The sequence below is a fragment of the Hevea brasiliensis genome, chromosome 2, assembly GCF_030052815.1.
Source record: "Hevea brasiliensis isolate MT/VB/25A 57/8 chromosome 2, ASM3005281v1, whole genome shotgun sequence".
NCBI lineage: Eukaryota > Viridiplantae > Streptophyta > Magnoliopsida > Malpighiales > Euphorbiaceae > Hevea > Hevea brasiliensis.
Window position 1 is genome coordinate 110,716,348 of NC_079494.1, and position 58,842 is coordinate 110,775,189.

At 35.2% G+C, this 58,842-nt stretch overlaps 4 protein-coding genes across 10 annotated transcripts; 3 read left to right on the forward strand and 1 right to left on the reverse strand.

Moving 5' to 3' along the window:
• Positions 1 to 1,860: 1,860 nt before the first annotated feature.
• On the reverse strand, positions 1,861 to 31,229 carry LOC110665495 (probable glutathione peroxidase 4). 4 transcript variants are annotated; one of them, XM_021825656.2, is made up of 16 exons: positions 30,757 to 31,229; positions 29,840 to 29,916; positions 16,410 to 18,560; positions 15,653 to 16,115; positions 11,374 to 11,482; positions 11,179 to 11,291; positions 10,882 to 11,069; positions 10,309 to 10,783; positions 9,792 to 10,212; positions 9,507 to 9,686; positions 7,573 to 7,646; positions 7,393 to 7,469; positions 7,237 to 7,298; positions 6,398 to 6,516; positions 2,313 to 2,480; positions 1,861 to 2,193 (listed from the first exon to the last, which is right to left on the reverse strand). In XM_021825656.2, the coding sequence occupies exons 1-16, from the start codon at positions 30,877 to 30,879 to the stop codon at positions 2,161 to 2,163; spliced, it is 4,833 nt and encodes a 1,610-aa protein (XP_021681348.2). In that variant the 5' UTR covers positions 30,880 to 31,229; the 3' UTR covers positions 1,861 to 2,160. The 4 variants fall into 4 exon arrangements, with proteins under 4 accessions (XP_021681348.2, XP_021681347.1, XP_021681345.2 ...); XM_021825653.2 differs by lacking the exons at positions 1,861 to 2,193; positions 2,313 to 2,480; positions 6,398 to 6,516; ... (1 more) ...; positions 7,393 to 7,469; positions 7,573 to 7,646 and adding exons at positions 8,489 to 9,140; positions 9,272 to 9,324; XM_021825654.2 differs by lacking the exons at positions 1,861 to 2,193; positions 2,313 to 2,480; positions 6,398 to 6,516; ... (1 more) ...; positions 7,393 to 7,469; positions 7,573 to 7,646 and adding exons at positions 8,489 to 9,140; positions 9,272 to 9,324 and having other exon boundaries at positions 15,653 to 16,028; positions 30,757 to 31,223.
• A 5,041-nt stretch (positions 31,230 to 36,270) lies between these two features.
• Positions 36,271 to 37,378, forward strand: LOC110665496 (EID1-like F-box protein 3). The gene has a single exon (XM_021825657.2). The coding sequence runs from the start codon at positions 36,358 to 36,360 to the stop codon at positions 37,225 to 37,227; it is 870 nt and encodes a 289-aa protein (XP_021681349.2). The 5' UTR covers positions 36,271 to 36,357; the 3' UTR covers positions 37,228 to 37,378.
• Positions 37,379 to 37,536: 158 nt separating this feature from the next.
• Positions 37,537 to 49,539, forward strand: LOC110665498 (CSC1-like protein At4g02900). 3 transcript variants are annotated; one of them, XM_058138391.1, is made up of 12 exons: positions 37,537 to 37,924; positions 38,378 to 38,717; positions 39,023 to 39,172; positions 39,666 to 39,801; positions 44,670 to 44,771; positions 45,004 to 45,123; positions 45,241 to 45,321; positions 46,582 to 46,922; positions 47,411 to 47,656; positions 47,925 to 48,249; positions 48,588 to 48,821; positions 49,211 to 49,539. In XM_058138391.1, exons 1-12 carry the CDS (start codon positions 37,600 to 37,602, stop codon positions 49,400 to 49,402), a joined length of 2,592 nt encoding a protein of 863 aa, XP_057994374.1. In that variant the 5' UTR covers positions 37,537 to 37,599; the 3' UTR covers positions 49,403 to 49,539. The 3 variants fall into 3 exon arrangements, with proteins under 3 accessions (XP_057994374.1, XP_021681353.2, XP_021681352.2); XM_021825660.2 differs by having other exon boundaries at positions 37,807 to 37,920; XM_021825661.2 differs by lacking the exon at positions 47,411 to 47,656.
• Positions 49,540 to 50,695: 1,156 nt separating this feature from the next.
• Positions 50,696 to 54,285, forward strand: LOC110665497 (isoamylase 2, chloroplastic). Of its 2 annotated transcripts, XM_021825659.2 has the most exons (3): positions 50,696 to 50,876; positions 51,380 to 53,426; positions 53,550 to 54,285. In XM_021825659.2, exons 2-3 carry the CDS (start codon positions 51,455 to 51,457, stop codon positions 54,104 to 54,106), a joined length of 2,529 nt encoding a protein of 842 aa, XP_021681351.2. In that variant the 5' UTR covers positions 50,696 to 50,876; positions 51,380 to 51,454; the 3' UTR covers positions 54,107 to 54,285. The 2 variants fall into 2 exon arrangements, with proteins under 2 accessions (XP_021681351.2, XP_021681350.2); XM_021825658.2 differs by having other exon boundaries at positions 50,697 to 50,876; positions 51,380 to 54,285.
• Positions 54,286 to 58,842: the final 4,557 nt, after the last annotated feature.

Consider the following 58,842-nt stretch of genomic DNA (forward strand, 5'->3'; position numbering starts at 1 on the left):
ATAATCCGCCTCTTGTTCCTCAACTTTATGGGAGCATAGAGAGCGATATGTCGTTTTCAAAAAGCCACCCCACAGTAGACACATGGGAGCCATCCCAGGTTGGAGTTTGAAGTTTGTGAGGGTGGAAAATGATACGTGCATTCATGGGTCATTCTCTGGCCAGTAAGATCCCAACAGTGAGCCCACGTCCACGTGATCTATTGTGCCCAGTGTTGAGCTAAAGTATGGCAACAAGGAACCTTATCTGAAGGATGGGATAAGGAACAGTTGGTGGAATTAAATTGGGCATTTGTAAGCAAATTAATGGACACGTGGGTAGGCATATGCATCAAAATGTTTCAAGTTGAACTGTCCTAAAATGTCCTGTTCCTGCACATTTGAATTGAATTTAATGAAAATCCAAGCTGTTGGGATGAATTTTTGTTTTTTCTTTTCGTATATTTTGTGTCATATTGATGCAAATGGTAGTACTACCCATCTCTCTTGATACTGTGCACTCGCAGTGCACTGTTGAAAAGAAACATAGAGAATGATGAATATCGGTCGGCGGCTTGTAAAAAAATTAGGGTTCTAGAGAATCAATAATGACATTATAAAAATGTCTTCATTGCTATTAGCAGGAGACGATGAGTGGGATAAATGTCGCCTCCTTATGAATAGAGCACATTTGTGTTTGATAATATAATAATAATAATAATATCTTTTTGTGCACATTTATGTTTGACATCCCATAAATAATATAGATTTGGTATTAAGCCCTTCAATCAATTGTAGTCAATCTAATTAGATAATTTGATAAGTTCTCAAATTGGACACTTAAAACATTTGTACAAGTCAATGGATGATAACACATGTCAATATCTCATAGGTCGACTTTAGCCCATATCATATTTATTTGCCAAGTTGTCTTCCAAAACCCAAAGTGAGCTCCAAATGTTAAAAAAAAAAAAAAAAATTCATGAAATATGTATTCTGAAAATTTTATGAAAAACTGAATCAGGAGAATTGTAGTATCAAGTAATCAATTTTCAGGTCTAATTGATTGATTTTAGAAGTTCATTAGTAATCATAAAGTTTCAGGGTACACTGTTTTCCATCTTCTAAATCAAAGCTAAAAAGGGGTTAGTAGGTGTGCTAATCACTATCCAATTTAGCCTACAGCTATCAATCAAACGTTGTCATCCCCACACTGATCGCCAAGCACTACTGGAAAACACGAGCCCCTTCCCACAAGAATCCTTGGTCCCATACCACTGAGCCTGTTTCACCATGGATTTTCAAGTTTAGACTTACACCTATGCGGCCACTATCTCAAGTGGTTTCTAAATCAAAGTTAGCTTTTAAGGTTTAGTACAGTGAACATGGTGGAGAAAGATGGGGCTACATTATTTTAATAGCTTATACCTATCAGAAAATGCAGATATGGGTGGCCAAGAACCGGTTTGGATTTGGAATCCTTCAACGGTTTTTAAGGGCTCGAGCTGGTTCGAAATCAGGAAGAGAGGGCCAATTATGATTTCTCCCCTACTAACGTGAACCGAAATAAAAAATTCAATTTATGGATTCAATCTAAACTGTGAATTTAAAAAAAAAAATCAAAATTTGTTTTTACCATTGGATGACTTCAATCTAAATCATCTGGAACCGTCCTTGAATTAGTCTAGAACTAAATCAAAATCTTAGGAAACCGAGCCCTCTCAATTCGTTTCAGGTCCCTCTTAGGCCACTAGCCAAAACAGGCACATGGCCACCCTATCTGCAGATCTCATGGTCTCTCATAGCCTGATTCGCCAGAACGATTGAAGGGGGCAACTGGTTGCAATCACCGTCAAAAACAATTTCTTATGCAACCATACCTAATAGCTCAGGACAGAAAAATTGACATTTACATGCTGGAAAATCTCTCAACCAGAAAAATACATGTAGATGTGTCAATATTAATTAAAAAAAAAAAAAATCAATAGGAACAGCAAAGAAACAAACTATCTATCTACAACAATCTCTTACACTTTTATTCTCCAACGTGCAAACTGAATGCCATAAATAAGAGTCACTGATTGATAATATACAATAACTAACTTGATAGGAGAATATCATACCCATTTAAAAGCTTTACGTTTTTTGATTAAGCTTTTACTGAATCTGTTAGTGGCATATTTCTCACTCTATTTCCAATGCTTTCTTGATATCAGCCTGCACTCAAAAAAAAAAAACAAAGCAGCAAGATGAGAATTTTAGGAGTAGCATTGACACCTACACAAAAGCTTATGCTCAAGTGCACCAGACATACAGAGCAATAGAGAGAGAGAGACCTCAATGGACAAAGGAGTGGTCGTCGTGCCATAGCGAGCAATGACTTGCCCTTCCTTATTGACTAAAAACTTGGTAAAATTCCACTTTATACTGGACCCCATAATTCCAAATTTACTCGCCTTGAGAAATCTGTAGACAGGAGCTGTATTTGGCCCGTTGACGCGAACCTAATTATTGGAGAGTTTAGCATATTATTAATGTGAAGTGTAAAATAGATACATCTAGTTGAAGATGTGCAAGTTGGTCAGCAGTACACATATGGAAAGAACGATGACACATCAATCATAAATGGAATCACTGACAAGCACTCAAACAAATGCGAGGGTCTAAGATCTTCTCATCTTTAGAAATGGATTTCTGATCACAAAATATATATATATATAAAGGAAAAGAAAGGTTTTCCCCATCTTCTCTGCAATGGTGCATCCTGCATGCATACTTCAGTAAATGGACAGAAAGAAGATTTGCAAGCCAAATGACTAAGAACAAAAATTATAGAGTAACACAATGCGCTTAATTTCTTAACATGTGTTTTTTTTTTCAAAGAATATAGACTTCGAACAAAAATGTTAATATATGAATCCAATCTAAATACCTTTTGAAACCTGAACTGCCAAAATCAGTATCCTACATTATTTATCACTTTCAGCCACTTGATGGAAGGAACCTAAAACATCAATATTTCCTTCTGTCTCTTTACTCTTCTCAAAAATGGCACACATATGCAGCAACTGCTTCAATCCTTTACATTTCCATACACTTGAACAAAGATCTGGCATAATGCTGACAGATGCTCCACACTCATTTACATTGCAAGTTAAAGTCTTAGACAATGGATAAGTTTTCGAAGCCCTACTCTATGTCATGTAATCAATGTGATGTTCTGGTTGACTATGCAAAGGGCAGAGTTTCCCAGAAGAAAGTTACAAAAACACCCATTACTTCGTCAGCACAAGCTGAGGGCTAATCTAGCTCAATTTTAACCAGGGACTCCAAATAACCATGACGCCATTTTATGTAATGAGACACAAGTTTATAAAAGGACTCCTTCCCTTAAGGATATGATGATCCAATAATGCTGTAGGCTTAAGATGATATACAGTTATCAGAAATGCATCAAAAAAATTTTGGTCATAAAGAAAATAATACAGATTCCCCACAACCTAATCAATAACAAGCACTTAATTTCAAACATTTTTTGTTAAACTTGCTCCAATTTACAGACACCTTCACAACTCTAAAATATATCATTCAACCAACTATAGTTCCATGATAATAATATATGGGATACTGGGATGAAGTAAAGGACATCCAGAGGATCATCAAGCATTAAACTAAAAACTCAACTCAACTCACTCAACTAAGCCTTTATCCCAAAAATTTATTGGGGTTGGCTATATGGATTCTCTTTCTCCACTCCAAACGATTTTGGATTAAATACTCGGAAATGTGTAATGCTTCTAGGTCATATTGTACTACTTTCTTCCAAGTCAATTTAGGTCTACCTCTTGTTTTCTTTCTATCCTCTAACCCAATATGCCCTACTTGTCTAACTGGAGACTCTGTATGTCTATGCTTCACATGACCAAACCACCTCAATCTCTCTTCTCTCAACCTGCCTTCTCTCAACTTATCCTCAATTAGCACAACTCATATCTTTTCTTTAATACTCTCATTACAGACTTTATCTAGTCTAGTATGGCCACTCATCTACCTTAACATTCTCATATCCGCAACTCTCATCTTAGACACACACAGCTCCTTTATTGCTCAACACTCACTACCATATAACATGGCCGGTCGTATAACTGTACGATAAATTTTTTCTTTCAACTTGAGAATCTTGCGATCACATAAAACTCTCGTGGCTCGTCTCCACTTTAACCATCCGACTTTAATTTTATGACTAACATCCTTTTCACATCCCTCATCTACTTGAAGGATTGAGCCGAGATATTTAAAGTAATTACTTTGGGGGCAATACCACTTCATCCAAACTAACTCCTTCCCTATTACCAGTTCGGCCTTCACTAAACTTGCAATGCATGTATTCTGTCTTCATTCTACTTAACTTAAAGTCCTTTGACTCTAGAGAACTTCTCCAAAACTTTAGCTTTCTATTGACTCCTTCTCGTGTCTCATCTATCAGAACTATATTGTCCGCAAATATCACGCACCAAGGGATACTCTCTTGTACATGTTTCGTCAATTCATCTAGAATTAATGTAAAAAGGTAAGGGCTCACAGTTGAACCTTGATATAATACAACTGATATAGAAAAATCTCTTAGATTTGTGTCCCCTCCTACTGTACGCACAATAATAGTTGTTCCTTTATACATATCTTTCAACACTTGTATGTACCTAATAGATATCTTCTTTTATTCTAACACTATTCATAAGATATCTCTTGGAACACTATTATAAGCCTTCTCCAAATCGATAAAAACCATATGTAGATCTTTCTTCCCATCTCTATATTTCTTCATCAAGCTTCTAATGAGAAAGATTGCTTCCATAGTTGAACGATTGGGTATGAAGCCAAATTAATTGGGAGAGATAGAAGTGTCATGACGTAGTCGATGTTCAACAACTCTCTCTCACAACTTCATAGTATGGCTCATGAGTTTAATTCATCTATAATTTGAGCAACTCTGTATGTCTCTCTTATTTTTAAAATTAGGTACTAAATACTCTTTCTCCATTTATCAGGTATTTTCTTTGAGTTTAGAATCTTATTAAACAATTTAGTTAACCATGTCACTCCTACATCTCCCAAACACTTTCACACTTCAATTGGTATTCCATCGGGTCCACAGGCTTTACCCACTTTCATTCGGATTGCTGGTTAAGAAATAAATCCATGCCCTTCCTGGCAAAAACAATATTTTGTAAATGTAGCAATAGATCATAAAAACTACCTGCCACCATAGTTATTAAAGGCTCAATGTTGAGGCACAAAAGTAAAAAATTTTAAAAATCCATAAAAGTCAAATAAATGTGATGCTTTTCTTTTTTTTCTTTGGCATATATCTTGAATTGGGTTTGTTAGTTTGAGTTTTAAGTGGTTGTCCTTTTTGTCAATGAAAGTGCTCGCTAAAGATGGAAATAAAGAAGGTATGCCTTTCCAGAACCTTGTGTTAGGAACAAAGGCGCACACCTAGGCACATAAGGCGCTAGGGTTCGAGCCTAGTGAGCCTTGAGCCTGAGGCGCGCCTTTAATGACTATGCCTGCCACAATTAATGGAAGTAGCAATAAATTTAGCATCGAAATATTTAGCTAATTTCTCATAACAGAATACATAGTTTCTCCGCCAAATTATGTATTGCACCAAACCCACAAAAAAAAAAAAAAAGAAGCCAAGAACACATGAATCTAGCAAAGTATATCATTCTCAAAATATTTGTGGACAGCCTAAGACATTTCAGTCAGTTAAATTTATGCATGAAATCAGGCAACGATGAAATCTTATATTGACTGCATCTTGCATTGATTGTGATGATGAGAATTCTGTTTTGACAGTAAGAAGATAAATGAGCCTCTTCTAACATTAAAATTGTAAATGCCTGCTTCTTCTAAAATTAGAACTATGAATAGCTTTTTTCTGCATTAGAGAGAATAGCAACCAAAAATCAGTAACATTTGACACAAGAATGAATTAAAAAAAGACATAAAAAACAGAAAGCATACTAGACCCAGCAGCAGTCCGATTCAGAATCGGAATCAGACTGGTCTAATCCAGAATCAAAATTGATCAAAACTGGATTGACCTAAACCAGTCTTGAACCCGACCAGAACAACCAGTCCAGTTCCGAGCCAAAACTGGATTATTTTTCCTTTTAAAAAAAGAGAAAAATTTATTTTGTTAGAATTGATCAAAATTGGACTGAACCAGAACGGAACCAAAATAAAACTGCAAAGAACCTTGTGGTAGGATCCTAGTTCCTTTGAACCTTGAACCAGAACTGCCGGTTCTGGCCCGGTGCCCACACCTATAGTCCTTGTTAAGCAATTATTACTCAAATTAAACTTAGTCATATTAAATTATTATTGGAAACATTACCAAACAAGTAAACTCCAATACCTTTTGAAAAATTGGATATTCAGCCTTGTATCTGGTACAAGCAAACTCCTGTGCACCTTCGCTTGTCCCTGGCTCTTGTTTCAGAAATTGATTACATGGAAATGCCAAGACTTCAAAATCTGATATTTCAGACATAAATCCAAGGAAACTGTAAATAAATAAAAATTAAAAAAAAAGGAAGGCATTGAATTCTTGTCCTAGAATATGGTCAAAGTTCAGAATCATCCACCGAGTTTGGTCCTAGGAGAGAGAATCTGAAGACAATCCAACCTTCAACATTTTTAATGAAGTGGCAGCTTTACTTGAACCTACACGCTTATGGTTGCATGCTAAAAAATTTATTAATGCACTAAGCAATGGGTCCTTCAACGAGGAATAGTTAATTACCTAAAAGGTACATGAAGGACATACAGATTCCTTATCTCAAAATACTTTTAGAAATGAAGATAAGTTGGGGGATTTATTGTTTTCCGGAGAAGGCTCTATTGGATTCCAACTCACATTAGAATTTATCCGGCAGCCTGTTATTGCTCATGCACTCCTCAATTCAAACAAAGATGAGCTTAGATATGCTATCAGAAGCTATTTAGAAGTTACAAGAAGAAGAAGAAACAAAATCTAAAAGAGACAGTTTAATCATGCCATTGGACTCAATTTTCAATAATTTCTTATTCTGGCAAAGGTAACCGTGCTTTCCCAACAAAATATCAACAGCAATCAAAATCTAGAGTTTCTATCTTGTGGAACGGACAAAATTAGAACAGAATTAAACGCATGCCTAGAAACAGAAATATTCAGAAGAACAGAAAAAGAAAGGGGAGAAAAGGAAGCGAGAAAACCTTTGTCCTTATACTTGTTATAAAGATCAGTCAACTGGGTGTAATTGGAATCTGTAAATCCACTGCTCCAAAGCAACAAAAATTTCAGAATTGTCAAATTCTTAAGTAATAACTTTTAGGAGGAGAAATCCCAGAAAAGTTGGAAAAGAGAAAAACCATTTGGAGGCGACATTAACCACGAGAAGAACCTTGCCTTTGTAGATACTGAGGTCAACATTCTGACCGCGGGCATCCTGCATCCAAATCCACAAAAATGAGACAGAGAGATATAACAAGGCATATAGAAGGTTTCGACATTGCAATAGAAAGAAAGAGGAGAAGAAGAAGAGGTTTCACCTTGACGGAGAATTCATGGATTGATTTCTCTGGGACAGATGGAGAAGTCCCCATCCCTGACCTGGTAAGTGGAACTGGAACCACCAATAACTTCTTCTCACTCGCTTTTTATTTATTATTCATTAGTTATTACCTATCTCAACTGCCTAATCATTGCCGATGCTTGCGTTATGCAATTTCTGTGGATCCCAATTTGCTGCGCTGGCGCACGCTGGCAATTTTTAGGAGTCGATGAATAGAATGAAATAATATATTTTTTTTAAAAAAATCATATTGACAATAAAAAACAAATTCGAAAATTTTCAGATCAAATATTTAAAATTATACTTAAATTTACACTAATTTCATTGTTAGCCAAACTATGCATTAATTTTAATTTAATTTATATGTATTTTAATAATCATGCTATATTCAAAAAATTAAATAATATTTTTAATATTTTAACTATAATTAAAACATCAGTATTATATTTATTTATATTATTAAAGTAATTCATGAAAGATTCATCTTTTAATTTTTAAATTTTTAGAGATGGTAATTACATTATTATTTTTATATTTAATATTTAAAATATTTCTATTTTAATAATTATATAAACAGTTGATAATAATATCAACAAATATCTCACAATTAATAACTGTTTCTCTCTCTTGAAAATACACTTATAAATCATTAATAGACATGAAAGATTGTTGGGTTGGCTAAGACATTTTAATTAATACGGTTTAAAATAATGTGACTACTTGGATGTTAATGTGTTTCAACTTGTAGATTGATCAATTTCACTTTGCCAACTTAGCATGACCAAGCTGCCTCATATTAAGCGATGAAAGTGATCTTATTAATGTTTTTGCAATTCACAATTGATATTTCACAGCTCAAACCCAAAAGCAACAGAATTTTAACCAAGAAAAACTACAATCAAAGTACCTGTAATTAAAATTTCCATTCCCATGAGTTGTAACACATACAACCAATCTACGATGCTGAAATTCAGTAGTCCAAACGAATTTCACATTCAAGTGAATATATTTGGTTTTCAGCTGTTGCTAACAGCTAGTCACTACTAATCAGTTGATAAAATAATAGTTGAATGTCTCACTCCGAATTCTGATCCAGCTGGGCCAGGGAAATTCTTCCACTATAGACAGGAGAAAAAGAAAGGGCAAAAAAAAAAAAAAAAAGCAACTGTTTACATCAAGGGCGGCAACTATTTAAAGAAGCTTGAAAGCTGTATCAAATGGCCCTGCGAAAATTTTGATAGAATTCCTATGAGGCCTTCCAACAAATAAATTATGCTAAGAAAAATTAAAAATTGATACATGACAGTCTAGAGTTTGGTTACAGCTCTCCAAATCTCCATGATGACTGTCTCACAGCCCCCTGCATTTCGCAAAGTGCTGATAAAATACATATATATACAACCAATTTAGTATGTCAAACTCGCGCTGATCTTCGAGCCAAATTCTCAAACGATTCCTTCTGTTCAAAGCATTGCAAAATGAGAGCATTGAACCAAACAAACTCACTCCTTTTAACAAGCCGAGAAGCCAAACAAAAAATGGATTCTGACAAATATAAAGCAGTATAAAAATAAGCAAGCGGAAATTTTGGACAAACACATACTTCCTGAAAAAATGAATAAATGCAACTACCAGTAGAAATTAATTTATATTAAAAAAAAAGGTGGAAACTTTACCAATCTCAGCTGTGCAGTAATAGTTGCTCATCTTGGCCGCCAAATGCTTGAAGCTGAACACAAGAAAGATGTATGAGATTGCCAAGTTACTGATATCATCTAATAATTGGAGAGAGCTGATACCCCCCCCACACACAAAAAAAAAAAAAAAAAAGGAACACCACAAGTAAAAAAAAAAAACAAAAAGATTCAATTTTATTTTCAAATTAACACAATCCCACAAAAAATAACACACCTCTATTTGACACTGGAATTGCACTTTCAGGTGGTGGTCTAAATGGCATGAAGTTCCTGTGATGCATCCCCCCGGCAGGAAATGACCATCCCTGATGAGGTATTCTATCCTGCTCTCTAGGTGGGCCACCATAAGGACCAGATGGATAACATGCTCTGCCTTTATCAGGATGTCGTGGGCCTATGGTGGATAAGATGGCATTGACAATAAGATAAAACACAAAGTACATGGGACAAGATAATGCGCACAAATCTCTACAAAACTTGCAGGTAAAATTAACATTACCAGGAAAAGGAGGTGCAGGGTGTCTCCAGCTGTCATTAATTTCATATGGGACTGGTCTCATTCGCTCATGGTTATTATAAAAGTTTCCACCATCAGCATTATGTGACGAGTGGAATCTGTGGTGGTAAGGAGGCGGGGTCTCTCTCCGAGACTTCACATGCTGGCCTGCCTGAACATAAGAGAATTGATTTGAAGGTGGTGGGTGTGGTGGCCTTGGAGGATAAGCCTTGTGGTGGAAGTTTGGTCCATCTGTGTGCACTGGATGTACAGAGTAACTGTTGAAAGAGTTTGTGGAGTCGCAATGCTGCATCTGATCCCTACATTCAGTAGTATGATAATGCACTCCATTGGACATTGATGTATTGATTCTTGGGGCTGCTGGCGGCTGACCCACAGATTCTCTCATGTCATCTTGCATATTCTGCAAATTTGGTTCAATCAGAAAAGAAATGTCTGTCTGATACATTCCATCCTAGAGCAAAATGGTAAGACGAAGTAATCAAGTATGCAGACTCACATGTGAATTTGCATAAAGCTTTGAATCTACACCACTAATGTATGGATCAGGCATTCCACATGAATGTGGGACAGCAAGAGGAGGTGGTGGAGGTGGAGGTGGAGGAGGTGAAGTTGGCAATGGTGGTGATGATGGTGGCACATCCTGAGGCAGAGGAGGGGCAAAAGGCAGTGGAAAATGCAGTTCTAATTGATTTTGCAAATTACATACAGAATTGACTGCAGCAATGCCAACTGCTGAACTTCCTTCAACTTCACAAGAGGGAGCCACATCCTCCATTTCAAGCTCACCATCAACATCTTCCAAGATGTGTGTGTGCTTCTCTACTGCTAGGGTGGTATCCCGTTCTTCAGGGGTTTCAGAATTATGTTCAGGAGTGACAGCCTCAAAACTCTCTCCATCAGAATCACTTCCTTCATCTTCATCCCTAAGCATGCGAGGCATACAAAATCCCGGAAGCTGAAAACTTGAATTGCTGATACAACAAGAAATAACTCAATAAAATATGTTATAGAACTTTTTCATTTTCAATCAACTACTCGTAAAGTGCCACAGAAATCAATAAATTCAAACCTTCCATATTCGTCAACAAGCATTCCCTCCATGTCTCTAACAGGATCATCTAAAGCCCTTTCCGTTCTTGCCGATCGGCGAGAATAAGCACCAGCAGAAGATGAACCACCTAATGAATCAAGTTCCCGCATATGATGGCGAATAACAGATTCCGGAAGGATCCTTCTTTCCAGCCAAAGCCTCAAAACCTATAAAGAAACACAGATATGAGACATAAAACACAGATGCGAGACCTAAACTAACATATAAAACCAATGACACAAGCAAAATCCAAAAAAAGAAAAATCTAAGACTTGCCCTCAAACACTGCCTCCGATTTTCCTGTGCAAAACTTCCAGGAGGAGCAGCTGCTGCAAGCAAGCGTGTCAACACTGCCTGAATAGCTGAAGGGTATATACCACCAACATCACCTGGAAATTCAAGCACAACATGAACACTAAATATCTGGTGTGTACATATCAACATTAAATAACATGAGAACAAACAATTTACCTTTCAAACCTCGAGAGCACTGAGTGATAGAATCCACAAGGAAGAATAAATCCACCCTTCTGTGTAAACTTGACTCACTTTCCAAGTTACGGACTAAAATCTCCACCACCTATGCTTTAAAGACAAAGCATCAGTAAAAACTTTATGGCACATGCATGCTTTCAATGCAACTAAATCATTGTTATAAAGATAAAGCAAATAAACTTCACTCATACTTGTCAAAACATTTTCCAAGCCCGGATAAAGGAGGAGGGTTGCGGTAGGTGACAACCAACGTAAAAATTTCGTCACACCTTATGATATGGATTCAAATGATATAAACGTTGGAGCGTCCTCTACTAACGACACACTATATCGAAACCCGAGTGTAGTAAGAAATATGCAAGGGTGTAGGGCATTCACCGAAAGCGATGCGCCATTCCGGCGCCCGGGTGTGGTGTTAAGTGAGCAAGGGTTCCCACATAATGGACGGGTGTGGGTAAAAAAGTTAGTCCATAGAATAGATAGTAGAACAGATAGTGGAACAGAACACAAGATAGACATAGAAAACAATAGAAGATATCATAAAAGGAGACCAATTAGGAAGGAACAGAATAGGAGGAGGATTAGGATTGGTACTTGGAATGTTGAATCACTTACAGGAAAATTAATGGAGATTGTGGATACCTTGGAAAGAAGAAGGGTGAATATTGCTTGCATTCAGGAGACTAAATGGGTAGAAGAGAAAAGTAAGGAAATGGGTAATTCAGGATACAAACTGTGGTTCACCAGAAAGGAGAGAAATAAGAACGGAGTAGGCATAATCATAGACAGGACATTGAAAAACGCTGTAATAGCTGTGAAAAGAGTAGGGGATAGAATTATACTAGTAAAGCTAGTACTAAAAGGAAAAACAATAAATGTAGTTAGTGCTTATACCCCACAAACAGGACTAGATAGTGAGAGTAAACAAATTTTTTGGGAAGATATATGGATGATTTAATGCAAAGCATACCGAATGAAGAAAATATTTTCATTGGTGGAGATTTGAATGGACATGTAGGAAGTGATAAGCAAGGCTATGAGAATGTTCATGGAGGCTTTGATTTTGGCAGTCGAAATGAGGAGGGAAAAAACATCCTGGATTTTGCTATGGCATACGACCTAATACTAACAAATACCTACTTTATAAAAAGAGAATCACATTTAGCGACTTTCAAAAGTGGGCAACATAGAAGCCAAATCGACTTCCTGTTAACCAAGAAGACAAATAGAGCTCTATGCAAGGATTGCAAGGTCATCCCAGGAAAGGCTTTAACAAGTCAACATCAGTTAGTAGTCTTGGATGTCAAGTTTAGGAACAATTCAAGTAAGGTCAGAAGAAATAGTGTAGCTCGAATAAAGTGGTAGGAGTTCAAAGGAGTAAAGCAAGTGAAGTTCAAAAATGAGCTTCTCGAGTTCGAAGCATAGAAGCTGAATATGGAGGCCAATGATATGTGGATACAGATGGCATCAAAGATTAGAGAAGTAGCTAGAAAAGTACTTGAAGAGTCTAAAAGACATGGACCACCCTCAGAAGAAAGATGATGGTGAAATGAGGAAGTACAAAAGGCAGTGAAGAGAAAAAGGGAATGATATAAGAAATTACCTAAATGTGATAATAATGAGGCATATGAACAGTACAAGATAGCAAAGAAAGAGGCAAAAAAGGCAGCTAGTCAAGCAAGAGCACAGGCCTTTGAAAAGTTATATGAGAAACTTGAAACTAAAGAAGGGGAGAAAAATATTTATAGATTAGCAAGGAGGAGAGAAAGAAAATGTCAAGATCTCAATCAAGTTAGGTGTATTAAGGATAAAGAAGGAAAAGTGTTGATGAAAAATGAGGACATTAAAGAAAGATGGAGAAATTATTTTAATGATTTCTTTAATAATAGTCAAAATGGTAATAGCGTGAATATAAACTATAGAACAATAGAAAAGAATGTGAATTATACTAGAAGAATTAGATCTTTAGAAGTAAAAGAAGCACTTAAGAGAATGAAAGTGGATAAAGCCTGTGTACCCGATGGAATACCAATTGAAGTGTGAAAGTGTTTGGGAGATATAGGAGTGGCATGGTTAACTAAATTATTTAATAAGATTCTAAACTCAAAGAAAATGCCTGATGAATGGAGGAGTATTTTAGTACCTATTTTTAAAAATAAGGGAGACATACAGAGTTGCTCGAACTATAGGGGAATTAAACTCATGAGCCATACTATGAAGTTATGGGAGAGAGTTGTGGAGCATCGACTACGTCATGATACTTCTATCTCTCTCAATCAATTTGGCTTCATGCCCAGTCGTTCAACTATGGAAGCGATCTTTCTTGTAAGAAGCTTAATGGAGAAATATAAAGATTTGAAGAAAGATCTACACATGGTTTTTATTGATTTGGAAAAGGCTTATGATAGTGTTCCAAGATATGTCCTATGTAGTGTGTTAGAACAAAAGAGGGTATCTATTAGGTACATACAAGTGTTGAAAGATATGTATGAAGGAGCAACTACTATTGTGCGCACAGTAGGAGGGACACAAGATTTTCCGATCTCAATTGAATTACACCAAGGATCAGCTATAAGCCCTTACCTTTTTACATTAGTTTTAGATGAATTGACGAAACATATACAAGAGAGTATTCCTTGGTGCATGATATTTGCGGATGATATTGTTCTGATAGATGAGACGCGAGAAACAGTCAATAAAAAACTAGAGCTTTGGAGAAGTACTCTAGAGTCAAAGGGCTTTAAGTAAAACGAAAACAGAATACATGCATTGCAAGTTCAGTGAAGGCCAAACTGGTGATAGGGAAGGAGTTAGTTTGGATGGAGTGGTACTGTTCCAAAATAATCACTTTAAATATCTCGGTTCAGTCCTTCAAGTAGATGGGGGATGTGAGGAGGATGTTAGTCACAGGATTAAAGCCGGATGGTTGAAGTGGAGACGTGCCACGGGAGTTTTATGTGATCGCAAGATTCCCAGTAAGTTGAAAGGAAAATTTTACCGTACAGCCATACGACCGGCTATGTTATATGGTAGTGAGTGTTGAGCATTGAAGGAGTCGTGTGCATCTAAGATAAGAGTTGCAGAGATGAGAATGTTAAGGTGGATGAGTGGCCACACTAGATTAGATAAAGTCCATAATGAGAGTATTAGAGAAAAGGTAGGAGTGGTACCAATTGAAGATAAATTGAGAGAAGGGAGATTGAGATGGTTTGATCATGTGAAGCGTAGACATACAGAGGCTCTAGTTAGACAAGTAGAGCACATTAGGTTAGAGGATAGAAAAAAAAAAAAAGAGTAGACCTAAATTGACTTGGAGGAGAGTAGTACAATATGACCTAGAAGCATTACAAATTTCTGAGGATTTAACCCAAAATCGTTTAGAGTGGAGAAAGCGAATCCATATAGCCGACCCCAAATTTTTGGGATAAAAGTTTAGTTGAGTTGAGTTTTATACTTGTCAAAACATTCACATTCCCACCAGGGACAATAGGCCCCAGTTAAAAAAATATTTAGGATGATTTGTGGCTTGTAGAAAAATAGAAGAATAGTTAATTATTTCTCAAAGATTGGATTACAAATTAAAGAAATTTATTCCATCATTATTAAATCCAACACATATAAGATTTGATAAGTAAATTTCTTTGATTAATATTTTCTTGTTTACTAAGCATATATTACTATTTTCTTGACTTCTAATAATTTTGTGTATAAATTTTTTAATTCTACTTGATGATTCTATATTGTTTAGCTACAAATAAAAGTGTTTTAATTATATATTTTGCCCCTCCAAAGTTTCAATTCTAGATTCGTCCTTGATTCCCACCCTTAACGTTGGAAATCACATTTACATGTATATTGAAACAAAATGGTAGAATCTACTTGTTTAGGAACACAGATCAAAAGTGTAACATCAATGCACAAACCAAACACAAGAATGTTGTATTACCAAGTAACTTTCCTAGGTAATTCTGACAATGCAGAACAAATCAAAAATCCCACGAACGATCTATTAATTGTTTTGGAAAAAAATGAATAAAGAACGCAATGCAAGATTCAAACATTTATAAGGTAAAAAGTATAGTGCTCTTTTGTTCACTTCTATTCTACTTTTTAGTTATATAAAAATGGCATCCAATTCCTAAAATTTAAGCCAACTGAATAACAATTATCTTGTAATAACTTCATATCATAATATCTAATATGATCAGGTAATATCAAAAAGGTAAAACCACATATCTAAGCAACATGATCCAACCTTAGTAGAAAGGCCAAACTTTGCACAGTCAATGGCCATGCGAGTTGCTCGACCAATGCTCTCCTTTGTCCTTGTTAATGATCCAAGCATTCCTTCAAAGGATGATAGAGCAGCTTGCGCTTCTGCATAATTATTCCATTTGCCAAAAGATTTTGGGTGTTGCAGCACCACCACTGATTCCTTTTTTTCTTCATCAATTGATGTGCTCACAGTTTTATGATGTGAATGATTAGGACTGGAGCATTGACTATTTTGAATAAAATTAGCACTTTCCGAAGTAGATACATGGCATATTGAGGTTGTGGGTGGAGATGTCTGTGCAGGAGATTCTATTCCATCAGCTGGTACTGGACTTGACTGGGCTACCAACACATTCCTTCCACACAAATGATCATCAGAAATAGAAGCATAATTAGTTTCCTTTCGTTTCTGCTCATATTTGACAACTTTTGCCGCCTCAGATCTAAGAAAGAAACTCAGAAGAATAAAGATATTTGATATGAAGGGATAAAGAAAACCACAAAAAAAATGTAATGGTAATTTTTCCATCCCGCAAGGGCTCCCTCAGATATATTGAAATTTTTGAAGGAGACATGAGTAAATTGTAAAATTAGGTAACGGTATGCTCATGCCTTAACTCTAGAAGAAATACTCTTCCAGAATGAATAGTATAAAACAGTATGAGTTCTTGGTAAGAACCATTAGCATATGCTTGCAACTTAGCAGTCAACAAAGCCAAAATAAAATGGACACTTACATGCCATTGACTCGGTTGTCATCATCAATTAGAGACCTCAATGACTTGGCATTCTCACAGCCAGTATCCTCAGCACTGTACTGAAACACATTAGAACCATTTTGAGAGGTACCTTTAGCAGCTTCATCAACCTGTGAGATAAGACTTGGGCTCATCCGAGAATGCTCCAAAACAACATCTTTATTAAGATTTTCATCTCCGACATCTCTTAACTCAACATTTTCAGAATTGATCTCATCCTTTGTACGTAATAACTGACCAGATGAGCCATGATTGGATTGTAGACTGTCTCGTCTTCTGTCAAAATTTGGTGTGAAATCTTTTGTACTTTGTTGTATAGTAATAGCAACAATGTCACCTGCAAAACATGATCTGCCAAGGTTTTTGCCACAATCATGGTCCAAGGCTTCTGTCAAGACATCTTCATAATGCTCTTGGCTATTAGAACTTTCGATTCGTTGATTGCAGATGTCCTCTTCTAATGGTGGATTTATGGATTCCTCTAAGACTCTTTTAGAGCTGGAACATAATGCAGAGGCCCTACAGCCAGGAGACTCTACATTTGGCTCCCCAGAACCATCACTTTCTTTTCGATCAACAAACTTGTCGGAGGAGTTCTCCATTGAAGAGGTGGAACTGCCATTTATTAATGTTTTCAAGGTTGATATATCAGCACTTGCCTGACCTTCTTCAGCAGCATTTGCAGACATAGCTTCTAGAGCACGATGAAGACGTTTGGATGGAGGTAAAGCAGCTTCACCATCTGCTGGGCAGCCAAAAGACTGATGCTCCTTAGCAATTGAAAGCTGAGGCCTATTCCCTAGAATTTGAGCACAGCCATTCTGAGGTGATGCATTATCTAAAACAACCTTCGCTGAAAATGAGCCTTTGTCAGCTGAACAATCATCACTGAAATTATAAGGTGGGCCAATATGCTCCGACGTAGCGACTGCAACTTCATCAGAGGTTCTTTCTTCAACTTCTTGACATAAGCCATTGTGAGCATCAGCCGAATTGACTGCAACTTCATTGGAGGTCTTTTCTTCCACATGAGAAAAGCTGCTGTGGTCCTCCAATGATGATAATTTGCCCATTCTAACTCTAGCTCGTTTCACTAGTGGCAAATGCTCATCTCCATCATCTTTGTTATGCCTCTCACTCAAGTTTTCACAAGCCCACTGTGAATTTTGGCTGCTACTATGCACCACAGCATCCAAATCTGCCACTGTATCCAACCTGGCAGTTGGCTCAGTGGCTTCATTAGTCACTCGCTTTCTGTTTGGTTTCCGTTTCTTCTTTATAACCACAGCATTTATTTGAAAATCAAGCCCTTTGCTCAACTCAACATCTTCCTCCAAACAATCAGCAACAGTTTCTGAGTGCTCAGGCTTACAAGCACTGTCTATAGTGCTGCCTTCATTCAGACTCAAAGAATCAGAATCAACTGTTACAATTTCAGAGCCATTATCTTCAACAGTTCTTGAAACAAAAGCAGATGAATCCACATCATCCCACTCAGAGGCATCTGGTGATTTTCTAACTTGCTTGTTCCTTCGTAGGGATCTGCTTAGGATTACTTCAGTTGATGCTTCCCCTGCACTCTTGTTACCATCATTAGATGGCACCACCAAATTCTGGAATCTAGAGGATTCCAACCTTGACAAACTTGTGGACCTTTCAACTGATGAATCCTTTTTCTGTGGGGCGTGTTTTCTAGACCGTAAGCCTCCAGATCTTTTTCTTGAAGTGTAAGTAGTTATAACAGGTTTTGCCGTGACCACCACATTATCAGTGTGTTGCTCCAATGAGACTTCTTTATCATGCAAAGAACCAGCTTTTGCTACATCTGGAGCAAAACTGCTTGCAAGGCTAGGATCATTTCTAACCATAGTAGTTGCTTCTGAAGTTTCAGTCTGATCCTTCAACTCAAAGTTTGCTGATGACTCCACTGAATTCCCACCATTTGCAAGAGTATCTTCATAACCAGAATTGAGATCATCAACTTGGTCTGCTTTCTTAGACTTCTCATAACTGTCGATAATCTCCTGCACTGCACGAACAAAATCTGCACCCTTTCCTTGACGTTTGATCAAAAGGGATTGTTTCTTCTCTTCAGTAAATGCTTCAACATCAGCAGGGTTGCAGAAAGCTCTGCATGACAAACACATCCAAGAAAATAAAGCAAAACTTAGCCCAAACATTCCATTCAAGCTATCCAATAAAAAAAGAAGGCTAAGAAACTAAAATAGAAGACTTCAAGTGAATATCCCAGACCAATAGAGATACAAGCTCGTGGATCAAATCATGCCATCCATAAATACATTTCTTTCAAGTAACACCATGTTTCTGACATAGTTATTAAAGGCTCTAGGCGCAAGGCACAAGGCGGGCGCCTGAGCGAGGTGAAGGCCGTGAGGCACAAAAATAAAATAATTCAAAAAATTAAATTATATAGGTACTATCATTTTAGTTAATATAATATTAATTACATATAAAAATATATTTAATATATTATTTATTTTATTACTTATTTTTATTTTATTTCACCATCACTATTGTCAATTAAACTACATATATGAGTGAAAATTATCATTAAAATGTATTGTATTAATTTTACTTTAATCAAATTTAATATTGAAATGAAAAATTTAATTTTCTATTGTATTATAATTTTAATTTTTACTATATATTTAATTTAATAATACCTTACTACATAATTTAAAATTATTAAATTAAATCCTATAAACTTATTACAAATAATTATCTATTCAATATTAAAGTAATTTGTATTTAATATTTAATTTATAAAAAATAAAAATAAAATATTTTAAAAAATACTAATAACCACTAGCCCATGTAAACCATCAAACCATTTAAACCACCAGCCCATTTAAACATTAGCCCATTACTCTTAACTTAGTGCAAGACAAGCCACATGCCAGCTGCCATCCAATAAAATGATGCAGAGAAGTCCAGGTATGTTTCTTCTCCTCCTCCTCCTCCTCGTTTCTTTTTTTTTTTTTTTTTTTTTGTCCAGTCAATTTCTGCAATGGTGGAAATGGAGATTGCCAATGAATGTTCTAGGAATTTTTGCTTGCAACGCACCTAAAGAACATCTAGATAAGAATTAGAATTTCCCAAATTATAATCACCTCCTCAATACTCTGAATAAGCTAGAAAACCAAATACCTACACGGTCACTTTGATAATGACATGGAGATTGCCAATGAATGTTCTAGGAATTCACTCTTGCAACACACCTAAAGTTGGAATATGTTTGCTAGATAGGATACCCAAAAGAAACCATAAATAACAAAGAAGAGAATTACAGGAACCAAACATGTGAATCTTTGATTAAAAATGTGGCCTACAATATCCTAAGAAGCTATACCTTGCAACCAACGAATATATTTTTCACACAAAATGAAATTTCACAAAATTCAATATCTGGCACAAAAGAACGGGCCTGTGTGGACATAACGGCCTCAATCATTAGCAAATGTTAATGGGCAATAGAATCAGCTTTGACGCCAAACCGGGCTTATAGTCATCAATTGTTTCAGTTCTTGTCAAAATCACAAAAAGCTTATCCAATAAATCCTTTTAAATTTCTTAAGTTCGACTAAGATATGATAATTTCAGGAAAGAGCAAAAAGCTTGGTAGATCAAATTACCACGTCCAAAAAGGCAAATTTAACTTGTATGCGCTTAGCCACCAGCAAGATACTCCTATAACTGTTCAGAATGTCTAAAGAAAATATTGATTTAACTCATGTATAAGTGCAATAAACTGCAATTTGGCAGCGTCCAATTCCTGTTGCACCTAATTGCAACTCTTAAATCAGAACAGCAGCTGCCACAGCTTCCTACACTTTTTTATAATAAATAATTCTTCTACTTAAGCTACTTCTGTTTCTTAGGCGGCTGTTTTAGCTTCATAAATTTTTTCATAACCAACCTCTTCCTAATGACTTATTTTGTCCCAATTTTTATTGCATCCTGTCATGAAATGAACATCATGGGAAAGTTAACATCAAATGTTCCCAGAATAAAGATTTCTCAATTTTCACGCATAATCATTGTCATAAAACATGGCTACATCTTAGTACAAGTTTGACCAACCAAAATTTAATTTAACTGTATCTTCTACATAAATTTCTTGAAAGATGCATGCAATCCCCCCTCCACACATAATAATAATAATAATAATAATAATAATAATAATAATAATAATAATAATAAATAAACTCTTCATTGCCAATTTCGCCATTGACTAGTCCAATATCAAAACCAGGATGCAAACTGCAGGTGTATCTTAAAACCAGCTCACTAATGCAGCATACAATTGACAACCCCACTAGCCTCTTACCAATAACTAAACAGCTATGCTTGAGAAGTTCCAAAACTCGAGCCTTCAAATTCCTCAAACCCTTAACAAATGGGGCGGGCATAATTATTAAAGGCTCAAGGTGCACCAAGGGGAGCCTAGGCACAAGGAGCTAGTGCATGCCTAAGCGAGGCGAGGCTCAAAAATTAAAAAGAAAAATCATTAAAATAAATAATGTAATAAATTTATTAGAAATAAGTAACATAAATTTAATTACCCGAATATTAAACATAAAAAATATATGTAAAATTTTATTTAAAAATAAATGTAATATTAATTGCATATAAATATATATAAAAATTTACAAATTACTATTGTTAATTAAAGTATATATATTAGTTAAAAATTATCATTAAAATGTATTATGTTAATTTTATTTTTCAATCAAATATAATATTAAAATGATAATTTTTATTTTTTAATGCAGTTACTATATATTTAATTTAATAACTTACTAAACATAACTTAAAATTATTTAAATTAAATTCTATAAACTTATTACGAATCCTTATGTATTCAAATAAAAAATAATTTACATTTAATATTTAATTTATGAAAAATAAAATTAAAAAATACATGCAAAAATTACTAATAAAATATATTAGCACCAAAATAAATTTAGCCCAATAACCTACACTTCAATTTAGAGCTCAAAATCTGCCCTAAATACTTAGAAGCCCATTACCTTCAGCCCATTACCTTCAGCCCATTTAAATGCTAATAAAAGCTCTAAAAACTAATAATCCCATTACCATCAGCCCATTTAAATACCAATAAAAGACATCCACCACTTAGCAGCCTACACTTCATTCAGGAGCACGAGGCAATTGGCAGCCAGGCACATCTCTTCTCCTCTCTTCCTCAGGCACGCCTTAATAACTATGGGAGGAGATCCACAACTTTGAATAAGAAGATCAACAAATCATACTACCTCCACAATCAACCCCCACTAAAAAAATCAAAAGAGAGAAAAGTCCACCATATGGACTGACAATAATTACCTAATTCACCACCTCCCTCCCACGTACTACGATCTGGGACAACATCCCAATACGAGGTAAGCTGGCTTTCCCAAACCAGGGGTGTGCAAACAGTTGGTTCTTTCCAGAACCGAGTTGAACCCAAAAAACCGAAAACTGAATTTATAAAAAATCTACACCGAACCAAACCGATAATGTAGAAATAACCAAACCAAACCAAACTGACAAATATCAGTTCAGTTTTGCTCAGTTTAAAGAGAACTGAAATTCTTCAAAAATAAACATATACATACATAAAAAAAATTAAAAATCACAACAGCAACAGCAAGCAAACATGCCATTTCCCTTTTCACTTCTGTCTCCAATCTCTACCCAACAGTATCCTCGATCACTAATCAATTCACAAATTGATAACTTTCAAATAAAAAAAAAATCACAAATGTGGTATCTTCACTTACTCATCAATTTACAAATTGAAAACCTTCAAATAAAAAAAAAATCACAAATTGAAATCAATAATAACATAAACCACAAATTGAAATCAATATCATAAACCCTAAATCACAAATCTAAAATTAACATGGTTGTAAGTTTTTACCCTCAAATCTCAATGTGTTAAATTGAAAGAGAGTATTGTTTTTACAGAGTGTAAGCAGAAGCATGGATCTCTAATCTGAGGAGAAACAAAAGCAGGATGGATGGATGAGGCTTCTTCAAGCCGTAGGGTTTTGGTCGTCTGCACATATTGTTCTGGGTCTTCATCTTCAAGCCGATGGGTCTTCTTTGTGCATGAAGGCTGCAAATGGGTTCTAACACTTTGTAGTTGAAGAAGAAGAAGAAGAAGATTGATGAATGGGATTTGCGGGAGAAGCTTCGGCTGTGCAAGATAGATGAAAAAGATGGATGGAAGAAGCCAAAAGGCTCTCGATGTGGGTGAAAAGGGAACGGATTTATGGGCACTGTCATGCTAAATGGGGAATTTTGGAAGAAGCTTCCTTATTTACAAGAACTGTATGGGACTTATGGGACTTATGGATAATAATTGGTAGGTTCTGTTTATTTCATTAATTTCGGTTAATTAACCAAACTGAACCGAAAACCGAAAATATTAGAAAAATAAAATCAAACCAAACTGATTGAACAAAAAAGAACCAACTGAACCAAATTGGCTTGGTTCATTTCTGTTTTTCGGTTCGAATTGGAAGCGGCTCAGCCTTATCCAAACGCTTCAACACATGTCCTGACTCACTGAACTAGGGGATGGGGTTATTGATTTCAATTTTATATTGCATGTGTCTTTCCATGGCAGCAAGAAGCCTAAAGAAGTGTTTGGTACAAGATCAAAATTTGAAGGTTAAATGTTACTTAAATAAATTTTAAAGAAGTAATTATTAGGGGGTAAACAATAATTAAGGGTGTGACATTTACTGGTGTTTGGTACGAGGTTAATAAAAAAACTCAAATGAAAATACAGTATTACTCCATTTATCAAGCATTGTTAACCTACTCCCGCTAAGGTTAATATTTGATCCCCTCTTTAGAGGTTAAACATTAAAAAGGTTAAAAATTAATTTATTCTCTTATAACATCCAAACAATATTAATAAAGGGTTAAAAGTTACGAGGATAATTATTACTTTGTTAACCTCTAATGTGGAGCATTTTTGGGTGAAGAAGCAAGTCAAACAACAATGGAAGCATGCTGGTGTGAAAAGGGGGAAAAGTAGCAATTTAAGCAAGTTTAGGCAAAGTTGATTTCTTTAGGTAGCAAATTTCACCTAGAACATCTTGTGAAGACTTCCAACAGCTGTAGAAATTAGATTATAATTAATTAGGAAGTTTTCTATTCTATTTAGGATTTATTAATGTTTTCCTGCTTTATCTAGAATTTAGATTTCTTTCTATTTTATTTAGGATTTCCTATTGTATTTTAGATTATCTAAATTTCATATTTAGTTTCATATTCCTATCAGGTTTAGGAGATTAAAATCTCTAAATACTTCAGATTTTATGTAATTTAAGAGACAGAATGTTATCAATAAAAATACTGTAAAGAATTTTCTTTATTTTTTTCACTCTTATGTATGAAGTGTGTTTCTATTTGAGCTTCACGCTGCATCAACCTCGTACCAAATGCCCCATAAAGGTAAAGAAGAAGAAGAAAAAAACATTTACGTGGAAGAAGCAACCATGCCAAAGATAAGAAGATCAAAGACCCGTTTGGTATAGCAGTAGCAATTATCTATCAATTGAGCGGCTAGTGATTAGATGCCAACTATTTATAATTAGTGTTGTAATTAATTACACAGAGTTTGGCAATTTAGCAATTGAAGTAGCTGCCAAACTATAAAACTAAAAATAAAGACCTATTTATTTTTATTATTTGTTGTACGAAAAATTTTATTTATTATATATAAATGAATTTCTTCTTCTTATAAATTAACTTTTTACCGTACAGCCATACAACCAGCTATGTTTTATGGTAGTGAGTGTTGGGCATTGAAAGAGTCGTATGCGTCTAAGATAAGAGTTGCAGAGATGAGAATGTTAAAGTGGATGAGTAGTCATACTAGACTAGATAAAGTCCGCAATGAGAGTATTAGAGAAAAGGTAGGAGTGATACCAATTGAGGATAAGTTGAGAGAAGGGAGATTGAGGTGGTTTGGTCATGTGAAGCGTAGACATACGAGACTCCAGTTAGACAAGTAGAGCACATTAGGTTAGAGGATAGAAAGAAAAAAAGGGATAGACCTAAATTGACTTGGAGGAGAGTAGTACAACATGACCTAGAAGAATTACAAATTTCTGAGGATTTAACCCAAAATCGTTTAGAGTAGAGAAAGCGAATCCATAGGCTTAGTTGAGTTGAGTTAGTTAATTATTTTCATAATTTTAGTGAGCAAATGCGCATTTAGACATATAAATATAGTAAAATTAAAATTTTAAAAATACAAAACAAAAAGTATTTTATTTTTAAAATATTTTTAAAATATTTTTAATTATTTTCGAAGTTTTCGTATGGAAGGCTAGCCTTCAGATATAAATTTCAAAAGATGGCATTGGAAATTGCAAAAGCCAGCTTTCATATTTACATTATCAAACACCTATTTTCAACGATTAATCAATCAACCACTGATTGCTAGAGAACAAAAGCTCAACCAAAATGGGCACATAAAAGCCACGCTAGAGAAAAGAAGATGAGAAGTCACACTAGATTTAAAACTTTTTCTGGCTAGGTGCCATTAGAGGTCACCTTGGGAGAATAAATATAATTAGGGGGAGTGGAGAGTAATTTACATTTAGTAAAAATTGAAAGAAATCAATTTTAAGTTGACTAATTATTGGCTTTGTATCCAATAGTCTAATAAAGATTTTTTAAGAGCCTTTTTTTATAGTAAAATTGTTAAATATATTCTTACCAAAACAAAACTATAAAATTGTCAAGAGTCCCACATCTAAAAGAGAAAAGCATCAAGTTGAAGGGACTTATAAAGGGCCAACTAACTAATTGGTTAATTCTACATTTTAGCAATGATTGGTCCAATACCAAGTAAGCCCAATCTTCATATTTCATGAACTCTTGCCTCCAACCCATTCATTCACCTCCACCCTTTCAATTTAGTAAGATGATATCAAAGCCTCCCCATCAAATATTTGAACCTCTCATAAGTGTTTCACACTTCAACACTATGTTTGGATATCTTGAAGGAGACGAAAGAAAATAAGAAAGGAAAAATAAAAATTATTTTCCTTACTTACGTTTGGATAAGTGGAAAATAAAAGAGGAATGAAAGGAAAATAAACTTATTTTCCGTTGTTTGGGAAGAGAATGAGTGGAAAGAAAATAATTTAAATTACTATTTTACCTTTTTTTACAAATTATATAAAAAAAGGGCAATAAAATCAAAAGGATAATTATGTAGTTTGACCAGTTAAAAGGTCACTTTTCCATCTGATTCCTTATTTTCTCTCTAAATTGGAGAGAAAATTCTCAAGAGAAAATATAGCTTATTTTCCTTCCCATCTTTATTTTCCTCTTTCTATCCAAACAAAGGAGAGTGTCCAATCAACCTTATTTTTCCTTGGTTATTTTCTTTCCTCTCCCCATTCCACCTATCCAAACACGTTGTAAGTGTTCAATCCTCAGCGTTAGGAGGGTATGTGTGTTAATACTAATGTACTCCTTATAAAGTCTTAAGTACACCTCCCCCCTTGAGCTAGCTTTTGGGGGTGAACATTATAAAAAATAAAATAAATATACTTTTTTCTTTAAAAAAATAAAATAAATAAACAAATAAAATTGAGTTATCAAATTAGGTGCAAAATTTATGCAATAAAAGCCCCCACAAATCGAACAAGTGTATTTCACATACTGTGAATTATCTTATTATACCAAATTACCAACTAAGCCTATCCTCCCCCCCCCCCCCCCCCCCCCACCAAAGAAACAAAAAAAGAAAAAAGAAAAACCATGTACCGATATTTAGTCAAGTGGCATAACATGTCTCCGTGCTCCTACCACATTCATAGAGGCATGACATTCCAAGTAACTATGGTTCTAACAAAAGTTAACCTTTGTAATAAAATAAAAGCAAGCAAATCAACAAAAATACCCCCATAAAAGGCTATAAAAATCTAACACAACTTAAAAAATGTTTACCTACTCATCAAACCCAAAAACATAAAATATACCATTTTCCACACACACAGTTTCAGATTTTATATCCTAAATTCAATTAGATTAAATATTTCACTTTCAATCCCTTCAAGAGTAAAGTGCAACAATACAAAAAAACATTGGATAAAAAATGAGTGCATTCATAGGTGAGTAGAAGTGGCATCTAAGAAGGAACTGAGGATGAGTTAAGTAAGAGGTTATTGAAATGTTTTGGCCACAACTAGCACAGTTTGGCATGCATAAGGGCACAAATGAAAGGACAAAACACATCAACTATTCAAGTTATCAGAATGAATAAGAGGAGGGGTGAATTAAGGATGGCATGGATGAAGCATTCCAGAAAAATTTAACATCTCTACACCTTTCCAAAAGTATGGACTACACCAAGAACAATGGAGGAAAAGGATCACACGATGGACCCCATCCAAATTGTGATTGAAGACTATAGTTGAGCTGAGCAATGCTTGTTCAAGTAGAAACACTTAGCTATGTTAAACTCGACTAAGGAAGCACCTCTTTGTCAAAAAATTTCCAATTCCCGCAAAATTTTCAAAACATTTTTTTTCTAAAGAAAGCCTTGAAATTATGTTTACCTTCAAAAAAATAAAAATTTTTTCTTTAGAAAACTGATGTGTCCCACATCGATTCTGCAGGGAGATTTTAGATGTTTTTTATATATATAAGTTTGCAAACCTCTCCTTGTGAGCTAGTTTTTTAGGTGGAGTTAAGCATATTCATATCATTTGGTATCGGAGTCTCACTCTGTATGGATCAGTAGGCAATGTACAAAGATTCCCTGATGTTCTTCGGGAGAGGTCGAGGTGAACGAGTCATGACTCCGGTTGCTTCACGAGGAGATTCAGTTTAAAGGGGTCAGGAATAATGTGTCCTATATAGGTTCTGTAGGGAGATCTTGAGTGTTATATATATGGGTTTACAAACCTTCCCTTGTAAGCTAGCTTTTGAGGTGAAGATAGGCAGGTTCAAAAGAGGTCAGGAATAATGCGTCCCACATTGGTTCTGCAAGAAGATCTTGGATGTTATATATATGGTTTTACAAGCCTCTCCTTGTGAGCTAGCTTTTGAGATAGAGTCAGGCAAGTTCATATCAAAAACAGAATGGGTATCAAATAGGCTCTAAATAAATAAATAAATAAATATATATATATATATATATATATATATATATATATATATATATATATATATATATATAACATATTTGCTTTTGTTACTTGATGTCTTAAAGAGAAATTTAGATTGCCAAAACTAGTGAAAGCACAAAGGTGGTTTTTACTTGTCTCATCAAGACATCAACTCATTTTTTACAATTGGACAAACACCACCAAAAATATGTATTAGAAAACCATATTCTCTATTTTTTTTCCAACTTTAAATAGATTTGAGAAAACCAAAGTTTCCAACTATGGGTACTATTTATTGAAACTAAGATATAAATTGGAAATGGAAAACTAAAACTTCTTTTCAAGCAAATGGACTTTGAGTATTCATAAAACTAGGTATTTATTTATTGAAACTTAAAATTGCTCGTCTTTAAGAATACCATGTCACCCCTCAACCCAGCTCAAAGACAACTTTCCTTAATGTCAATAGATGACATGAAGGTTATTGTTGACTCACTGACTAAATTTAAAGCAAACAAAGTTACTAGAAGCAAGTAGCAACAATCTCATTCAAAAACAAGAATTATGAATAACTAAATAAGTATACAAACAACAGATAAATAAATGGGGAAAAAGCTAAATTCACACAACAAAGCTAGCCACATTCTCATTGAAATAAATAAATCATGAAGAAATAAATAAGGAGACAGATAAATAGGACAAAAGCTAAACAACCTAAACTTGCTCAACACAGTTTACATTCAAATTTAAATAATTTTTCCTTACAAAATCACATGCCATAACCAACAGCAAAATTTCCCTTCTAGACATATGGCACTTCGATTAGAACTGCTGGCAAGTAAAAGGAAATCAAGCACAGCAAAAGGTGAAAGACAAGATGTAGAATCCTAGTTCTAAACTGTAAGCATTCATTTTCTCCCACTTCATCATTTAATCACTCCTCTTAACAACCATAATCAGTAAATCAAAACAATGATGGGGAATCCAAGATCGAAATTGGGCATTATTCAACAGTTCACCATAATCACTTCTTTCCTCAAGAACCAAGGGTAAGCACTATTCAGTTCAAACCGAATAAACTGACCGAAACGATTGATTTCGATTTTAATAATAATCAGTTTGGTTTCGTCTTAATTTTTTAAAAGTTTCAATTATTTCGGTTCGGTTCAGTTTTTAAAGGGAAAAAATCAAAACAACCAAACTGATATAACACTAAATTGGCACAGGCATATGGTATATAAACCTCTTTCAGCTTAGTGGTAAAATTGCCTTAAATCTCTTTGAAGGTTGCATGTTCAACTCCCACTATCTACACTTTTTAATTCTCTTTTTTAACAAACAATCCTAACCATTCATCCAATATAATATCAACTGTCCAATTGCACTATATATATACATCTTTAAATCCTAACCCTAGCCTTCCTCTCTCTTTCACTGTTTCAATTGCAGCAGCCTCCCCCTCTCTTCTCTTTCTTTTTCACATTTCAAGCAGAGCTTCCTCTCTCTCTATTTTAAACTTTCCATTTATGTTTCTCTTTAATCCACAAGGGTTTCATTCCCATGAATTTTTCTGATCAACACCCTACAACTCATAATGCTATTTTTTAAGTTTGCACTCATCTAAAATAGCAGCAGCCATGTCGAAAGCAGCCCAAGAGGCATACAAAGAATTCCAAAACGCGACCTTGCAGAGCCGCAGCAGCACCAACACCATAGCACCACGGGCCCACAACTCCTCCATTTCTTTTTCCTTTATTTTTTAATTTATTTTCTGCAATATGTAATATTGATCTTATTATTTGATTTGGATGATTGTAATTAAGTTAAATCTATTAATGGAATTTTGTTTTTCAATTATTTTGTTTTGGATATTTATTTGAATAAGTGATTGTGGATATGTGATTTGAACATAGAACATAGAAGAAAAATGGAGGTCCGAAAAACCGAATATGTAAACCGAACTGAACCAGTTTATTTTGGTTTGGTTCAGCTCAGTTCAGTTTTTAAATCTTAAATGAAATTCGGGTTTTTGTTTTTTGGTCTGTTTTCATCCCCAAAATAACAACTACAAAGCAACAATCCCTTTTATTTCTCCTCTAATTTCCAACTAACAAACATTAGAATTTAGTGCAAAGCTAAAAAAATTATCTTAGTGATTTGACTGAAAGTTAACTCATAAGCAGCAAAAATAACTAGAAATCATGATAATCTCAAAATATAAAAATTAAAAAAGACACTTACATTTGCTGTGTTCCAAAGAAGTAGACAAGTACTTTCTTCCAATCAGTTGGATAGCCCCACTTCTCCGGCTCACTTACCTGGCATCAGCAACCAAATTTATAAACTCAATAGACAACTAATAGTAGGCATGGAGGAATGCATATGGAGAATATAGACAGCATACTTGTTTTGTTTGAATTAGTATACAAAGCTTATTTAAGTGACCACTTCCAGCAAATGAATGCATTCGGCTAACAGAAAAATTCCAATTTCCCACACAATCCTAGGCTCTGGTTGGGAATATAGTTTTGAGAAAAACAGTACTTTAAATACGTTAGTTAGATGTCACTGAAAATTATTTTATATTAAATTTAATATGTTTCAATCAGAAAAACTATAAAACTGTTCATCAGCTTCTTTAACCTGCTTTTTCACCATCATTTAAAAGAATACTTTTCCCAAAAAAAAAAAAGTTTCAAACCTCAATGCCAAACAACTCTTGAAATCTTCAGCATTCACAATAACATGATTTTTTTATGGCAGCAGAACTGATTAAGAGGGTTAAAAACAAGGAATGACTTCACTTGAACTTTGGATTTGCATATAAAGTCTTAGGAAAAGTTCCTCTGCCAAAGGTGATTACAATCAAACCAGTAAACATCAACAAAGCAACCAAAAATCCCCGATTGACGTCCTAAAAGAACCTAAACCTTTTCTTGAGATTCCAAAAGACCAAGACAACTGCCGAAGCTCAAAAACCCAAGAAAACACTAGTACTAGTACCCAACCTGAGAGCCCAACTAAACCACAGATTCAAAAGAAAAACAAGAACCAAAGGTAAAAGTATACGTATATGAACAGTTGCACACCAAAGTTAATACAAAAACATAAGTGAAGAGATAGAACTACATATAGATAGATATATGAGTAGGGTATACCGTGGCAGGCCAAGCAGGAAAGCCTTTGACTTTGGCGAGGACAAGATCACCCACCTTCCATTGGCGGCGGGCAGCGGCAGCGGCAGCAGCTTTGCCGGCGCCCCTTCTGCGACTCGGCGCCATCTAAGAAGCAGCGGGGCTGGAATCAAATTCTGGCACGCGATTCCAACAGAAGCAAAGACGCAAATAGACTAATGAGCCAAAATCGCCAGCAAAATGGAGCAGTCCGGCACAGTCTAGGGTTCTGAAGACGCGATTTAGGCAAGCAATTAGCAGGCATTGAAACGCATAAACCACACGGAGAGAGTGAGCAGTGAAGCAGTAGAAACCCTAATTCGCCGAGAAAGAGAAAAAAAAGAGACGAAAGAGTTTGAAGTCCAAGTGGGGAGTTTTGTTTGTGTTTTGTGAAAGAGAGAATGATACGAGGAGGCTAAAGTGCGCAGAGAGAGTGCAGGTTAAAAATTGGAAGAGGGCTAACGTGATCGAAGTGTGGAAGGATGAGGTGGTGAGTGTTTTGCAATAACACGTGACCTACCAACTGCGACAATTACTTGGTATCTTTGGAATGGGCTTCAACCCGCCACCCACACTCCAACGGGTGATGGACCTGCATCATATAACCCCAAAAATGGGCCAAGTCGCAGGGCTTTGAAGGCCCAAATTGTGATTTAGGCTTTAACCCAAAAATAAAATAAAATAAAATAAAAGGAAAAGAATTCCCTTGTTGTTAGTCCGTAGTCCATCCCAAAACCTCATGTTTCAAGAATTCCCTCCCAAGCGAAACAAATTGATTACGGATGATCAGGCTTTGATAAGAGATTTTAAAGCTAAGGATTTGGAGGAGGATATTTGGATCGAGATTAACAAGCCGAATGCAGCAGTAGAAAGGATCAAATAGATGTAGATAAACAAGTTCATGGGCGAAGTTTTTTTTTTTGAAAGATAGAGCTGATTTCATTAACATTGCAATGCCAATAGCGCCATTACAATTAGAATCCCAAGAAAAAAAATACTTAGCTAAAAACAGAGTCCAAACCCATCCCAACAAAAGGCTCAACTCCACGAACAAAAATCTCTAGCAAATGTTGGATCTAATTATGCCCGAGTCCATGACCTGGCAGAAAAGGGCTCGTCACGCCGCAGCGCAAAGGAGAGAAGCTCATCGCGTCATATATTAATCGATTAGATTATCACTGGTTGAACCAACACCAGGAGAACTTACTGAAGCGCCGCTACGGACAAGCACGACAGAAATACCTAAACAAGAAAGTCTCAAATCCATGATAGCAACCAAATATACGAGGAAGACAAACTAGGAGTCCAACAGAGACTGATTAGCACATGACGAAGCAACAGAGGGGAAGACAGAGCTCTAGCCATCTTCAATTTTCATGTAGGCTTTTCAGGGAATGGGAAACCACTAAAGTGGCGTTATACCATCCCTAAGATACCCATTCTCTGTAATAACCTGGAGCTGCTACTAGGGGTGGCCACGGTTCAGTTTTGAATCGAAATCGAATCGGAATCGGTTTGATCAAAATCGGACTAAAATTGATCAAAATCGGAATCGGTTTCGAACCAGACTGAAATCGCCCTTTTACGGTTTGGTTCAGGTTCATATTTTTTAGAAACCGTGAACCGGTGGTTCTGAACCGGATTGAATCGATAGTTCTAAACCGAATCAAACCAGTAATTTAAATACAAAAAAATTCAATAAATACCTCACTCCACTCCTAATTCATTTATATATATATATGTCATTAATTCTCTACACAATTATTTTCTACACTCTCTTTAATTCTCAATACTTTTTTAATTTCTCTCAAATTTTCTAAATAATTATTTTTTACACTCCTTTTAATTCTCAATACTTTCATAATTCTCCTACTTTATTATTTTATATGCTCACTAAAATTTTTAATGCTATATCAATTACTCTGTTATTATTTTATAAATTCAATAAAATTTTCAATACCCTCTATTTTGATTTTTTTTTTCTTTTATATTTTTTTAATTATTAATTATCATATAATTTTTTAAAAAATGGCAAGTAATACTCAACTCAATTCAACTAAACTTTTATCCCAAAAATTTATTGGGGTTGGCTATATGGATTATCTTTCTCCACTCTAAACGATTTTGGGTTAAATCATCGGAAATGTGTAATACTTTTAGGTCATGTTGTACTATTCTCCTTTAAGTTAGTTTAGGTCTACCTATTCTTTTATTTCTATTCTCTAACTCAATGTGCTCTACATGTCTAACTAGAATTTTCCTATGTCTATGCTTCACATTACCAAACCACCTCAATCTCCATTTTCTCAACTTATAACTGAAAATTTTGATTCATCTAAATCCTAAAGGGATACATAGGCAAAATTAAGTTCATGCACCTTTTTCTAATTTTTTTAAAATTAATTTCATCTCTAGTTTTTAATAAGTTCAACTCTTTGCTTATTAAATTTTTCTTAAAAATAAGTTAATTTTATTCTTTTTATTCTTATTTTATTTTGATTAAAAGATTTCTAAGAAAAATTAAAAGATTTCTAAGAAAAATTAAAATATTTTTACAAATATAACTTAAATTATAAATCAATAAAATTTTTCTCTAATTTTTTCCTTTAAATCGCTCTTAAACCGCTCCAAAATCGCTTCCAAACCGTTATTCAAACCGTTTTGAACAATCATTTTTTGAACCGTCTCTTAAACCATTTTAAATCGGGGCTCGAAACGGAACCGGCGGTTCCTGAACTGTGGCCACCCCTAGCTGCAACAAAGTCGCACAAGCAAGTTAAAGATGAAACCTTCATCCATAACAATCGAAAACCAAACAAAAAGTATATAAAAAATACTTCAATTGAATGAGGAGGATATTTATTGAGACTTAACAAGTTATTGGAGTTCGAGATGACAATTAGATACACTATAAATGGGATAGAAAAATCTGAAAGCTTTTAGAATTTTTTATTTTTTAATTTTTTAACGCGAAGAATAGTTTTTTGTTCGTGAAGAATAATTTTTTATTTTTTAAGAAAATTTTTTAAAAAATAAAAATAAATATATATATAGAATGAATGTTTTTCTTTTTTTTTTCTTCTTTTATCACTAATTTATTACATTTTTATATAAAAGTATTAATCATATATCAAATTAAATGATCCTAATTAATTATTAAAAATGTGACTAATAGTTAAATTTAATGCCAAATAATCAAAGTTGTATGAGATAGATAGGACCATGAATCGATTCAAATTGTGAATTGAATTAAGTCAAATTTATAATCAAACTAGATCAATAGTTTCGGCTCATGAATTAGTTCGAATTTGAGATATAGTGGGCTAATTATAGTCTCCCTTTATTTAACCTAAAAATTGATCTGAAATTATTAGTTTGAATTAGCGCTTTCAAATCATGATCAATCTGATTTAAAATTGTTTATATACATATATATTTGATAGAATACATATCAAATCTTAATTCTATTTTGCAAAAATTAAAGTATATTATGAGACATTTATAAGAGTTGAGATGTGTCATAGCACATTTAAAAAATTAAGGGTGCGATGAAATTTTTTTTAGTAAAGTTTATATGGAAAATGATATATTTGATATATATATTTTTATAGAAGGATTGAGTGGCAGAGACTCAAACCTAATGCCTACTAAGCAAATAATATATCTTTAATCATTTGATCAAGTTAAGTTCGCCTACTGTGCTTAGTTCTTACTTTCTTTATTAGGCACATTTGGTCATAAAACGTTGCCTATAAAATGCCTTTGGCTATGATTTTTAAATGCTTCTCTTTAATCTCATTTTTCACTATGTACCTGAATGAGGAAGGGCTAAAATTATTTTTTTGCTAAAATTATTTGAAAAAAAAAACATTTTAAATGTCATTAAAAAAGTGTTTTGAATTTTTTTTATTATTTTAATATTTTTATGATTAAAATTAATTTTCACTTTAAATTACATTTTAATACTCTTATATTTAAAAAATATTTTTTTAATAACAATTTCAATAATAATATCAAACAGTCCCTTTATCCTAAAAATATGTGGCAAATATAAATTTTTATAATATATATTTCTATTATTCTTAATCACACTTTTAAGCAATATAGCATTTAAGCAATACAATAGTAAATTGACATTCCTAAATTAAAAAAAAAATAACAATATACTATTCACTAATGATTAAGATGAATCTCAAAATGACTGTATCAATTACAAAAATCGTTTAATATAATCCCATATAAATATTATATCAAAAAATTACCTATTATCATCATCATTATTATTATTATTATTATTTTTTAAAAATCTGTCATCATCTTTAATAATAAGTGAAAAGAAAAAAAAACCTCCATATAAATATAATATATTGAGAATCAAATTAAAAAGAGATAATAAAAATAGCACTTTGTTTTTTTAAAATATCTAACCTTATTTTAATTTCATTAAAAGAGTATATGATTCTTTGTCGTTTCACGTCGACCATGCGCCCTTGCTGCCGAGGCCTGTAACAAAGTTTTTGAACTCATTATTTGCTATTATCCATATCGCTCCACGTGTCTAGCATGCTTGTGCAAAGCAACGGTGCCACCTGTATAAAGCGTTGAGAACGAGGGACACGCGACTTGAAATAACAGACCATGAATATATTAGTGGCGTTAGGATTGCACCGGTCTAAGTGATAGGCAACGTGTTTGGTACGCATTTAAAATACTAATTTAAAATACTAATCATTGATACTTAACAACGAAAGTCTTGTCTCCCTCAATCTGACAGTTCAGGTTCTACCCCACTTTCTATTGATACGCGTTTCTGATTGTAAGACAAAGGTAATTTTCATTAACAGTGCCCCAACTTTGACCCCATCTTTCATTTATAATCAAATCCTAAATTTTAATTTTAATTTCATTTTGTCATATTAAATCTTTTATTTTTAATAAATGTTATTTATATAAAAATTAAGAGATTCATTAAATAAATAAATACTTCTATGCCTTAATTCCAAAATTTATATCTGATCACTGCTCTTCAATTTGATAAAAGGAATTTAATAATCGCAGAAAAAATGTACGTGCACTACACGCACTGTGATACTTATTGGCTACCTCCCTGCAAAATTGATTTCCCTTGTGGATCATACTGACACCATGTGCTTGCACAAAGGAAAATGAATTAGTAAAATGAAAAAAACAAATAAAGAAAGAAAGAGAGATGATATTCATGGTATAGGTCCAAACGCACGTCCGGAAGATGCCACGTAAAACGGAGATATTTTTGAGCTACGAAATAGATATTTCTCAAATTCATCTGGCGAGGACACGTGTTCTACCGGTGCTCTCAATTTCAATCGGTGACGTTACTCCTCGATTCTCGATCGTCGCGTTGCAGCCATTACATATCACCATGCGTCCTATCTCGAATAGCATGTGAACACGCGTTTGTCACCACAAACAGAAACAGCATCTGTGTCTGATAAATCTGTTGAGTAATGGACACGCGTCTAACACCTTAGCTACAGAAGCTGGGATATGATCATATAAACAAACGCGTTAAGAGCATTACAATCCGAGAGTTTAAGCATTGTCCCAATGAGCGTGAGCAAGAGACTGAAAATGAACCCGCTAACTCGGGGATGCGATGCTGGCGAATCGGGGATACTTAATGAACGCATACTCCTGCTAGTCTTCGAGTCCGTAAAATGGGACCTCCACGCTCTTTGCGCCATGGCTTCTGTGAACCGCAAGCTCCGCGCCATAGCCAAACGGTTGCTATGGCGAGAGTTGTGTGTGTATCGAGCACCGCGCATGTTAGTAGCATTGACAAACGGTGCGCCCAATGCTCCCTTTGGAGACAGTTGGCAAGCGCTTGCGAAGCTCATGTTCTACTGTTGCGGTTGTGAGTCAACTCAAAACTTCAATGTGAGTCAACCCTCCCCAGGTCATTTCGTCAAAACTTCTCGTTTTTCTAAAACGTCGGGTCGGAGCTTTCTAAGCAAGAAATGCCAGGGGGATTTATTGTTCGTGAGCGACCCGTGTGAGCATCCAACGCGAGACAATGAAGATGATTTGGGGATATACAGGGGGGTTTTTCGAGGATTTATGAAATCAAGAACGAGAGCGTGTTTAATTAGACGGCAAGTAGAGCTAGAAAAGAGAGTGAGGTGCACTTACTGTGGGTTTCGCGTGTGGAGTATGACTTCAGCTGGCCTGGTGCCTAAAAGCGCGGCTAGGCGGCTTGGGTCGCGCGAGGGTGGGTTGGAGTATTTTGTTTGTTTAAATGGCCACTTGTATGGGACTTGTTGGCTTGTGCCGCTGTCGTCCGATGAAGATAATGGTGTTGTTGCTGGTGATTGCAGTCATGATGATGATTGTGGTGGTGACTATGATAATCGGACGGTGGCGGAAGGCAGTTCGAGCTCGATGGTTGAAGAGTTTGCAGAGCAATGGACCACGAATTGATAGCAGCCATGGCTTAAGGCCCATATTGATATTGTAATAGTAGGGCCTGGTAGTGTTAGATTGTGATTAGGCTGACATGGATATTTGATCTTTCCGTTTTATGTAGTGGGGATATTTATCTAATATAATTCAGATTGGCAGATTGGTATCATCAGAACCTCTTTATTTTATTTTTAATTGCAACTTCCACTGCATCAAAAGAACAACTAGTTTACAATTTTTATGAAATCTTAGCGATTAACGACCTCCGCTGGCTACAACAAGAAAGTATGAAGAAAGGATTGAAATTAATAACAAGAAAAGATTCAAATATTTGTCACCTTATGCCTTGTGTTTCTTGAATGTGCCGTTACAAGCCGCCCAAAAGGCTGCATGCGTGCGTCTTGCCGCCATATTTCCAAAGCTTACCTCTCTTCTCATTTCTTCGGTCATTTGATCACAATCATAAGTTTTAGTGAACAAAAACCCCTAATTTCTTCACTTCCCACTCAAACCATTGAATTTCACTTATCACTCTGTTCCCGCAACTTCAGTTTTGTACAGAAAGGGATATATCAGTCTCAGGTACTTCGGTTTTCTTTTATTCGTCCATTGCTCATTCGATTTTTGAGTTTGGTTCTCGATAAACTTTGTCTTCAGCCATATTCATTTATACTTGATGGAGAAGATACATTGACACAGCCAAATCTGCTTGTAGGTATCCATTTTATTTGTCTTTTCAATTATTAAACCAATTTTGTTTGATGGTGAATCGACGGAAATTACCTTTTCTGAACTTAGTTTTTAGTTAGAGTAGTCTCATAATCGCGTCATGTGTATCATCATGCATTACACAGACTAGCTAGTTTTTGTATGTATTCCCATGGGTTTTGCATTTGGGTGTGTGTTAATTCGGGAAGTGAGTTACTGATTTGGTAGGTCACATGTGGACAGAATCCACAAAATTCATATGATTATTATTATTATTTTTTGGTGTTTTGTTGATTTCTGCTAGTTGATAAGCAAAACCATTTAAGTGACGATGCAAATTTCTGAAAAGGCAAACCTAGTTTAATACCTGAGAAATTTCTATATGTCTTCACATAATTAGCTCTAGCCTCCTGGAGTTGGAAATCTAGATGTTGCTCACGTCCTTCCAATTCAACTGTAGGTTGTTGGCAGTCTTCAGGGAGAGAAATGGCCAACCTTGAAGATATTATTTACTCAGCTGCTACTTATCTTCTAACTACATTTGCATTCCTCCTTGCATTTGCAATATTACGGCTTCAACCAATTAATGATAGAGTTTACTTCCCAAAATGGTATCTTAAAGGGATAAGAGCTAGCCCAACACATTCTAGGGCAATTATATCCAAATTTGTAAACATGGACTTCAAAACATACATTCGGCTTTTGAGTTGGATGCTTGCAGCATTGAGAATGCCAGAACCTGAGCTTATTGATCACGCAGGGCTTGATTCTGTAGTCTACATTCGGATTTACCTAATGGGGTAAGTTCCTTTTCTAGCTTCCTTTTTAAGCCTTTGTTTCTTGAACAGGTTCGAGGAGTGTAGTTTTTGTAGACCTTTTTATGGGCTATCTGGCATTATTATTGAATTGATGTTAAGAAAAGCATTTTTTTAAGTATGATAGTTAGAAGGCATTAAATATTAATTTAAAATTAAATTTGACATTTTTAGTTATAAGAACTTCAAAATAATAAATAATTTTTTTTTTCCTCTTTTAACATCTAAATGATATGTAATTTTGTTGCCCAACTTGGGCGGATCATCTAATATGATGACATGATGTGCAGCTTGAAAATCTTTGTCCCCATAACTTTACTTGCTTTTGCGGTTTTGGTGCCTGTCAATTGGACTGCGGGGGCACTGGAGCAAATCAAGGATCTTACATTTAGTGATATTGACAAGTTGTCGATATCAAATATTCCACCTGGATCCAGAAGGTAAGATACAATTTATTACCAATTTTCCTCTGTTTTGATTTACTTATTCATGGAAATTGTTTGATTGCCATTTCCTAAGAATAGCGAGTTATTCTTCACGTATCTATGGAATGAACATGCCTCAAAGTTTGAAGAATGAAAAGGAGAATATATGCATACCAAACAAGAAAAAGTTTTTTGACCTCTATTATTTTTTTTAGATGAATTTAACCTTCCAATAAGTCGTATGGTGTCACAATACTTTTGAACTTCACAAGCATCCAATTTCTATGAGATAGAATATCAAGAGTAAGTAAAGGTTTCTTTGAGGAAGATCATAGACTCAGTTGCTAGAATGTTTTTTTTTTCAATTAAATTATACTAAAAATAATTTTTTAAATTATTAATTGTAACAATATAATTGATTTTGGAAGATTGATTTATTATGTCTCAATTTTTAGAGACATGCTCCATTCTACTGTCAACTTATGAAATCTACCTTGTTCGTTTCAAGGTTTTGGGCACATGTTGCAATGTCATATGTCTTCACCTTTTGGACATTATATGTTATCTATAAAGAGTACAAGACAACAGCTATTTTGCGCTTGCAATTTTTAGCATCTGAAAGCCATCGTCCTGACCATTTCACAGTGAGTTTTATCAAATATCTTTTAGTGTTATGAGAAGTTTGTATCTTCTGCTCATGTTTTTACTGCTTGATGTTTATGATAATATATGACTTGGGTTTAGAAGATATAGATATCTATGATCTATTTGGAAAACCATGGGTTATCCAACTTAAGGGCCATTTTTCTTGAGGATATGAATGACTTCTAAACATGATTGAAAAAAAAAGGCAGACATCAAGTTTTACAAAAGAAATCATTTTCTTTTTGAAGGATTGATTCTGATTATGGCAAACTCAAATATTAGCTTCTTGTTGTGGATGGATTCCATTCTGCACTTGAAATATCAGATAAAGCAATATGCTAACAATGATTTTAATGTTGAATTAGTAGCTTTGTCCATCATCATTTGTCTATTACAAGAAATGAAGTTGACTATCAAAATGCAACCAATTATCCTAATCTTGTGCCATTAAATTATCATAAAGGAGGATAAAAGAGAATGACTTCAAAGTGTTATTAAATGAGTGGAGAAAGAACACTTTAATTTCTATTTTTAAGAACAAAAGATAAATCTACCATAATTAAAATGATGGTTCAAACAATGAAACCATGGGAAAGAGTGCTTGAACACAGATTTAGGGATACTACTAAGGTATCAAAGAACCAATTTGGCTTTATACCTAGTAGAGCTACAATATAGTCTAGATTTTTGTTAAGAAGATTAATAGAAATTTATGGGGAAAGGAAGAAGGATCTCCACATGGTTTCATTAACTTAGAAAAAGCATATGGTAGAGTACTAAGGGAAGTTCTTTAATGGTTGCTGGAGAAGAAAGATTCCATCTCAAATGTATAAATACCAATAAGGACATGTATGAGGGAGCAGTCATAAGTGTAAGAATAGTAGGAGGGGATATGGATGACTTTCCCATAATAGTGAATTTAATTGGTGATCGACTTCGAGTCTATACCTATTTACCTTATAAATGGGTTAACTAGTCATATTCACTATGATATCCAATGGTGCATGTTATTTGCTAATGATATTGTCTTAGTGAATGAAATTAGTGAAAGAGTAACCAAAAGTTGAAGTTGTAGAGAATGACTATTAATAATAAGGGTTTTATGCTAAGTAAAAGTAAAACTAAATATATGCATTGTGAGTTTAGCACTTGTAGAAGAAATAGAGGTGATGTTCAATTGGATGGAGTTTTTGTGTCAAAATGCAACCAACTCAAGTGTTTAGGCTCTATCATCTAGCAAAATAGAGTAATAGATGAGGATTTAAATCACATGATCAAAACAAGATAGTTGAAATAGAGAAGTGCAATGAATGTACTATGCGACAGTAGCATCCTTAACAAAGTGAAAGATAAGTTATATAAAACTGTGATTAAACCAACAATATTGTATGGGAATAAATGTTGGGCATCAAAGTTGGAAAATACTCATAAAATGAGTGTGGTAGAAATGTGAATGTTAAAATGGATGTCTGGTAACATGATAATTGATAAGATTAAGAATAAACACATCTGCTAGAGAGTGCATATAACACATAAGGGGGATAAAATTAGAGAAAGTCAATTAAGATGGTTTGGTTATGTATAATGTAGAGCATTGAATGTCCTAGTATAGAATTGTGATAAGTTAGTGGTGAAACGAGTGAAAAAGGAAATTGGGAGACCTAAAATAACATAGGAGGAAGTTTATCACGACCCAACCTATGGGCCGGACTGGCAGTAGGACCTGAGTCGGCATAAAGCCCCCAAGGCCCGTAGTAAGCCTTACTGTTCTCAAACTCATGATCAGGCCCACAATTTAGGCCCAATATGCATATAAAATAATTTAAATTAAACTGTTATAATTTTAATTCGGGCCAACTTCACCCAGTAATTATCAGAAACTAAAATTAGGGGAGCCCAGCTCAACCCTGTTACATCATTTACAAACTATTTAAAACTCATAAAAAATTTTCATTTGTTAATACAAAAACTTAAATTCATGGTCTCTGACAGGATTAATGCTAGTACTAGTACATGTGGAGTTCTAAATTACAAATTTAGCTAATAATAATACAGTTAAGTAATTTTTTCATAACTTGCGGGAAAAGGAACAGGCTATTCTGAAAAAAGTCTCGTCCTGTAGCCTGGAAAAATATGGTGAACAGGAGTGAGCGTTCGACTCAGAGAGTAAAATACCAATTTTAACTGTAATCTCTATATCTATCTAAAACTAATGCACCATGTGGAGTGAAATGCAACATCGTCATAATTTTCATACAATTCATATCATAACAGCAAAAAGGCAATTTGGAGCACTTACACGCCCAACTCTTTCAAACAATACATATATGGGAGCTGATCCCCTATACAGCCCTCTTAATCCAACCTCTGCCAGCGAGTGTCTCTCAAGCCGGACTTTCGCTTAATAAGCCAAATGCGGGGTTTCAGCGAGTGTCTTTCAAGCTGCGTCTACCCCGAAGGACCATATCCTAGCGAGTGTCTCTCAAGCCGTGTCTACCTGTCCTGTCCATATCCAATATCATACCACACGCACGCCACACACACACACTGCTCCAAATTACCACAAACAATATCCATGGCACTTCAACAATTATGAATGCAATATAAAACGTGTTTATTGTTTAACTACATAGATACATATTTATAAGTGATGCATGGGCATGCTTGAACATATAATAATATTGAAATTATAATTAAAATTAATATTTTACTCACAGTACACCAGAGGTTATTATGGCTGTTGGGTGGAAGAAAATAGCTGACCTCAATCACCTAGATAATTATATTATAGATTTATTAGTACTAATTCAAAATAACACTCTAAAGAAACAATAGACAGCCTAATTCATGTCGGAAATTCGGCAGAGTCTCCCCTATACCTAGGATCTACCCAACCTGCAAGAAGATTTAAATAACACTTCTAATCCGCAAATCACACAATCACAACCCAATCACATCAGAAAGCCCCTCCTGGGCTCACCTAAACAGTCAACAGTCATAAACTTGAAAATTTACGTTTTAGTCCCTATAATTGACATTTCATAAAAATTCACTCCGACAAGCTCTAAAAATTCTAAAATTTTGCTCCGCGATCCTTAGCAATATTATAGAGCTAACGCAAAAGGAATTATAATTTTTTGATCATCTACGAATATTTTATGAATTTTATTCTAAATCAGTATTAGCAAAAAATGAGCAACTTGGAGTTCGGGTTTACCTATGCCAATTCTGACACCTGGAACGCATCCAGAACGTTTGAAAATGCTAGGATTGACTATAATATCGATCACGTTCTGAGACGGGCCGTCGGGCAGCCGAATTTGGCTGAAAATGCAGTCCCAATGCCGGTGAGCTTTCCTCGATACTATCGCACCTAAATTAAGTCTAAATTTTGTTAATACTTATTATAAAATTATTTTTAAATTTTAGGAATCGAAAAAGTTCGAAAATCTCATCAAGCGATCTGGACCGTCCGATTATCGCCTTTTTCAAACAGTGTCCGATCGGAGCGGGACCAGTCCTATCTCGAAGATGTTGTCATCCTGAGTCCATCGGTGGCTTCGCATTTCCGATCCGACGGTCGGATTGCCAGAAAAGTGGCCGGAAAGCCACTGTCGTCACTTTCTCTCTCCTCTTTCTCTCTCTTCGTTTCTTGTCGGAAAACTCCATTAAAACCGGCGAGTCTTGGTCAGACGAGGAACCCAGTGCTGCCAGAAGCTTGCTGCCGACGTCCCCTGTCTTCCTGTCGTCGGAGATGGCCGGAAACGGCCTTGGATGGTCCTCTCCCCATCGCACAGGTTCCTCTCCTTTCTCTCTTCATTCCGGGGGCTGAGGGAGCTTTGGCCGGCGTCCGTGGCTACTGGAGGTGGACTGGTCGACGCTGGAGTGGTCACCGGTAGGGGGTCTCTCACCGACAAGGAGAAAAACGAGAGGGAGGAGAGAGAGTCGGGGAGAGAGAGAAGGAGAGCTGGGGGGGGGGGTGCTGCGTTTTTGGGTTTCTGTTTTTTTTTTTAACTTCTAATTACACTATTAGTCCCTCAAGTTTCATGAGTTATTCACTTAAGTCTAAATTTTTAATTCTTTGAAATTTTAGCTTTCAATTTAAAACAATAATAATAATAATAATAATAATAATAATAATAATAATAATAATAATAATAATATATGAAAAACAAAATGATACCCATTTAATAAAAATTACCATTGTGAAAATATTAATTTAAATTCATGAATAAAATATCAATAGATTACCAGGTCAATAAAAGAAAAATAAAATATGTTTATTAGAAAAATTGGGTTGTTACAAAGTTGTATCAAAAGATCCACAATTTTTGGATATTGATGCAAAATTGACTTCAAACATAGTTGAATATCAAAAAAGATCCATATAGTGGACTACAACTAATTTTGCATTAATTTATAGTTATTGTTATATTTTAAGTTTCTAAAACATGAATATAACACACTATTTTTTTTAAAAGAAAACAAAGGTAGAGTTCTGTTAATATGTCTAGATGATATTTAAATTGATTAGGCTATAAATTTGCCAAGGCTCTCATTTTTAATTCCCTGCACCAATGTTGGTTTCTAGATGATATATTTTTTAATATTGCTTTCGATTCCTTTGTTATATAGTTTTTGCAGGAAGCCATGACTTTTCGAATTAGAACCAAGGTGCTTACATGTTTTCAATACATTATATTCAAAGTTGATTCAATCTACTGGGTGAATCAAGTTGCGTATTTCCCATGCCATATGCATGTATGTTATGTTTGTGAGAGTAATGTTAATGTCAATAAGATCGGCAATATAATCATAATTTTGGTCTCTTTTCCTGGCACTAACAGGAAATTTTTTTTCCATGTAGGTTCTTGTGAGGAATATTCCTCCGGATCCTGATGAATCAGTCACCGAGCATGTTGAGCATTTCTTTTGTGTAAATCATCCTGATCATTATCTTACTCATCAGGTGTATATTCAATAAGCTATGTCTATTATAATAGTTTAATTGGTAAAAGAATAGCACATAATGTGGCAAAAATGTATTAAAAAAATAAGACTTTAACATAAAGACATCAATTATTAATAAGTGAAACTGTGAAAGTTTCTTTAAACTAGAGTACATTTGTATGCATCAACATTTGTTTCCAACTTATTTGCAACTAAAGTTTTATGATCTATCCACAATTCATATTTCTTAGGTAGTATACAATGCAAATAAGCTTGCAAACCTGGTTGCAAAGAAGAAGAGTTTGCAGAATTGGTTAACATACTACCAGAATAAATATGAGAGAAATCCTTTGAGCAGGCCTACTACAAAGGTATATTTTTGGTAAACTATTTTTCTTGGTTGTATACTCTACATTTCTTTTCTTAATGTGGCATTTCTAAATAGAATATCTGTTTCTTTTTAATTATCACTGTATGTCTATCTATAGACAGGCTTCTGGGGTCTTTGGGGAACTAGAGTGGATGCGATTGACTTCTATACTGTTGAGATTGGAAAGCTTAATGAAGAAGTATGACTTTTATGTGCTATTTTGATGATTCATCATTTGATGTACCATTTGCTCTTCAAGATTATGTTCCATCATTACATTATTCTTTTATAATATTTGTTATTGCATTTGCTACTACTGCTGTTATTATCATCTACCATGTTTAAGCATCAGGCAACAATTTTATGTGAGCCCTTGAGTTTCCATATCTTTTTCTGCTTGTGAGACAAGATGGGCTGTTGTTTTAGTGTGGACAGGCCCATCACCTACAACAGTATTTGCTTTGGTGGAAATCCATTGGCCTTATTCCTCTTCAAATAACTTATTGAAGTTTAGGGTTCTTTTTTTTAATTTTTTCTAAAAAGTATGACAAGGAAGATGATCATATAAAAGTAGGTAATGATTCGGATATTATCGATTGAGTTGGAATAAACTATAAATTAATTGTTCAACAAAAGAAACCTTGGGTCTTGCTATCAATTATTAATGCAATATATGGCAAACTTTATGAAAATATAGAATTTTGTTTCCCTATAAATGTAAATAACCAAGGATAGTTGTTAGATTAAAAAGGATAAATGGAAGCAACAAAGTGTTAAGAGTCAGAGAAGGCTCTTTTGAAAATTGAAAAAGGGAAAGTGAGTTGGCGTGGTAACATCATGTGTAATAACGATAAGAAGCAACATAAGAGAAATATGTTCTCCATGACAATTTTCCTATCTTCAAAATGTGACCCAATGAGTAATTGAATGACATTACACTGATATTGTTTGTTTTGAATAACAACTAATTTTATGCCTCTTCAAACTATCAAATTTTTTTCCTAATCTAACATTTGTTTTGTATCATGCTAGTTACCTTTCTATTTTTTTTTTTCCTTAGGAAGTTGGACAATATATATAGTTGTGTTTCAAAAAGTTTAAACACTAAGCACATGATTTGCTGTCAATATATATTAGAAATGGGTTTGCCGTTTTAAGGTACCAAATTTTTTTTTTATGTTCATGGATGTGCATATATGCTTCGTGCTTCCAATATATTATTATTTTCTTTTTCTTTGGTACTAATAACCTGTTGATTATCAAGGAGATCAGGGCAGTATTTAAAAAAACGGAATCCAGACTCTTGGCATTTGTTTTTGAAATAAAAAATATGAACATAATTAGTGTATGTGGATTTTACTATTGTTTTCTACAACATAATATGAAGGAGACCAAAAAAAAAAAAATCAATATAAAAGCACATTTTTTTTATGTTCTGATGTATGAAACTTTCATGCAGGAAGATAAAGAAAGAGAAAGGGTTATAAGTGATCCTAATGCTATAGTTCCAGTAGCATTTGTTTCATTCAAATCCCGATGGGGAGCAGCTGTCTGTGCTCAAACTCAGCAAACAAGTAACCCAACAATTTGGTTGACTGAAAGAGCTCCTGAGCCTCGTGATGTTTATTGGGATAATCTCGCAATACCATACGTTGAACTCACGATTCGAAGACTGCTTATGGCTCTTGGTCTTTTTTTCCTGATTTTCTTTTTCATGATTCCTATAGCAATTGTTCAGTCTATGGCCAGTATTCAGGGGATAGAGAAGGTTCTTCCTTTCTTGAAACCTTTAATAGAAATGTAAGCTTTTCTTCCCTTTTAGTTAAGCTTTCCTTTTGAATGCTTACAGCTTTTTTGACTTGGTTAATAGGAAATTAAGTTTTTGAAGTGCTAATATCTTCAAAATGTTTTCTTTGCATCTTGAAGTGTTTTTTCTGTCTCATCCATATTATCCTAAGCTAACCCACTTTATAGATGAAAATCTTATATAACCAAATAATATATTACCAAAATAAAAAGTTAATGGATTTTATTTTAATTTTAATTTTGAGTAGTCTTAGCAATGAATTTATGCGAATTAGTGCTTCGTTTAGCATTTGAGCTTCATTTTAAAATATCATTTCCTCTTAATGATCGACTGAAATACATTTGTAATATAACCATACTTGTATTCATGCATATCCAAAATATGATTGATTAACCTTTTGTTTGTTTACTTTATGATAAGTAGAATTATAATTTCCAATTATTTGGTAATCAAATCTCTGCTATTGGCAATTTTATTGCAGAGAATCTGTTAAGTCTTTAATCCAGGGAATCCTTCCAGGCATTGCTCTGAAGATATTTCTTATTGTACTTCCAATAATTCTCATGATTATGTCCAAAATAGAAGGATTTACATCTCTCTCATCTTTGGATAGGCGATCAGCTGCAAAGTATCATTTGTTTCTACTTGTTAATGTGTTTGTTGGCAGCATTATAACAGGAACAGCAATGGATCAGCTTAAAACTTTCCTTAATCAATCTGCAACAGAGTATGTTCCACAACGTAATTGGTCTTTCAGAAATATGTAACTATGCACAGTTCAGCAAACTGTTAGATACACCATGTTTTTTAAATGCATATGGTTAAATAGAGATTATGGATTAGAGATTATTTCAACCCTCAATCTTCTTTTCTAATTTACCAAGAGGAATGTTCCTCTTGTTCTATTATTAATCCACTTGCTTCAAATGTTCTTTATGGGAAGCAAGTCTCCAATATTAAGACTTTTTAATAAGAGTTTTTATTTTGCTCTTCAGGATTCCGAAAACCATCGGAGTGTCAATCCCACTAAAAGCCACCTTCTTTATTACTTATATAATGGTTGATGGCTGGGCGGCAATTGCTGCAGAGATCCTTAGATTGGTACCATTAATCAAGTTCCATTTGAAGAACACATTTCTAGTTAAGACAGAGCAAGATAGGGATCAAGCAATGGATCCTGGTGGTGTGGACTTTGCAGCATCTGAACCTCGAATACAATTTTATTTCTTATTGGGAATTGTTTATGCTGCTGTGACACCCTTGCTTCTTCCTTTCATCATCGTATTCTTTTCTTTTTCCTATGTGGTATTTCGTCATCAGGTACAATAGCTGATTAAAAAGGCTTTTCTATTTAATGTTCTAACACATTAAACATAGGAAAAGCATATTGACAGTAATGTACTACAAACGACAATTATTTCTCTTTTTTTGGAACATTTAGCACTCTTTTCAACAACATTAACTATCTGATAGAGACACACTATTCATAGTTCACATTCTGTACTACTTAATACCAGAGGGAATTTTTCTTTACTTGCCATATCACTTCATAAAATCATTGGTTTGATTAGTACGAGTCATATAAATGCTCTCATTTAAAATCATCATGAAATTTAAATATTTGGATGTACTTATGGTTCTTTGCTTCTTATTGCTAGATTATTAATGTATATAACCAAAAATATGAGAGTGGAGCTGCATTCTGGCCAGATGTGCATCAACGTTTGATAATTGGATTAGTAATATCTCAACTTCTTTTGTTGGGATTAATGAGCACAAAGGATGCTGAGGAATTAATGCCACTGCTTGTTACACTTCCTATTCTGACGATTTGGTTCCATGTATTCTGCAAGGGGCGTTTTGAATCTGCATTTGTAAAATTCCCACTACAGGTTGGTGAGAAATGATTATATTTGTTAAAGTTTTATTGTTGGAAGGTACTTCTGAAAGGAAACTCTAAGACTCTGATCTAGAAGATGTTTAAGATAATGTGATTGCTTCTTGAGATTGTTATCATTAACTGTTATATTTTGCTAAAAGATGACCTTGCATAACTAACTTATTAATGAATTTGAGACTATGTTAAGCAAAGTATGGTGAGGCCAACATTAGGTACATGGCTGTTTAGCAATCCCTAATGGGATACCATCGGTATTGTTAGAATCTGATATCATTTTGGGTACCTTAGTAAAATAAAGCTAATAAAATATTTTTGTTCTTCAAGATTTGTATGTGATTATTTGAGTGAATGGTCATGACCTATTTGGCATTGTAATCACAGGATGCAATGGTGAGGGATACACTTGAACGAGCTACAAATCCAAACCTAAACTTGAAACTTTATCTTCACGATGCATACGTACATCCAGTTTTCAAGGGTGGTGAACTAGAGAGAACACATATTATCAATGAAGAAGAAGCCATTATGCTTGTTACAACAAGAAGGAATGCTCAAAAGAGTCATAGTAAATAAGTTCTGATATCAGTGCCAGAGCTGGTCCATAGGACTAGGGGAATATTCTAATGGTTATTCAATTCTAATATGATATTTATTATATTACATTTATGTATATGCTTTTAATTGATATGAAAGGATGGAAGAATTAAGTATGATTTACAAGCCATTTTCCACAAATTCTCATAAAATGTGACATGTACAGCTTGTTTTTCTTTTTATGGAAGTTGTTTATGCTGAAAATTTGTTCACCCAATGATTTTATATAGATAAGCATATCAAATATCTCGCATCCAAGATCAGCTAGCACATAGCTTATGGCTTTGGTGAACGAGAATTGTAGAAGAATGGGTCAGGTTTCATCTTTGTATTTTTCGAGTTTTCAATATTGTTCAATTTCTATGTTAGAGCCTTAAGCTAAGCAGAAAATGAGTACAACCGATTTGTTTGTATGTGGATGGTCTTGATTATTTCTTGCAGTTAGAACATCCCTTGCCAAGAATCCCCGTTGACTTGATATCTGAAGATTGGCTAGGAAATATTTCCCTGTAAGTACTGAAGTTCCTACACGTTCATTGTTTGTGGCAAGCTCTAGGTTAGTTGTCCTAGTTATCCTTTTCAAAATGTCACTCAAGAAATCAATGTTTCATTAAAGTGAAACTGTAGTTCGGCTATCCTTTAAAATAAATTAGCTACAATTGATTTTTTACACAATTATATTTGATTTATATTTTTTTAAAATAATTTTTTAATTAAAAAATTAAATTTATTTATTTTGAATATAAAAATTAACAAAAAAAAAATTAATTAAATTAATTATTGTAAAATTCTAATTTCCAAATAAGGGAAATGAATCACTATGTCTTACCCCTTTGTATGTGTACATAGTTTATTATTATTATTATTATTATTATTATTAATGAGTACTGAATTTGAATTCAATCTCATCCAATAAACATAACTTTCTTAAAAAAATAAATTGTAATTTACTTGAATTCATATAAATAAATATGTTTATATGATATATAAATGTTTATATATATAATATAAGCATTTTAATGCGATTTTTCAATTCATAGAAGAATTGAGAATATTTTAAATAGATTTGAATCCAATTAATAATTGCCAAATGTATTGAAATCAAATGTTAATCCATTGTTGAATGATTTAAATTATGACTTCCTATTGGGAAAAGTTATCTTTTTGCATAGTAAAACTCGCAAAGATAATTCATTTTAAAATTAAAAAAATAAATAAAGAAAACTATGGCGTCTTAAATCAGCTACACTAACGCTGCGTTGTGCGGTCCTTAGAAGCGCTATAAAATCCACGCACTGTCAATTTCAACGCCGTTTCCAATTAGCTTTGATCTCCCATACACATTCTCTCTCTCTCCCCATCAGTCTCAGTATTCGGGTTGATAGCAAATCTCTCTCCCTCTCTCTCTCTCTCTCTCTCTCTCAGTATTCCAGTTGATAGCAAAGTTATTAATGTAAGTTCAAATTCCTCCTCCTTTATTTATGGAGTTCGTCTTCTTCGATCATTTAATTAATACGTATCAACTTCTCGCTTTCTGCTTTGCTACCGTGGATAAACTTCTTGGAAACTTATTTTTCACTTTTTTCTTTTAATTTTAATTTAGAAATCCGACAATGGGGGCAGTTCAATTTATTCAGATGTGATATGTTTGGATGTACATGGGATTTTGAAAGTTTTTCCTCTGCGTTTATTTATTTACTTTTGTAGGAATTTCTGTTTGTTTATTAATGCATAAGTAAATAGCCAGTCTCTGATCATTTGGACCTGATTCTGTAGGCTTCTGTTAATTTTTCGTCGCCAAGGTATTGTTTGAATTGCTAGTGAAGTGAATAGTAGTTGAGATTATGTTTAACGTATTAGAGGGATGAAAATGGGTTCTTATACATCTAAAACCATTTTTAATTTTGCTCAAATTCGTTTGATGAAGTAATTGCAATTCTTTCTAATTTCAAACAGGATACCGCTTCTGTGGAAGACCTCCTTCCTTCCTTAAAAGGATTTTTGTTTAATTATCTACTTTTACGGGGAGACATGGCAACTCTTCCTCTATCCCTTGCGAAGAGTCCTTGCTTCTATAGCTGTAGAGCTGTGGAGTCATCAAAATTGACAGTCACCGCGCATTACATCTCTGGCAAAAAATTGGCACTAGGCTTAGGGGGAATGGATGTAGAAAAAGGGCTCTTGGTCGGAGAAGTTGCACAAAATGTCAGAAAAGCTCTGCATGGGAATCTTAGTTCAAGAGAATTTGCTGCAGCAAGGGTCCCAGTTCAGCAAACTGAACAAATATTTTCCACAACTTCTGAAGTTGATGAACTTAAAAAGGTATCAACTTATCTGTTTAGGACGCAAAATGGTGGTAATGTGAAAGTTTTTGTTAGAAAGAAAAATGCCAAATACGCACTTTATATTGAGGTTTCATCCTTGGAACTGGGTACTAGTGACTATAGGCTGGTGCTTACTTGGGGAATATATAGATCTGATTCATCATGTTTCATGCCACTGGATTCTCAACATTTGGACCCAGGTGCCAGGACCATGGATACTCCATTTGTACAGAATACTTTTGGTAGATTTTCACTTGAATTGGAGTTTGAAGCAAAACAAACTCCCTTCTATCTCTCATTTCTGCTGAAATGTATGTTTAATAGTAATTCAAGTGGCTCAGAGATCAGGAACCATAAGAAAGCAAAATTTTCCGTCCCAATTGGTTTTAGTTCAGGTTATCCAGATCCACTAGGTCTTTCCTTTTCAACTGATGGTTCCATGAATTTTGCATTTTTTTCAAGAAATGCGGAAGGCATGGTTCTATGCTTTTATGATGACTCTACAACAGACAAACCTGCTTTAGAGCTTGATCTAGATCCACATGTTAATCGATCAGGCGATGTCTGGCACGCCTCACTGGAAGGCGCATGGACATTTTCAAGCTATGGTTACCGATGCAAGGGAGGTATTCTTCAGGGAGAAACAGGTAAAGTTTATGTAGAGCGTGTTCTTTTGGATCCATATGCTAGAATCATTGTTAACTCCACAGCGAATCATGGATCTGGTTTGTCACCAAAGTATATTGGACGATTATGTGAGGAACCTGCTTTTGAATGGAGTGATGATGTTCATCCAAACTTGGACATGGAGAAACTAATTGTTTATCGATTGAATGTGAAGCGTTTTACTGAGCACAAGTCTAGTCAGCTATCTAGTGATATCGCAGGCACCTTTGCTGGCTTGACTGAGAAGTTGAACCATATAAAAAATCTTGGTGTAAATGCAGTTTTATTAGAGCCAATATTTCCATTTGATGAACAAAAGGGGCCATTTTTTCCACGTCACTTCTTTTCACCATCAAGCCTATATGGGCCTTCTGGTGGCTCTATACCTGCTATTATCTCAATGAAGGAGATGGTGAAGCAATTGCATGCCAATGGGATCGAGGTTTTACTGGAAGTTGTTTTCACCCATACTGCTGAGGGTGGAGCACTGCAAGGAATTGATGACTTCTCCTATTATTATGCAAATAGAGCTCTAGAGTTGGAATCAAGAAATGCTTTGAATTGTAATTATCCTGTTGTTCAAAGAATGATTTTAGATAGTCTTCGGCACTGGGTGACTGAGTTTCACATTGATGGTTTCTGTTTTATAAATGCTTCATTTCTACAGAGAGGGTTTCATGGTGAAATTTTATCTCGCCCTCCCTTGGTTGAAGCAATTGCTTTTGATCCACTACTCTCAAAGACCAAGATCATTGCAGACTGCTGGGACCCTGAAGACATCACACCCAAGGAAACCTGCTTTCCTCATTGGAAAAGATGGGCAGAGATGAATGCAAAATTTTGTTTTGATGTAAGAAACTTTTTGAGAGGTGAAAGTCTTCTTAGTGACCTTGCAACAAGGCTTTGTGGGAGTGGAGACATCTTTTCAAGTGGTCGAGGGCCTGCTTTTTCTTTTAATTATATTGCCAGGAACTCTGGACTTACTCTAGTGGACTTGGTAAGCTTCAGTAGAGGTAAGCTAGCCTCAGAATTAAGCTGGAATTGTGGAGAAGAAGGACCTACAAACAAAATTCCTGTCCTTGAAAGAAGACTTAAACAAATTCGTAACTATCTCTTTATTCTTTATGTTTCATTAGGTGTACCTGTTCTTAATATGGGAGATGAGTGTGGCCAATCTTCAAAGGGTTCCATTTCATATGGTGACAGAAAACCCTTTGATTGGAATGCTTTGTCAACAGGTTTTGGTATTCAAATGACACAGTTCATCTCATTCTTGATTTCATTAAGAATGAGGCGAAGTGATGTCCTCCAAAAGAGGAACTTCGTGAAGGAAGAAAATATTGATTGGCATGGAAGGGACCAGTCTCCTCCAAGATGGGAAGATTGGTCCTGCAAATTCCTGGCCATGACATTGAAGAGTGATAAAGCAGAGAGCAAGCTGAGCTCTGAATCTTCCAACACAAAGGGTGATCTATTCATGGCCTTCAATGCATATGCCCATTCAGAGAGTGTTATTCTACCCCCAGTTCCCGAAGGAATGACATGGCGTCGGTTGGTTGATACCGCTCTTCCATTCCCAGGGTTCTTTTCCAAAGATGGTGAACCAGTGGTCGAGCAGATGGCAGGTTTAATTGCTTACGAAATGAAATCTCACAGCTGCACTCTGTTTGAAGCCGCCAGCCTTGATGGTTGATACCTTCCCCCTTTGCTCATTTTCTTTAATTCCAACTTTGTAATTATAGGATTGAGCCTTCTGTAGAATAATGCCATTGTAAGAAATTAAGGTGGCTGTCTTTCTAGAGGCGATCGGTGCCTTGCACCTGGTATATATTTACAAGTTTCTTTCAATAAAATGATTACTTTCTTTTTTTTTTTTTGCGTGAAATCTTAACCAAGTACAGTAAATCGCAATGGATCCAACCACTTTGATTTATTGTAATTGATTTCCCATTTTAGTACGGCTCTATCAGATTCTGGTTTGAGTTCGTAGCTGTATAATAGTAATGGACTTTTACTTCCTCCGGAGGGATAATAAAAATGTCGGCAGTGAACTGAAGACTACTACATTTCTGTTTTGAATAAGAAACACTCAATTTTATGAGTCTAAGAACAAAAACAGTTCGGATCTATGGCATTGAATGCCTGAGTCTGCCAGATGGCTAGCCTGCTATGAAGAACAGCCTTAGCATAGCATAAGTTGCTGTGTGCAATTTTCATGTCAGGACCCAATCTAAGGGCCGGACCGGTACTAGTACCTGGGTCAGCTTAAAGCCCCCGAGGCCCGTAGTAAGCCTAATTATTCCTTAACCCAACTCTAAGGCCCATTTGGGCCCAATTTCAAGAATTCAACCGAACAGAGTCCTGCTATAAAATGGACCTTTCAAATGGGAGTTTTTGACTCATCTGACCTGTAAACACAATATATAATCATTTGGGAAGCTCAGCTCACCCTCCACATACTCATAACAACATAAAATAAATGGGAGCTCTGCTCCCTTATCCAGTCCATCAACATGCATAGAATAATAAGTTTACAGGTCCAAAATAACAATTTATATTACAGACCCAATTCAAATAAATATTTCTAACACATGCAGAAATTCTAAGAGTTAACAAGTTTATACAAAAATTAATAAACGACCTGCGAGGGAGAAAAGCAGGTTAACCTCAAAAATATCCTCTTGTGGCCTAGAAAAATATTGAACAGGAGTGAGCGTTCGACTCAGTATCAATTTTAACTATAATCTCTATAACTATCTAAAACTAATGCACCATGTAGAGTGAAATGCAACATTAACAATATTTTCACATCATAACAGCAAAAAGGTAATTTGGGAACTCACACACCCAGTAATATCAATCATAATATATGGGAGCTGATCCCCTATACAGCTCTCTTAAATCCAACCTGTGCCAACGAAGAACTCAAGCCAGACTTTCACTTAATTAACCAAATCGGGGTCCCAGAGAAGAACTCAAGTCGTGACTACCCCCGAAGGACCAGGTCACAGCGAAGATCTCAAGCCTTGTCTACCTATCCTGTCCATAGCCAACACCACATCACACGCACGCCAACGCACGCACACTGCTCCAAATTACCACAACAACATACATGGCACTTTAACAGTTGTGAATGCAACATAAAAAGTTCCTAGAGTTTACTACATAGATATATACATATAAGTGATGCATGGGCATGCTTGAACATATAACAATAGTGAAATTACAATTAAAATTAATATTTTACTCACAGACTTGACAATGGTCACTGTGGCGGCTGGGCAGAGGAAAAAGGCTGTCTCGGCTTACCTGATAATTTTATTACAATTATTTAATAAATTTGACTCAATACAAGCTAAGAAAAAACCAAATACGTCCTAAGTCGTGTCGAAAATCCGGCAGAGTCTCCCCTATACCTAGAACCTACCCAACCTGCAAAAGGGCTCAAAACGCACTTCTATATTCACAAATCATACACTCACAACTCAATCACATCACACAGCCCCTCCTGGGCCCATCCAAACAGTCCTCAATCACAATATATAAATTTACAGTTTAGTCCTTATAATTAATCATTTTTGCAAAAACTGCCCAAATAAGCTCTAAAAATTTTAAAACTTTGCCCCGCGTTCCTTAACAATATTACTAGGCTATTGCAAAAAGAATTATAATTTTCTGAGCTACCATGAATATTTTATAAATTTTTTAATCCCATTTAAGCACTAGAAAATTACGATAAAGTAAGGTTCGGGTTTACCTATGCCGATTCTGACTTCTGGGACGCGCTCGGGACGTCTGACAATGGTGGGGTAGCCAAAATCTCGATCCAATTCGGATACTTTTTCGGTAATCGGTTTGTCTGGCTGGAAATTCACAGACCCAGACAACTATTGAATTTCCGCGAATTGAAGATACCTTCACGAAGCCCACAACACGGGGGTTAGTACATAAATTTTACAAAATTTTCTAAGTTCATTTAATGCTCGAAAAAATACTACGAAGTTCCGTGGGACCCACCGAAAAACGGTGTCGGAAAATTTAAAATTTATATTGCCGCGAAGCTCTCGACGAGTGGAGCGCTCTGGTACTCTTGGTTTTCTCGTGGGGTTCACGGTTTGTGAGAAATATAGCCCAAAAGTCAAAATGGGCAAAAACTTCCCGGGAAAAAATTGGACAAACCACTTAATGGATTTCGGTGTTCTTGGTGTCTATGGAAAGCTCTCGACGAGTAGATAGGTTTAGACACAAGACCCAGCCCAAATGTGGCCGGATCGACTGAATTTCAATCGGGAAGACGAAGCGGCGCGCTTGTTAGTCGCGTCACTTGCTGGCGCTCCAGGCGACGACCGATGAGCTGGGGGGCTGGGGAGGTGCGCCGGTGGGCTGGGGTGGCGGGGGAGGCGGCTAGCTGGCAGGCTGGGGTGGGAGGAGAGAGAAAATAGGAGAGAGAGAGAGAGAGAGAGAGAGAGAGGAAGGTCGGGACACACGTTGGGAGAAGAAAAAGGAAGAAGAAAGGCTGATCCGATTCGACCGGTCCGATCCAGTCCGGTTCGATTCGGCAGGTTCGATTCAAAATATAAAATTTTGAATTTTTTATTCTGCCTTGGGACCGAAAATGAGGCCCAAAAATTTCGAAAAAATTCTAGAAAACTCAAAAAAATTCGTAGATTCCAAATATATTTTTAGTTTTGCCACGTGATCTTTAAATTAATTTTTAAAAATCATCAAAATTTATATTTTCAGAAAATCGAACCCAATTTCTAAAATCCAAAAAATTTCAAATAATTTCCTAAAATTCAATAAAATAAAATACCAATAATTACCCAAAAATAATAAATTAAAAAAAAATTAGGGGTGTTACATTCTTCCCCCCTTACAGAAAATTCGTCCTCTAATTTTACACAAGACAGAATAAAGTACAGGATTACACATTGAACAGATAAGGGTATTTGCTACGCATGTCCCGTTCTAACTCCCAGGTCCACTCTTCCACTGATTGGCTCCTCCACAAAACCTTAATCATAGGGATCTGTTTTGATCTTAGCTGCCTCACTTGGTAGTCCACTATGGTTACAGGTTGCTCCTCAAACGTCAAGTTTTCTTTCAGCTCTATTACATCCGGCTGTAGTACATGGAAGGATCAGGAATGTATTTCCTGAGCATGGAGATGTGAAACACAGGATGAACATGAGAAAGGTTGGTTGGTAGTTCCAACCGGTAGGCAACTGCTCCAACTCTATTAGTAACCTCAAAAGGTCCAATATACCGAGGTGCCAACTTGCCCTTCTTTCCAAATCTCATGACTCCCTTCATTGGAGAAACCTTCAGGAATACACAGTCGCCTACTGCAAACTCTACATCCCTCCGTCTGGGGTCTGCATAACTCTTCTGCCTACTAAAAGTTGTTTTCAATCGTTCCCTGATTAAAGGAACTATCTCTGCAGTGTACTGCACTAGGTCTATATTATGCACCTTCGCTTCTCCCATTTCCGTCCAACACAGAGGAGACCTACACTTTCTTCCATATAGTACCTCATAGGGTGCCATCCCTATGCTGGAATGGTAACTGTTGTTGTAGGCAAACTCCACCAAAGCTAGCTGATCATCCCATTGACCTCCAAAATCCAAAACACTCACGCGAAGCATGTCTTCCAGTGTTTGGATTGTCCTTTCAGACTGTTCGTCTGTCCGAGAGTGGAAAGCAGTATTAAAGTTCAACTGTGTGCCAAGTGACTCCTGTAACTTCCTCCAAAATCGAGAAGTGAACTGGGGCCCTCTGTCAGATATTATGGAAGCAGGAACTCCATACAATCTGACTATTTCTCGAATGTAGAGCCAGGCGTACTGTGTAACAGAATATGTAGTCTTTACAGGAAAGAAATGAGCTGATTTAGTTAGGCGGTCTACAATTACCCATATCGAATCATATCCTCATGTGGTACGAGGCAACCCAGTCACAAAATCTATAGTAATCATTTCCCACTTCCATTCTGGGATAGGGAGCTCTTGCAGCTTCCCTGACGGTCTCTGGTGTTCAAATATCACCTTCTGACAAGTCAAGCACTTGGACACAAAGTCTGCTATATCTCTCTTCATGCCATTCCACCAATAGCTATCTTTCACATCATGGTACATCTTGGTGGAGCCTAGGTGGATATTGTACAGTGTGCCTCTTGCATGATTTCATTTCTGAGATTGTCCACATTGGGCACACATATCCTAGAACCTTGTATTAGGGCGTCATCATTGGCAAATCCAAACTCACCACCTTCACCTTGTTGTACTCTTTCTATGATCTTCATCAATTGTTGGTCTCTGTGTTGGAAAACTCTAACTCTATCTCGCAAGTCTGGCCTCACTGAAAAATGAGCTAACAATACCCCCTCATCTGAAAGATCTAGGATTAAACCTTGATCCATCAACTCATGT

Bases quoted from the DNA above. Each gene is read 5' to 3' on its own strand.
- LOC110665496 (XM_021825657.2), top strand. From the start codon at position 36,358: ATGAGCGTGAGCAAGAGACTGAAAATGAACCCGCTAACTCGGGGATGC.
- LOC110665495 (XM_021825656.2), bottom strand. From the start codon at position 30,879: ATGGCGCCGAGTCGCAGAAGGGGCGCCGGCAAAGCTGCTGCCGCTGCC. The intron at 7,299-7,392 runs GTTTTTCTCTTT...GCTTTGGAGCAG, and splicing joins GTTAATGTCGCCTCCAAATG to TGGATTTACAGATTCCAATT. The intron at 2,481-6,397 runs GTATTGGAGTTT...TCCAATAATTAG, and splicing joins AATATCCAATTTTTCAAAAG to GTTCGCGTCAACGGGCCAAA.
- LOC110665498 (XM_058138391.1), top strand. From the start codon at position 37,600: ATGCGTGCGTCTTGCCGCCATATTTCCAAAGCTTACCTCTCTTCTCAT. The intron at 37,925-38,377 runs GTATCCATTTTA...ATTCAACTGTAG, and splicing joins ACAGCCAAATCTGCTTGTAG to GTTGTTGGCAGTCTTCAGGG. The intron at 38,718-39,022 runs GTAAGTTCCTTT...CATGATGTGCAG, and splicing joins ATTCGGATTTACCTAATGGG to CTTGAAAATCTTTGTCCCCA.
- LOC110665497 (XM_021825658.2), top strand. From the start codon at position 51,455: ATGGCAACTCTTCCTCTATCCCTTGCGAAGAGTCCTTGCTTCTATAGC.